The 72,089-nt window shown below is 27.6% G+C and overlaps 8 protein-coding genes and 1 non-coding gene across 9 annotated transcripts in view; 2 read left to right on the top strand and 7 right to left on the bottom strand.

Moving 5' to 3' along the window:
- The window catches only part of LOC113861864 (proactivator polypeptide-like 1), a 4,956-nt gene extending 4,345 nt beyond the window's left edge, over positions 1-611 (bottom strand). The window contains exon 1 of the mRNA XM_027494940.1: positions 454-611. The gene's annotated coding sequence lies outside the window, so the exon portion shown is untranslated. The remainder of the gene's footprint in view (positions 1-453) is intronic.
- Positions 612-4,242: 3,631 nt separating this feature from the next.
- Positions 4,243-8,523, bottom strand: LOC113861863 (proactivator polypeptide-like 1). The gene is made up of 6 exons (XM_027494939.1): positions 8,378-8,523; positions 7,527-7,652; positions 6,455-6,600; positions 5,331-5,528; positions 4,930-4,989; positions 4,243-4,585 (listed from the first exon to the last, which is right to left on the bottom strand). Exons 2-6 carry the CDS (start codon positions 7,645-7,647, stop codon positions 4,361-4,363), a joined length of 750 nt encoding a protein of 249 aa, XP_027350740.1. The 5' UTR covers positions 7,648-7,652; positions 8,378-8,523; the 3' UTR covers positions 4,243-4,360.
- Positions 8,524-12,744: 4,221 nt separating this feature from the next.
- LOC113863056 (WEB family protein At2g38370-like) lies at positions 12,745-15,971 on the bottom strand. Its single transcript, XM_027496447.1, has 2 exons — positions 15,513-15,971; positions 12,745-14,431 (listed from the first exon to the last, which is right to left on the bottom strand). The coding sequence occupies exons 1-2, from the start codon at positions 15,714-15,716 to the stop codon at positions 12,989-12,991; spliced, it is 1,647 nt and encodes a 548-aa protein (XP_027352248.1). The 5' UTR covers positions 15,717-15,971; the 3' UTR covers positions 12,745-12,988.
- A 15,681-nt stretch (positions 15,972-31,652) lies between these two features.
- Positions 31,653-32,481, top strand: LOC113863438. The gene has a single exon (XM_027497021.1). The coding sequence runs from the start codon at positions 31,745-31,747 to the stop codon at positions 32,324-32,326; it is 582 nt and encodes a 193-aa protein (XP_027352822.1). The 5' UTR covers positions 31,653-31,744; the 3' UTR covers positions 32,327-32,481.
- A 7,157-nt stretch (positions 32,482-39,638) lies between these two features.
- Positions 39,639-39,732, bottom strand: TRNAY-GUA. Its single transcript has 2 exons — positions 39,696-39,732; positions 39,639-39,674 (listed from the first exon to the last, which is right to left on the bottom strand). It is a non-coding gene; the product is annotated as a tRNA-Tyr (tRNA).
- A 660-nt stretch (positions 39,733-40,392) lies between these two features.
- LOC113861317 (cationic peroxidase 1-like) lies at positions 40,393-42,538 on the bottom strand. Its single transcript, XM_027494058.1, has 4 exons — positions 42,238-42,538; positions 41,626-41,817; positions 41,221-41,386; positions 40,393-40,820 (listed from the first exon to the last, which is right to left on the bottom strand). The coding sequence occupies exons 1-4, from the start codon at positions 42,466-42,468 to the stop codon at positions 40,435-40,437; spliced, it is 975 nt and encodes a 324-aa protein (XP_027349859.1). The 5' UTR covers positions 42,469-42,538; the 3' UTR covers positions 40,393-40,434.
- A 3,749-nt stretch (positions 42,539-46,287) lies between these two features.
- LOC113861401 (cationic peroxidase 1-like) lies at positions 46,288-48,808 on the bottom strand. Its single transcript, XM_027494202.1, has 4 exons — positions 48,583-48,808; positions 47,250-47,441; positions 46,883-47,048; positions 46,288-46,673 (listed from the first exon to the last, which is right to left on the bottom strand). The coding sequence occupies exons 1-4, from the start codon at positions 48,790-48,792 to the stop codon at positions 46,288-46,290; spliced, it is 954 nt and encodes a 317-aa protein (XP_027350003.1). The 5' UTR covers positions 48,793-48,808.
- A 12,847-nt stretch (positions 48,809-61,655) lies between these two features.
- Positions 61,656-62,956, top strand: LOC113863215 (non-specific lipid-transfer protein 1-like). Its single transcript, XM_027496710.1, has 2 exons — positions 61,656-62,093; positions 62,687-62,956. Exons 1-2 carry the CDS (start codon positions 61,750-61,752, stop codon positions 62,697-62,699), a joined length of 357 nt encoding a protein of 118 aa, XP_027352511.1. The 5' UTR covers positions 61,656-61,749; the 3' UTR covers positions 62,700-62,956.
- A 3,276-nt stretch (positions 62,957-66,232) lies between these two features.
- Positions 66,233-68,398, bottom strand: LOC113863489 (transcription factor SCREAM2-like). The gene is made up of 4 exons (XM_027497089.1): positions 68,271-68,398; positions 67,738-67,866; positions 67,456-67,626; positions 66,233-66,648 (listed from the first exon to the last, which is right to left on the bottom strand). The coding sequence occupies exons 1-4, from the start codon at positions 68,346-68,348 to the stop codon at positions 66,574-66,576; spliced, it is 453 nt and encodes a 150-aa protein (XP_027352890.1). The 5' UTR covers positions 68,349-68,398; the 3' UTR covers positions 66,233-66,573.
- Positions 68,399-72,089: the final 3,691 nt, after the last annotated feature.

The following is a 72,089-nucleotide window of genomic DNA, read 5'->3' as shown; positions in this document are numbered from 1 at the left end:
TCAAATCACCTTATACAATTCAAAAGTTACGTGACAATTCTTAATTAAGTTGATATAATCACGCCATTAAAAGCATGCAATTCAATTCGTGCTGAATTTCCTCCACCTCTCAAGAAAAAAAAATAAAAATCCAGACTGAGAACAAATTTATCAGCATTAAGAAACCATAACCCAACAATTAAAAATGAGAAAGAAACAGAATTTGCCTCATTGCCTGTACTATGATGTCATCCAACAGAAACTAGAAACTGAAGCAGTAGCAAGTCCAATTAAGATAACAACAACACAAGAATTAAGTACAATTACATGCTCAGAGAAAATAAAAAGACTAGTGGGAAATGATTAATTTTAAGGATTGGTGGGTGGCAAGTTTAAGAGAAAAAAATCTATTTTTCTGAGTGAATTTGCCTGGAAAAAAAATAATAAACAAGGAATGAAGAGAAGAAAGTGTACCTTTTTTTTTTTTCGTGAAAAGAGATGAATGAAGAGAAGAACGGAAGAGAATGTAAATAAGATGTTAGTGTGTAGTGATTCCTTGCTGGAACTTTAAGTGTCGTGTGGGACAATGAATGGTTGGTTTGCCATCTTTACTTCCATAGATTGGTAGCTTAGCAATCTCACTTTCCTATGGAACTTAAGAAAAGCTTCAGTGTGGGGAGCCCTACGGAGGAAACTGTGTGCTTCACACTATTACAACTACGTGTCAGAATCGGGTGGGGCTCTATTTTGATGAACAAAATTAATACCCTTAACCTGTAATAGATTAGATTCTCTGTACCAAAAGAAAAAAAATCTGTCAAAGATTTTGATTGGAAACAAAAAAAGCAGAAAAGTTAAAAAAGGAAATTCATTACCAGTCGTATATTCTAAGCAATAACTAGGAGGAGGCCAAGACGCAGAACCAGCTTCTTCTTACATGGTTTCAATAATTTTAAATATGTACATGCAATATATCTTTTTAAAGTAAATTTTTTAAATCTATGTCTAAGGATATTTAATAAATAATATGTTTTATTAAAATTTATATTACATGTGTATTTTAATTATAAAAATAAATATTTAATTTATTAAGATTAATAAAAATAGTTATTTATTTTAAATTTATACTATATTTTTAAAATATTTATAGTATTAAATGACTAAATTAATATTTTAAATATTAAATAAATAAATGCATATGTTTATATGAGTAAACAATAAGTATTTTCTGAATATAAATCTTATATTAAATAAAAGTAAAAAAATTAGTAATTGATATATTTAAAAATATTTTTTATTTTTTATAATAAAAAAATAATAGTTATTTTTTATAATTAAAATTATTCATAATAATATTTAATACTACCATTATCGTAAATTTTATAATATTTAATAAACTTATATATATATATATATATATATATATATATATTAGATACACGTTAAATTTTTTATAAAAAAATAGTCATTTATGGAATTACTTTATAGATGAATTATTACTAGGATAAATTACGTAATTGATCATTCTTTTTTCAATTGGTGATTATTATTGTAAATTAGTCATGTATCGTATCGTACACGTGAATGTGTTTTGAAAAAAAATGCAAACTAATTGATTGTCTAAAAATAATTTAATTGTTTGGTAAAAAGTGAAAATATGATACACATTAAATCAATGAAATATTAAATATAATTAATCTTATATTAACTCAATTAAATATAATATCTATTTATGATATATAATAATCTTAATATTAAATTGTCAACATATTTATATTTATAAAAATTGAATAAAAATTGTTCAATGTGTACATTTGAATTTAATTTTTAAAAAATTCTATATATTGTAGATACAAATAATGTTTAAGCTAAAGCTTTACTCCCTCCCAATATTTAGAATAAAATTATGGTTATAATTTAACAATCACAATCTATCTATCGTATTATGTAAAAGAACATTTTGCCAACGTAAATTATGTCATGTGATAATACCTTGTTTAATAACTATAATTGTAATTATGGTAAATTTAATTAAAACAAATATTTAAATTACTCAATAAAATATTCGTTGCAAAAACGTTAATAATCAATTAATAGTTGTTGGACATTATTATTAACCTTGATTATATTTTGTGCAGGAAAAAAATGCAATTTATAACATCCTAATTTTTATTTTAAAGAATCAAAACTTAAATTTGAAGTTATAAAAAGTTAGTGTAGCAATTATTAGATTAAACCAAGTATTGATCTAACAAGCTCAGATTCATTCCACCAATTCGAAATATTCTAAGAATGACTAATATAGCTTTAAATATCAACTTTGAGAATTATAAATATTTTTATTTATAAAATGCAGTTTTAATTTTTAAATAGGAATTTTTTAGGAGTTTTTTTTATTTTATTTTTCAGTATGTCATGTAACCTTGTTTATGTTGAGCATTTAATTTTTTAAATTTAATATTAATTTAAAATTTAATTTTTTTAATAATTTTAATAATTCTTCTATATAAAAATATGAATCATAATTATTAAATGAGAGTTTTTTTAAGGTCTATATTAAATAATAACATTTTTATGAGGTAGTTCTCTTCAAAATTGTGTCATGTGACTTTTTCTGTGAACATTTTATTTTTATTTTTATATTTATGATTTTCATATTTAATAAAATAAATATTTATTATTGATGATTAAAATGTTTATTAATTTTAATTTTATAAAATTTTAAAATAATCATACAATATATCTATAATATTTTATTTAAAAATTTAATCTAATAATACTCATATATAAAAATATGTTAGTTAGTTAACAATTCTCAAGAAACTAAATAAATGGGATGGTTTTGTACAAGGTATATTTAAGAAAAAAAGTTAGTATTATGAGAACTTAGGTAGCTGCATAAGACCAAAACATAAACTCAATCGAAATTTGTATTATAGCCTTAAATAAGTTCAAAATTGAACCCTATAGGCCTAGGACAAAGCCTAGTATGGCATGACAAAAAATAACCAAAAGATAATCTAAAATGTAATTTATAAACTAGAAGCTCGATGGCCCAAATATATGGATCAAAGACAAGCCCATATACATTGAACGTAGCACACCACTAACATGCCTAATGATGAAGCAACCACAATTCATTGTTCTTTGGACTACTTGGATATCTTAAATATAGATGTACATAACTTAGTTGAAAACCCACAAAGTGAATGTAAGTTCTAACACGTCTTTTAATTTTGATCTTAGTGCTTTGGTTTGAGATTGTTAAAGACCTAGACAAATAAAAGCAAAATGACTAGAAAAGAAAATGTTGGAATTCTCATGTTTCTCTATTACTTTCTTCCCAAACCACCTCTTCATTTCTAAGAGAAGACTTTCTCCCACTTACCTCATTTTCTCATCCATTTACATGTTTGCAAATTGGCCATTTGTTTATCCAATAAATCTACTCAATCAGAAACTCTAGCCATTGTTAGATGCTCAACTAGCCTCAAAATTTGACTTTCCAATTACTTGGTATGTTAAATTAAACCAAATTTTCTTGATTCACACAAAAATACAACAAGTGTCTTGTCGACCCAAACTCTTACAGAGAAAATCTTTGTCCAGATCACACAAATTCCACCCACGAACTTGCCCCATCACACACTACTCATATATCAAACAAATACAAATACAAAAACAAATCACATGGCATATGCCCATAATTGCACCTTTCACACTCTATTCCTATTTATTTTTATTATTAAATCTGAATTCTCATTTTTAACAAAAATATTTTTAGAAATTATTTTAAATAAAAATATTTTTTTAAGAACCATCTCTTACATTGAGCATTTATTTATTTTTATTGATTTTTATTCTTTTTCAAAAACTATTTTCTATTTTAGATAAACTAAAATTTAATATTACTTTATTTTTAATTAATCTTAATTTGAATTTAATTTTAAATTTTAGATGTTGAGACCCCATATTAATAAAGATGGTTTTTTGTATCTTAATTTGAAATTTAAAATATTAAAATATATTTTTAATTAAAAAAGCTCTCATTAATTTAGTAAAATTCAATATAATAAATATTCACTATTAATAATAAAAATATTTATTCTTTTTTTAATTTATAAAATTCATTAAAAAAATTAAAAAATTATGCAACATATCTTTATTTTTTTATTATTAAAAATTTGTTTTAATTTAATAATGTTGCACGGGAAACTCAATAATATTATTAAACCAACTCAATGCATACCATAACTGCCACAAGGCATAATTTCCTTTCAATTACACACAAATTATCCCACTCCTCCTTGAATCAACATTTTCAGATAGGAGGTTTCTGATTATGATCCAAAGACAAGTACCATTACACTTTATTCCTTTCTTAATATATTATATACATGGAAATTTTCCTCAACAAGTACACTATCAATTTGATAAGGACGTTGTTTCCATAATTAAGAGAAATAAAAGAAGGCTTGTTAGCCAACCACTGGTGGAGCCTTGTAGGCATGAAATTTAGTGCATAACTACATATATCTGTCATCTCCAAGAACTTCTCTGCATTGTCAAAAACTAGAGGTCCATAGTCAAAGACCATCCTCTTGCACTGCAAGCAATTTGGAAAATTAACAAAAATATCCAAGTCAATTGAAGAAAAGCAAAAGCTAGATTAGGAAAACTAAGTTCTAGTGTACTTTCTTACAGCACTACAGAATTTCTCTTAGTTGCAAAACAAAATAGCCTATCCAGTTTCAATAATAGTTGTGGAATTTGTTTCTAGAGGAGGTGGAATGAGAATACAATTAAAGATTTTATGAGTCAATTATTGATGGTAAAGAGCTTGCTGAGTCTGAAATTATCATTGCAAGGAAAATAAAAGTTGAAAATTGATACTTCAGATTATTGAATTCAAATTGAAGAAAAATGAGAGATTCATCATATTAAACGTACCTTATCTGTGTACCTTTCCACCAAATGGCACCCTTTTAGTAATGTCTCAATTAACTCCACCTGAAATTTTAAAATAAATGATTAGTTGTTAATTCAAGAAGAGATAACTTAAACCAAACAGGGGTGGAATTCCGAATAAGATATTGGATTGGTCAAAACAAAATATAGAGTTTTAAAGAGAATAAGAATGATAAATAACTTTGTATTACATATTTCTTTCCCTTTTCCCTTTTGATAAATATTTATATTTCAATTGAAAAAGTTGTGCATATACTTCTATAATATGTTAGACCTAAACATTTTAATCAGTCCTTTTCAATTTGCCTGAAAAATGCAGGCTTTCTCAAACAAGACATTCCACATGACATTTCACTGGAGTAGCAGTGAGATGAAATTCTTACCTCAGTGTTAGGATCTTTCAACTTAGCCAATGCTGCTGAAACAGTATCTTTACAGAACTCACAGCTATTTTCTTCAACTTTCAAGGAAATATATGCAATGCCTTGACAGAGGTTGGCCTTGTGACACAATTCTCCAGGCTTAATTGAAGCTATTTCTAAGAAGAATTGAGGAGCATAGTAGTCTACCAAAGTGATGCACTGTGCAATATAAAAAGAAACACGAATTCATGTAGGATCTGATAACTTGTGATTCATTCATTCACTTTTGCACCATTCTCATGTCTTAAAATGTGCTGATGCTTATTCAACTAGGTTACTATCTTATAAGTATGGGCACTTCATTTTGTAAGTTATACTCATACTAGATATGTAGCAGGTATAGGTACAAATTGGGTATGTTCGAATACTTATCAAAAAAAATTTTTTTTTAACAGAAGTATGTACACAACTTGGGTAAACTCTAATGAGACTAGGTATGGCTTGAGGTATGTCTAGATACCATTAAGTACTTGCAAAACCATTTTTTCCAAAAACTAGAAAAAGACAGTTTTTAAGATAAAATTCAGAATTTTTTCTCCTTTCTCTCAAATTTTCAATTTTAGTTTCCCTACTCAATGAAATTCAATTCTTTACTTGTGAAATGCGAACTTGTTAATTACTTTTACTCTAGATATTTTCATATATTTTATTTTATTTATTTTTGTTATATATTAACATAATGATACCTTCAATTTTTTGAAGATTGCGTATCATGTACCTGTAGCCGTACTTAGGACAAATTACACTGTACAACTTTTATTCTCTTTGCATTTTCCATAGTTATGAAAGATATTCAAGATTGGCTATATATTGTAACCATACCATATACATCAGAGTAAAGCAATAATATTTTGATTTTTTCCATATTTCTACTGTACTAATAATCTGGGCTTTGTTATTTTGCATATGAGAAGCTAACACATATAATTATCATTTTGAGGGCCATCATCCATCAAGTTAGATGCGGGTACCAAGAGTGTTGGTTAAACACTAGAGAGAATAACAAGAAATTAAAGTTGGTTTCATCAACTCAGAACATCTACAGCATCTAACCCAATGTACAAGAGATTCAAATGGTAACCAACCTTCTGCCTGATGGAGCTAAACCGGTAGCAAGTATTGTGAAGGATATCAGTGATCTTAATCTGGGTTTTATTTTCATTTAGATAATCAAGTGCCCTGGCAGTGTATTCTTCACAACAAGCACATATATCAGGTTTTCTGCTTAGCTCTGCAAAATAGGTCAACAAAATTACTTCCTCATGCCACTTTTGCTTTTCAAACTATAAAGGTTGCTCAATTCTCATCAAGGGAGGAACAAATCTCTTAATAAATATCGATGTTAAACCATGTGGTCTATTCTCATCAAGGGAAGAGCCACTAGATTTCGGAGCAACTCAATCAACAATGTTAGACTAAAAAAAGATAAAAAATTGATGTTTTACACAACCAAAAATTGATCTAAATAGATTATGTTTTATACATGCAACATTATCTAAATCTTCATACGGGTGAAAATAAATGCAAGACCATTATCTAACTGATATTTAATTTGAGAAGATTTCCACACATTTATATAGCATACCCACAACAGATCACATTTATTTGTAACTTCTATCATTTTAGTTCATCTTACAAAAACGTCACATTTATTGGTTTAAACTATAAATCATAAACTTACCACACTGACCTTTATTTCAACTCAAGTTTTTTTTATCACAACCAATTGATGCCAGTTTCTGGACAATTGTTTTCTCCCATTGATATGTAAATTTAGAAGCATACAACATACATTCATTACTTTTTTTTCTCTCACTATCATGAAAGAAGAACTAGCAAATATCATGTTACCTAGTACTTCTAGAGTTTTCTAAAATAGCAGATATGGGTGAACTGTAATAGTATTTCTTCAACAGAACATCCCAAATTTAACACTTTTCTCATACTAGATTATTCCACAAAATCGTTACACCTCAATAACCACAAACTATGATGTTTAATCTGATCTGACTTTTATGTGTAAATTCTATGAATAACAAACTTGGCACTCATTAAAATTTGGCAAGTGTAATGCACAGTAAGTGCCTCCACTCAGTCTTCCAAAGCATGATAATTAAAAGCAAAGAGGTAGAGAATGACATCAGTGAACAATGTTACCAGAATTGCCATAGTTTGCTGTGTTACTGTTCCAATGATCTGGGTTTGCTACTTCTCTTGCATCACAAGCCCAGGCAGCACCCAATAGAACAAGAAACAAGAGTTTCATTCTCTTTTCCATGGTTCCTATAACAAGCAATTTTTAATTTTTTCTAAATATCACTTTCAATCAGGGAAAAGATAGAAATTAATAAAAATTTCAGGGGTATTTGTAAAGGAGCACATTAAGACAAAGGTCTAATATTCCAAACATTTATTAAATGAGACAATAACTGACCGAATGGCTTAACAAAATATGATGTAATTTTGAAAGAACAATATTATCAATTAAATATAATTTTTTAGATCCTAGTGAAAATATGTATGTACAAAGTTGGGGCATATATTCTCAGTGCTAAACGCCCAAGAAAATTACTTTCCATAATAATAGGTTCAACCCTCTAAGGTTAGGACAATCAAATTTTGTTCAGTCAAACTCTCAAATCACCTTGTACTTCAAAACTAACATGGCACAATTCTAATTGAGTTGATATATCAAACAAAAATATATAAATAAATCCAGTTCATGCTGAGCTTAAAAATCCTACTTGAGAATTATTTTGTCAGCATGGATAAACCATCCTCCGTAACCAAAGCGTATTAAGAATTAAAATTGCGAAAAGAACCAGAAATAGAATGTGGCTGAACTATGATGTCATCCAATAGATAATAGAAAGTGAAGTGTTAGCAAGATCAATTAAGATAACAACAGAAAATGGATGAATGAAATTAAGTGATCAGAAAAAAAAAAGGTGGTGGGAAATGATTAATTGTGAGTTTTAGTAAGTGGCTAGTAAAAGAAAAAAAATTACTATTTTTCTGAGTGATTTTCCCTGGAAATAAAGTAAACAAGGAATGAATCAGGAGAAGAATGGAAACAAAATGGTGATGATTCCTTTCTGGGACTTGGATTGTCGTGTTGGTTGGAACAAGGAATGATTGAGTTGCTATCTTCACTTGTATTGATTGGTTGCATACATGCTTTCTAACGCTATTTCTTGAAACTTTGAGAAAGCTTCAGTGAGGAGAGCCCCACGGAAGGGATATGTGCTTCTTCCTTATTCATCGCGTGTCAGAATCAAGGGGTCATTCTCTGATGGACAAAATCAAGACCCTTAATCTGTGATATATTCTCTTTCCCAAAGACTTCGACGAGAGGACCTAAAAAGCGAAAAAGTGAAAAAGAAAATTAAGTCTCAACTCTAAAGCAAAGCACTATCCAAGTGGAAACTTTTTTTAATTACCAGGAACACTACCTTTCTTTACTTGCCGCCCATAGCAGTGCTACATGATTCCAAGCCTTTTTTTTTACTTAAATAATACAATTTAAAAAATAATTTCTCAAATTAAAATATTTATATATATATATATATATATATATATATATTGCCACGTCAATCGGTGTTTCACATTTGCATGTTGCATGTTTGATATATTAATTTTTTTATTTTTTACATTTGCATGTCTGATATATTAGTTGTTTTATTTTATTAATCTAGTATTATCTCATTTAGTGTGATACCACCTCATAGATTGACACGTGGTCACGCTAATAAGGTCAGCGTTTCAAATTAGAGAGATGGGGTTACATAATGGTGTTCGTGTAAGAGTATAGCCAATTAAAAGTCGATAGTAGATGATGATGTTAGTAATCAAAGTATGAGGCTGTTATCGCTCGTCTCGTCAGAGAGCAATATTACTCGAGTGTTAACATGTGTTAGGAGAATTATTTATTTCCACAATAATTATTGTGGATGCACTCCTTTGTTTAAATTTCATGTTATATATATAGAGCCAAATTGAATGTAAATTACATTGGATGTAAAGAGTAAGACTAGTATTAGGTGAGTAATTTCTTTTTCAAATTTTATATTTTTTTTAGTGTCTATTTAAATATTAATTATTACAGTAATTAAAAAATATATTTAAAAAGAATAATAAATTGTAAAATATATAAAAATAATTTAAAAATTACAATTAATATATCATAAAATATTAATATTTATAATTTAGTTTAGTAAAAATAATATTTGTAATAAATAAAATATAAATATTAAATAGAAGTGAAAGTAAATGTTTGAAAATTCAAATTTGTAGTAATATTATTTAGTATAAAGTTAATATTAAATTTTAATTGCTTTATTATCTTAGTTTATATATTTAACACGTGAATAATTGCTAAACAATTGTATTTGTACTAGTAATAGTTAGAAAGTAATTATTGATGAGATGAATTAGGTAATTTATTTATTTTTATATGTTGGATGTGAAATAAATTATAATGAATTATAAAAGTTTTAGGATAAATTTGTTGGTACAAAATAACTAAATTTGTATTAACATATATTGGAATGGTCAATAATATAAATGTGATTGAAACTCCATATCATAAGGGAAAAGCTACCATGGATTAGCCAATTATACAATGTATAGATGAGTTACCTAAGTTGATAGCTAGTAAGAAGTTTATCAATTTTTTTTTTCTTTTTATTATCAATACGCAAAAATCTAAACAATTAAAAATTTTTTGTGATTATTGTTGAAGAACTAAAATAAAAGATATAATAGAGTTATGAAAGTTATTATATGAGATCTACTCGATACAAAATGTAAGAGTACATAATAAATTGATATGAATATAATGAGTTGTCATATAATAAACTCAGTTATTGTTAAAAAAAAAAAGAGATAAAATAGCCCTATAAAAAATATGATTAAAAAGTCATAATAGAGTCCGACTATAATATTCGAATTAATTATTCTATGTTCCTTTCATTATAGTATTTTTGAAAAAATTTCTAAATAATAAGTCTAAGACTTTTTTTTATTAATAACAATGACAATATTGATAATAGTAACGATATCAACTATGATTTTGATATAAAGTTAGAGCTTCTAATTATAATGAATATGCTAACTATTGATATAATACTAGAAATACACTGATTTTATATCACCTTTCAATTTGAATTAACAAAAGTAATATCTCCTTCCATAATATAAATTCTAAATATTAATAATTTGAATGTGAATGAATCAAAATACATATCCATCAATCTATTAGTGAACTATCTCTTAACTCCGAATAAATTAAATACATGCATTAAAATACGAAGATTCTTATTCCACGACAATATTCATGCTTAGAAAATAGATTTCCCTGTTATTCTCCTCTTTGAGAATGGAACAAGCTGAAGAAAGGGAAAATAAAAAATTTAACTCATCCTCGTGAACTTGGAAAGTCCAATTAGCAAAATAATCCCCACATCATTTGGCTTCTATATTTTCTTTTAAATCCTTAGTACATTATAACTTTTTAGAAGTTTGAAGTTTTATATTAAAACACGAACTCATAATCGCAGAAGCGAAAAAAGAAACGTTTCGTTCAGGCATTTTATCAAACATCTTCCACCCATCTTCCAATTTCCCACTTTTCCCATACAACTCAAACAGCTTCATCGCTATAGATCGAAACACAACCAAGATTTCAAAACATGCACATGAGCCTGTTTCCCATTTGAATAAAAGGTATAAGTCATTAAGGTTCGGATTTCACGTCCGCATGAAACGGCTGGTGCAGGCTCAACACCGTATCATGAAACCAAACAACTTCGAGTTCATCTCCTCTGTGGCCTTCACCGGAGCAATGCTTCGTCAACATAAAATAAAGTGTCTTCGCCGCAATGGAACCACATTCTCTCCCTTGCAGAACACCGTCCGCTTGAGCTTTTGCGTGATTCGATATTTGATATTACTGCAGAGCAACTCATTTGCTCCAATTCCGTTCTCAACTGTAAGTTCTCCTTTCTCAGTACAAATTTTCACTTTTTCAAAATTAATATTCATGGACCAAATAACGAAAGCTTATTATTAAGTAACAGTAATAAATTTCAGCCATTCATTAGTTTTTAAATAAAGTTATAGCAAGACTCAAATTTTTATCCATAGTTTGTTTCCCTTGGCAATTAGGAAAATCAATTTTTGCTTATGCATTTTTTAAAACTTAAGTGAAACCCACTAATTGAAAACTTTAGTTCTCCATAATTACTTTTTAATTCAAATATATAAAAAAAATCTCAAAATGAAATGATCTAGAAACACTTTGGCATTTTCCCATAGTTAATTTCATTGTTAATCAAGTATTATTTTTAACGTTATTAATAGTATGTTCAATTATAAATTTAGTTCTTGCTTAACATATATTTTCATTTGGTCTCTGTACATAAAATGTTATAATTGATTTTCTATTTAAGTAAATAATTTTTAGATTAGTTATTATCTTGTAATACCTGTTAACATAGCTAGATGGACAAAAAAAAAACTCATAAAGACTCAAATATAACTTTTTAATTATAAAATCTAGTTTGGAAAAATAAGTCTCATAAGAAACAAATATGTATTCTAACTAATTATAATTTAAAAAAAAAATATATAAGACAACAAACTGGATTAAAAATATACTAGTATTATAGTTTGATTTTGTTTTGAAAAGACATTTGTTTCTTTATTAATAAAAAATTTACTTTATTTTTTAAGATTTTTAAATCTCAATTCTTAGGATTGAGTTACTTCTACAAGTAAACTTTCAATGAGAAATAATGCATTCATTATATTAAAGTTATAAAGTATAATAAATATTTGTCTTTTCAATAAAATTTTACTATAATTGATTGTTTAAACTTATTTCTTAGGACTAAAATTAACATATTTTTTATATTTTTTTTATTATCTCTTCAAATGAATGAATCAATTACCAACTTTAATATTTTTATTATAAATTTTTATTGTACATCAATTATTATACACTTTTTTTCATAATAAAAAAAGATTTACTATTTTGATACTAAGTATAAAATTGCTTGAAGGTATAGTTTTTAGTCTCTCAAAATTTCATGATTTTTTCATTCGGTACCTCATTTTTTTTTCTAAATAAGTCTATTTTTAAAAAAAAATCATGGTTAGAATATACATTTGGTCCTTATAATCAATAATCGTGTACAAATTAATTTCTATAGTTAAATTTTATGTTTTAGTTCTTGTATGAGTATATTTATTTACATTTTAAACTGCACGAACTAATGTGACAATGTTTACTTTTTTTTAATAGAAACCAAATTAAAAAAATTGTCAAGTATATAAACTAAATTTATAATTGAACCTTAATATTGCGAGAGTGATGCTAAAGTATCAATGCCTTTTTATATAAACGAGTAAAAAATTAGGCAAATAAACTAGGTATGAATCATATGAATAATCTCTACAACTAGCATAGGAAGGCAAAGGAAGTGTGCATTACTAACTAGGTAGTTAATAAATATACAAGCAGGCACAATAAGGTAATGAGATGAAAACTAATAGAAGATGCAAATAGAGTCTAACTCTTGTGAGGGTAAGATGGAAAGGCAAATTGAACAACCAATATATCACCTCAAATTCAGAGTTGGCCTCTTCTTTTTCTTCTGCTGTTTGGACCGAAGAAGTGAGAATCGGGCGAATCCAAATTTCTTTCTCTTGGCAGAAAACAGCTTCTGGCCATTTTCTTTCTCAACTAGCTTCTTAATAAATTGATCATCATTTTGTTTGCTAAGCACTTGACCCAGTGACATTGACACATTCCGTTTCAGTGTGATTCTTTCTCCAGCTTCTAACACTTGTGGTTGAAGCAGCTTCCTGCTAAGTATTTGACCTATTGATAGGGTTGGCTTTAGAACTGGATTGTCTTCAACTTCATCATTTACCAGATGCACTCCATTTACATCAAGTAATCCCGAATCTCTCTCAAGCTGAGACGGATAAGAGTTCTTGAACTTGGTAGAGTTATGCATAGAATAATTCCTTAAAGCTTCTTCAACTCCTAGCTTGCCCCTATTTGCAGCCTCTACCCTTTCTAATGCTTCTTCAAGGGCCTTCTTGCTGTTTTTAACTTCTTCCGTGGCTTCTTCTACCCTTTTCAAGATGTCCATGTTTGACCAGTTCGCTTCCTCAACTTCGAGCATTGCAACTTGAACTCTCTTCTTAGATTGTTCCTCGGCGTCTTGAGCTTTGCATGTTAGAGCAGTATACTCTTCTAATGAAAGAGTGATCTGATTTGTCTTTTGATTAGATAAAGCATTAATTTCTGCAAGGGCAAAGGCCTCTGCAGCTCTAGCAGCTTCCTTCATTTTTCTGGCTGCAACTAATCTGATTTCTGCAGTTCTTATCATTGCTTTTGTGTGTTCAATCTCAGACATTGTTATCAAAACTTCTGATTTTGCTGATTCTCCCACCCTTTTGAAATTCTCGGCCTCAGAACTCAATCGCTGGAGCTCTCTCGTAACAACTGAAGGATCATCCAAAGCACCTTTAGTTTCAACATCTTTCACTACTTGCAGCCTTAGTTTGGTCTGGTTCAATTCTTCTTCAAGAGAAATAATTTTCGATGAATTATGTGTTAGCCTCTCGCGCGTTTTCTCAAGTGAGATTCTTTCCTTCTCTAACTTCTTATTAAGTGATTCCACAGAAGCTCGCACGTCAGCAAGATCATTAGTAGTTCTGGTTAAATTCAATTTGGCCTGCTTCAATTCCATTAGTATTAAACCTGGAGCAGAAGAAGGGTTGGGGATAAAGCATTCCCTTGAAGGATGAAGAACCTTTTTTTCTTTCTGCTCCACAGCTGATGTTTGATCACATATGCTCATCTGAAGATTCAAATTCACTTCAGCCTCTTCCTTCAGTAGCTTTGATTTCAAATCTTCAACAAGCCTTTTGGCACTTTCCAATTCTTTCAACACATCAAGAGTTTCCCTTTCTTTCTGGATCAGTTCTTTCTCCAACACTGCTGCCTGCTCCTCCAGTTTTTCAGCATTGTGCTCTTCTACGTGGTGCGGCTAAAAAAAGAACGTGATGGGTTGAACTTCACAATTTAGCCCAACCAAAGACCTTAAAAAAGTTCAATTCAAAATGAATACACACATTCACACAATAGACGGTATTATGCCAAATTTTCATCCCAGTTTGTCTTAAACGGAGATGTAGCAGAATGATACACCAAGTTAATGCCTTCTTATCTTGGGAAATGCAGCTCTACATTAGAGGATAATTGAGTAAAGAAATTGAACTCAAGAAATGAAAATGTGAATGGCATTTTTATCTTTTTTTCCAGATGTTGATAACAATCTCCATCTACAAATGGCTTAAACAACAATTCATCGGCCTCACTATTACTCACGATTACAGAAGCACAACTCTAACATACTGTTTATTTGGAGGAAAGGGGAGATGAGGGAGCCAAATTACCTCCTCTCCAATGTTTGAATTTCTTCCAAAATTGGGGGGTTTTATTTTTCTCCCCTTCATTTGAATCAAACATGGACAACAAAAACAAAACTTTCCACAACAGCGTAAAAAGAAACCAAATACACTGCAAGAAGTATCAATCACAAAAACAACAAAGCCCCAGTTCCTCACGTATCATTCTACGAATCTTATAAACACAATAAAAAGCTAAGAAGCATGGGCACAACACGTGATACAAATACAATGCAAAACTAACATTGAAATATGACAAATTTTAAAAATCGAAGTACATGATACGACTATAATACAATGTATAAAATAGTCCAAAATTAACATAAATAATAAATTAAACCACAAGAGAAAATTTATTTTTTAAAAATGAGCATAAATCTTTATCATCATAAAAGTAAAAATTTATCTAACTACTACTATAGTATTCCAATTAGCATTGGCATGGTTTGTCCACAAAAAAAAAAGAAGAAGGTATTAGCCGTGTCCATGCATGTAGTGTCGGATTTCATCCACAAAGTCTCCACCTTTTCCATTGCAGAGGGAAATAAACAAAGAAAAACTATGAAATGGACGCATTTCAGCTTGTGGAGTGCTGTTAAGAGAGAGAGAGAGAGAGAGAGAGAGAGAGAGAGAGAGAGAGAGGAGAGAGAGAGAGAGAACCTGAGAATGAGAAGCGAGACACGCAATCTTATTGTGAATAGGTTTCCAATAACCAACACCACCGAACCTGGTAACGGCTTCCTTCACCGATTCAAAGGGTGCCGAAGTATCAATCTCCGTTCTCAAACTCTCATTCTTCTGTTCAGCTCGATTCGTCGTCGTTTCGACGACTTCGGTTGCCACGTCAGCGCCTTCCATTTCCATCAACAACTAGACGAAGAAAAAGTGGAAGTGAGAGCAAACCAAACACGGCATCGTCCGAGCGAGAATTCGAAGCGTGCGAAGAAACAAGAACAGAGACAAAAGGAAAACGACGTTAAACTATGTTTCGTGTTTGTGTTGTCCATATTATTGACGACACTGTCGTGTCGTCCTCTCAAGTACTTGGCAACGAAAGCAAACACGAGAGGGAGGGAAGAGGTTCAAGTTAACGTTTCAAACTGAATTTCCCTGAAAGCCCACTAGAATGCATAATTATTACCACTAAAAAGGATAATTTGTCTGCACTTCCTGCAAATTTAAAATGAATACGTATAAAAACTTTAATATCTAAAATTATAATAAATATTTTTTATTATTAATTACTTAAGTTTAGTTTTAAAAATTTAAATTAACGTCTTTTTTAGTAAACTAAATATGTATATGATCAAATACATTTTAAATATGTGTTTGAATTTATATTAAAATACTATAATTGACATTTACTTGAACACAATTAAATATATGTTGTATGTACGTTTCAAAATTTTCAATTTATTTTCAAACTTACACAAAATGGCTCATTGGGGCCGCGATGTTTTTTGTGAGTGTATTTTCGTTAAGATATTAAAAAGGTGAAATAAAAGTAAAAGTGTAATAAAGTTCACTCTTTCACTGCCGCTTCTGTCTTATTTATCTGTGAATTCTGACCCTTTTCCACTTTCACATAGACGTGAGGAATGGGTATTCCAGAATCTTCACGGACACCTCTGTACATTTATAGGGTCATTAGTGTGTGACGTAGATTTACATGAGCCAGTAAGAAAAATGGAAGAAAAGTGCAAATTAAAAATTATTGATGATGAGGACAAGCACGTAACCATATATATAGTTTTTATCCGGGCGCAGAATAAAATATTTGATTTTATTAAAATATTAAGCATAATTTAAACAAGAAAAATACATTTATTTAAATATAATTCTTTCATAAATTAAATTCAGTTATTATGGTCTGAACATTAATAACTTTTAGCAAATTCCATTTTTAATGTATACTTAGAAGATTTTTAGGTAAAACGTTTTTTATTTTTATTACAAAGTTCAGCCTTAATAACTTGTATTATAGAGAAAATTTGTTTTCTCCAATGATATTCATTTGTTTGCCACATCAAACACTAATTTTTTAGATAAAAAAACTATTGAAATGAGTATAATGTTTTTTAATAAAAAAATTTGTACAGACAATCACCAATCAAATTCTTGTTAATATGCTTAAAAATATTCTATATATATATATATATATATATATATATGTATGTATTCTTTCCTAATAAATAATTTAATAAATAAAATTTTATTTTTTATCCAACTGTGCAATACCTCGCTAATGGAGAAACAGGTATTATTCTAATGATGTGAGCGTTCCTTTTAAAAATATTTTAATACTCAATTTAAAAAAGGCGTGAGACAAAGTAATAGATTTTCTTATATGGTAAAAATTTATAATGGCTAGAATATGCTTTTTTAGATGAATTACAAGGATATGATTTTTGTTTTTAAATGCCAATGGTATTTTTATGCGTTTGTAAAATTGTTAAATTCTAAAACTTGTTAATAATGTTTTTGTAATAAAACATTACTAGTGGCAAGTTTTGTGTGTGAAAATTGTTTTTTAGTTAATAAAAAATTGTCAATATTATTTTTTAATAATAAAATGCTCACTAGGTATTAGAGTTAATTATTGAAACTAATGTCATGTTCATGTTTATAAGAGTATCATACATTTACAAATTTCTTTAACATCATATTGTGAATCTGATTTAAACTTCTATAAAAAAATATAAGATGTAACATTCCCAAATTCAGTCCAGTTTTGTGAAATACCTATTGCTAGCTATTGTCTTTTTTTTTTTTATATTTTCTTTTATCCTGATTTGATTCTTGTTATGAGTTTAGTTATCATAATGTGTTGTTTAATTATCAATTCATTTTTCTTTCTCTTCTTTTAGCTACTCGTGACTCTTGCTTATATTTTGTTCATGCATTGGTTAGATTCTATGAAATGGTATGATAATATTTTATGTATTCTTTCTCCTACGCATGTAAGTCTTCATAGTCATGTAAAGGAAAATTTTCTAAGGAACCCTAGGAGAGCAGATGAAACCCTATGTTAATTTTTCCTGATTGCATGAAATGCGTAGACCCTACATTTATTATCATTCTTTTTCTTAATCTATTTACTATTATTGCTATTATTATTATTATTATTATTATTATTATTATTATTATTATTATTATTATTATTCTTCTTCTTCTTCTTCTTCTTGTTTATTAAGAGAGAGATTGCACGTGTGATTCTTGCCTTTCCCTTAGTAATCGTTCATATTCCCTCTCCCTCTTTATTAATATCTACTTAAGTCTAGTCATAATGAGTAAAAACTCTTTCAGTTTTTTTTTTATACTACCTAAGCACACTAGGAGTCCAACCTTTTATATACCATCAAGCTTAATGTGACCTTAGACTTGCTAACCATTCATTTTTGAATAATTATTCCTCTTCCTTATTACATTTCATGTGTGAGAACCTAAAAGACACATTCGCACTTACCTTATGCCTTCTTAATTGCTGCAACCAAAATTGTGTTTATGTTTAAGAGAGAGATCAGCCTTAATGATCCTAATCAAAAGCCTTTATTACTTGTATTTAATATAGACTTTTCGTATTCCTATACACTCAATTATGACCAGCTATTTTTACTATAAATTAGCATCAACTACATGGTTATTTGTGGAAAGTTTTTCTAATAATTGTGTCTTAAATACGCTTAATCAAAAACCATTCAATTATCTCATTTATTTCGTCATTAAACCCCATTTATTTTGTCTTCTACCTGTGTTTAAATTTTCAGAAGAATACGAAGAGGCACATAATGATTTCCCTCCTCAACTAACTTAATAACTTCTGGTCTGCATTTAATAAGTGTCCTAATCGACGCCAATCAGCCACTTGAATTTTTCTCCTAAGAAATTTGTTTCTAGAAACCTGTATCTAGCCTTTACTCCTGCCTTCCTACTTTCTCCATTTACTCTGCATTTATTACTCGCAATAATGACACTCTGCATGGTGTGATTAGCGAAAAGAGGCGCAACCCTTAGGGCACAAATCAAGGGCAAACGAAGAGTTACACCTATTCAAGGACGTAGTGGATGGAGAGAGATAGAGAGAGAGAGAGAGAGAGAGAGAGAGTGCAACTTGACTTCTTGCGTACGGTTACCTTGGCTATAACACCTATTGAGGCGAAAGGTCATGACTTACACCTTATGTCTTCCCTCACCCATACAACTTATACTTGTCATATTTAAACTCTCTTCACTCTCATTTATTCTCTTTTCGTAAACACCTCCTCACTACCGCGAAACCTACTAAGGAGATTGAAGGAATACGAAGAACCTTCTTTGTACCCCACACTCTTACCTTCCTTTCCAATGCTCACACCGCCACAGTGGGACTACACCGTGGATGCTTCATCGTAAACGACGAGGGCAACTCTCCAACTTTCTTATTATTTTCGCTTCCAACAAGGTAAGGAGAGTCCCTGTATGCGTGTGAATGTGTGCATTTGAATGCATGATTATTGGGTGTTGCATGTGTCCTTTTTCCTTTTGTTTTCACCTCTAGTCTCCATTAAAACTACATGCAAATGGTTTTTGTTTCATCCCTTGTCATTTCTGTTTGAATGACACCATTAAACAACATTTTGTGACTTGCATGGGTACAATCATGGGTGAAATGTGTTTGCATGTTGCTGATTGCCTATTGTTTTCACGATCCTTGTGTAAACCTGTTTTTCTGTTGAGTGTAATGAGTGATTCAGAATCAATACCTTGTCGCATGCTAATTTTTTCATGAAACCCACTTGTTTTCTCTTTCGGTTTATACAACTATACCCTGCTGCACGTTAATTTTTCATGAATCCTACTTATTTTCTTTTCAGTTTACACCTTAGAGGAAAAAGCACAAGTTTTAATCAACAAACGTGCACAACGATTAATTTGGTTAAGTTTACAATGAGTTTTATTATGAAAAGTTTTTTTTTGGTAAAAAGGGGGTTAATGTTTTATAATGGTGTTAAGGTAATTAGATAAAAATCAAAATAGAACTTATTTTCTTTCAAACTTTTCTTTTACTGAAACAAATAACCTATTTCTTTAAAATCAAATTTTTACTTTTGACCTTGAGTTTCAAATAATTCGTGGTATACTTAAATTCTGACTTATTATTTATTGGTTTAAAAACCAAATGCATGTGGAGTTAACCTCATGACTGCCTTGTGGATATTTTTAATAGTTACTTAGTTAGAATATGTACCTTTTGTTTTGTACTCACATGAAAAGTTACTGTATTTATTATTGTTTTCCCTTTCTTTTTAAAGAGTCATACACGTGCATGACTTTCCATCTTGAATATACTGAGGAATAAAGGTTAAATGAATGGAAGGGTATCATTGTATATGTATTTGTGTACTTGCAGGGAATAAGGATATTTGATCACCTTGACTGGAGGGTAGTTGGAAATTCAAGAGAGTAAAATTCTGCGAGCGGCATGCATTTCATTTAGTGATTTTTCCTGACCTTACAATTAATTATAATATGTTTGTATGATATTTTCATGAGTAACTTAAGATGAATACTTCCTATTAGCTCCTTTTCGTAATTATCATCATTTTTTGTTATGGATTGAATTTTGGTGATTGACTCACCTTTTTTGCTATGTTTCTTTTTGTTTTTGTATTCTTCTTGTATGTCTTGCATGATTGTGTGACAGATGGATCTCTAATAGGCAATGATATGGGGAGAGGATCATGGAGGGAAGGAGACCTGGACCTACAACCCAGTGATACGTCATCACGTTTACCACGGGATGATCATCCTGAGTTTGGGACTCGTCGCTGATAATGGCTGGAAGCCCTGTTGAAGTGACTGTTTTCTTGTTGACATATCCGTACCCCTACCAAATGATGAATGCATCATTATTCACCCACCTCCTATTCCTTCAGCATCACCAAACTAAACATCACTCTATGAGTCTTTCAAAAATCTCGACAAAGGTAAATCCCTTATGAGTTTTGAACTCCCAACCACTTCTTGCCCTGACTTTACTTCTGAACCTGAATGGAAGAACATTGGAGTTGTTGAGTCAGCCATTCAGCCAGAACTATGCGATTCTTTGAGAGTTTCTGTACCCCTTTTCGATGAAGCTGGACCTTCCACACAACGCCCTTCGCCACCACCTTCACTTGTTTCATGTTCGCCACCACCCACCATTGGATGGATTGACAGTGACGATGATGACCTTCCACCTTCTCTTTGTCCTCAGCCGATGAACGATTCACCTTCCTCTGATAAAATGGAATGCGACCCTAGCGAGGATAAAATTCCTTTGAAATTTTATGTATAGGCTAGTTTATACAGTTATGGATTGACACTGCTCATAGGATGGACTTATTTTTTTTATTTTTTTTGGAATACTATACATGTTTAGGGTTATTTTGTTACCATACTTATTTTCAGAACAATTTGGTTTGGATGATATACTCACTTTCTTTTTATATAATTATATGTTCATGTTTTTTTATCCCGGTTTTAAATTCATGAGATAATGATATGTTCATTTTACCGCTTTGATACAAAATTATATTTTGTTGATGTGTGGAATGAGATATGAAAAGGAGAAATAGTTATAATGCCCCAAACTTTGTAATGATATTTAATATTGATATAAAGTGTGAAGTTCCATTTGAATATGTATTGGATATCTATATATATATATATATATATATACACACATACATACATACATGAATTGCCATATGTTTATATATTTGAGTATGTGATGATGATGTGTGTTGGATGATGATGGGAATACATATGTGTGAATATATGTGAATATTGATTTTGGGCATGTTAGACTTGTAGTTGGTCAGGATTGATTGAGAAGAATAGATTAAGTGTGAACTGCAGAGGCATTTTCGCTATAGCGAGAGTGTCCTGGGTAAAGGGGATGCAACTGTTGCATTCTCACTATAGCGAGAGTTTCCTCGCTGTAGTGAGAAGGCAATAGAGAAGGGTGCATTCTAAGTTGCAGTCTTGCTGTAGTAAGATTCTACATAAACCATAGTGCATAATCATCTAAGATTTTAACTGTAGCGAGAGGTGTCTCGCTGCAGCAAGAGATGGCTCGCTGTAACGAGAATGTTGCGACCAAAAGGATATTTGAGGGATTTAAGGTTTGGGAAGCTCATTTCTTATCCCTCTCTTCAATCTCTCTTCGATTCTCTTCACTCAAAATACTATTTCACCAATTAAATTGCCTCCAAAGTTGTTGGAAGTGAGATTGAAGGTAAAAAATGAGTTTGAGACATGTGGAGGTAAGTTTGTGAGTTAGAGTTTTTGGTTTTTCATTCCTTTTTTGATTCCTTGGTTTCTCATAGGGTTTTTCCTATATTTAGGAAAAAAATCAATGTGGAGAACATTTTCATTGTTTATTTACGTTATGAGTTTTCAATTTGAGGTAAGAGAGGATTTTACCCTATCTCTTGTGTTTAAATTTCATTTATAATGCTATCTAATGGCTTGTGGTTGAGATAGAATATAAGAATAAGTGTTTTTTGATAAAAGATTCTTTTTGATAAAAGATTCTTGATTAAGCTTGATGAAATGAATATTGGACATGTGTGAGTATGGAATGTCTTGATTATAGTGAGATTCTAGGAAAATTGGATGTTTGTGTGTAATGTATTTGGATGTGAGCATACGTGCCATATGTGAGAACGAATATTGTAATGTAATTGAGATTGTGGGTGAAATTATGTGTTAGCATGTTATCACTTGATGCAAAATAATTGAACGGTTGGAAATGTACGTGAATAGCATGTTGATGTTGATTGTGAATGTGTTTGAATATGTTGGAAAGCTATGAATGATTCAACGATACGTTAGGAGTATGGAAGATGAGGGCGGTAGAAATACCTTAGGGAAAAGAGAGTGGTGGTGACACCAACAGTGAGCGTGGGTGCACCACAGGGCACACGCTCTCCTCCTGACTCTCGGCTTCTGACTAACACCTTTGCCAAGAGGCCTGTGACCGCACACGTTGTATCTGTAAGGCGGGGGGTTATCTGGCGATCATCCATGGCAGGAAATTGAGTAAGTTCCTGAGATTGATGGCATCAGAAAAACTGTGATCATAGTGCCACAGTGAGCGTGGCTAACGTGCAGTGAGCACACGTGTGTATATGAATTGTTTGATAGTGCAATGAGCGCAGTTGTGTGTGAATGAGAATGAAATGATGGAACTGATGTTTTGTACTTGTTGATGCATAATTTAAAATATGTTAGAAATTGTTTATGTGCGGAATGGGTAAGGTGAGACATTAAATAGTTCTATTTGTCTTACATATATTACTTTGGGTTAATTATTTTTAATATGGATTTTAAAGAAATAATTTTCAGAAATATGGGAGGACATATTTACAATAATATGGCCATTAGAAAAATGTCATAATCGATTTTTTTTCACAGTCAAATCTGTAGAAGAAAAAGGTAAATATGAATAATGTAAAACTGCAATGTGAACAATAAAGTAACGGCATGAACAGAAAAATGTTGCTAAAAATAAAATAAAATAAATTTAGCATATTTTTTTATAAAGATTAATAAATTTCTTAGCAGACATATAGAAGGAGGTTGTATCAATATATCTTAACTCTGAAAAATGGACTGACATTTTTTTTCCTAACACAAGAAATCTCACGTGAACATTCCATCAAGTAGCACTTGAGGCAAGCTTTTTCAAGCCTCCAAAAATTGTTAATGACAATTTTTGTATGTATAAATTTATGTTAGAAAAATATTAAGAGAGTGTGAGTCAAGAGAAGAAAAAGAGAAAAATCAATATTTTAAATTAAAAGGAGAAAGAGAGTAAGGGAGTTGAGAGAAAAAAGTTTAAATTTTTTCAAACAAAAAAAATTGCAATAGTTAATAATGCAACGATTTGATTTATGAAAGTATGTTTCAAAATTAATATATAAATATAATGTAAGTATCTATGTTAATTTATTTTATATTATGATTTTAATATTATTTTTTAAATAATGTAAGTTGATACTATTCTTTATAATATAAAAAAACTAAAATTGTTAATTAGTAAACATGTATTTAACTAAAGTAGATTATAATTGCTTTGTGTTTTTTTATAATTTTTAATTAGTGTTATTCAATTACTTATCCTTAGTTAATTATTAATTTAAATGAAAATTTAATATATAATAATTAAAATGAATTATTATATTTAATATTTAACTATTTAAAAATTTTATTCTATATAATAATTATTTAATTTGGTCATATTATAATTAATTTAAAAAGTATAATTAAATTATGAGAATATTACGACATCATCACTTATCAATATTGTCACCTATGCCTAAAATAAATGACATGTTATGTATGTTAGATTTTATTATGTCACACAAATTTGTTAAATGCAAATAAATGGCAACCTTGTAAATGCACTTGAACGTTATAGGCAAAAAAATAAACATATTTCATCTTTCTTATGAAGAATGTATAGTGACATTAGAAGATATTGTAATATTACTTGGACTTCGAATCAACAGTCCATCAGTTGTTGGTTGTACTAATCTGAATACTATAGTATATGTGAACAGTTACTAGGTAAAGTAATCAACTAAGATCAAACAATATTAAAGGTTTAAAGATAAGATTAAAGTGGTAGATACAAAATTTTAGTTGGTTTCCCACTAATTCGAACATTAAAATAGCATAACATGCTCATAAATATGTACTATCTTTGTTATGGCATGTTCTTATGTTGAATAAAAGAATTCAGTAATACATGCAAAATTTTTATAATTGTTAACAATTGTGAATAAAATTGGATTATATAGTTAATGTTCAACATGTTTTATATAACACCTAAATTTTAATTAAAGCTCTTATATCATCAAGTCTAATAACATTTTCCAATTGAACATATATAAACGTATAATTATTACAATATCGTCATCCAAAACCCATGGGCATCATCATAGAGGAATCATCCTCATTTTCTCGATATATCATGAAAATATATAAGCACATTCCAAGAGGTGGCAAGTACTGTTTTCATTTTACTCATTTCAACATTATTCATATCAATTCACCATCAAACTCATTCAAATTAAATGGAGACAATTAATCGTTATCAACATCAGAGATAAGGAAGTTCAATTTAACAAATAATCATTTCAACCATTCCATGTCGTTATTATGCATCTAAAACTTTCACTCATTTCAATGAGATTTCACAATGACTATTGTGACACACAGGTGCTAAGTGAGGAAGGGGAGTGATCGCCGGTGTAATGTGGCACAAACAAGGAGTGACTATCTGACAGGCTTCCGATGGTAAGAAGTACATGAATGAATCAAACTTATACTGGAATAAGAGGAATCCAGAGATTGTGTATACAGTTGAGGATAGCTTAAAGAAATTGATTAGAACTACCTATACTAACAAAATGCATTTACTTTTCAGTAGCCTATCACTTAAGAACTCTAAAGTTAAGCATGCTTAACTTGGGACAATTATAAAAAGTTCTTAGGAATTGTGTGAGTAAGGACAAAGTACACTAAAAAATTTTGTGTTAGTTTGTAAGAACAGTCGCTAGTCCTGAATAAGTTGTGGGGCTATTACAGGTGAAGGTTTGCTTGCAGCTATTTTTTTGTCCAATGTCGCTTGGCATTACTTTGAATTACCAAATATTTATTAATTATATAGTTTTATCGGTTAAAAAAGCTTGTTTACTTTCTAATGATTGAAACTCAATCTGTTAACATAAAAAATATCTTTCTAACAGTTCATGAAAATGTTTGTACTCTTTTACCTTCCGTTAATCCTTTCAAAGAGATTGAACATTTCCTCAAATTAAGATTTCAAAAACTGTAAGAATGATAGTTTCTTAATTAAAATAATAATTTACTTTCCTCTTCCTCTAACTTTAAAAGAAGATTATGTGAACAAAATTAATCAACAAATTTACATTTTTTCAAATATCAAATGATTCGAACAATTTTTGGGTAAAAAATTAAGTTATATATAAGAATTGTAACTATCTCTTCATTATATCTTCTATTTAATTCAAACACCCATTTATCTATAATGATGTTCTAAATCACCATCTTGTAGTATAAGAAGCTTTTATGACATGAATAAATGGGATGCAAAGCGTAGTGCAATTAGGAAGGAGACAGATAGCATGATGTAAGTCACAAGGTGTTAAAAAAAAAATATATATATATATATATATATATATATATATATATATATATATATTTGTGTTTTGGCGAGTATTGCGTGTCATTTATCTTAGTTTTTAGTTAAAAGATTCAAGAGAAAATTATTTAAACTTGGACTGTAATATGTTTAATATTTTTTGACTATACACAAGATCTCCATGACGCAAAGGAAGTTTATTAACAAGAAAAATATATGATATTGTGTAATTACATGAATTGAAAGTGCGTAACACAAACCTATACTAGTAGCTTATTTAAAAATTTATAATTTATGTATTTTTATAATAAGTGGGTAAACTATTTGATAAAATAAAATAAAATAAAACTATATCTTTAAAAAAGTAACTTATACAGATTTACTTTTAATAATACTAAAATTACTCTAATAATATCTACTAAAGCTTATTTTTCTTCTATATTAAACAATTTCATTTTATCATTTTTATTTTTTAAAATATTATTCCTTAAAATTTTGTTATCATACTTTATTTAGTTGTTGATACAAAACATATTTATAATATGTAGTTGATACACTATATTGAATTAATTATTTAACTTACACAAATGTTTTCAAATTTTATTTTAGAAGTCATAATTTTTAATTTATTATTACATGATAGTATAAAATATTCATTACTGATAAGGAGGACATCTCCTATTTTACTTCATTCTTATTTCATTGTTTGACAATAATATTTTTATTTTTATCTAAATTAAAAAAAATTCATATATATAATGTGCAGAGAACTTGGTCATGTATAAATTCACTTAGTTTTCGGTCCTCATTTCCTTAATTTTTAGGTCTGCCCTTAACTTTAAATTTGTTTTAAATCAAAATTAATTTTATAAAATTAAGACAATTTAAAATTAAATCTTTTAAACCGTATGCAAATATAAAATTTATTATTAATCATGATTTTAAATGATTTTTAATTTCTTTAAAAGCTTGTATATTTGGAATTGATCCTGTGTAAAAAAAATATGTATTAAACCTTGACATTTAAAAGGGTAAAAATTAGTTTATATTATTAAATTCTTTTAGCACTTGTATCCAACATGGATTTAATTTTTTTCTCTTTTAAAATATTAGAAACTAAATTATACTTTTTCAAATAGGGATTAATTTAAATAATAACAACGTTAATACGGATAAAAATAATAATTTAAGGTCTTATTGTGGTTTGTTGGAAAATAATACAATGGTTTATTTCTTGCTTCATGGCCAATGTTGTGTGTAGGGCTAGAGATGGATTATGAGTTTAATTCTAATTTTGGTTATTTTAATTTGACTTTTTTTTCTTGTGATTTTAGTCCTTTTAATTTGGTACTTGTTCAATTTTGATCTTTTAACTTGTAATTGCATGATTTTATTTTCTCGAATTTATAATATATTTGACTTTTGTCTCTCAACTATTAATTATGCAATTTTAGTTTATGTATTTTTTAAATTTTGTATTTATTAACAACATTCAAATTTTAATATAGTGATAAATTGATTGTTAATAATGTTGAAATGTCCATGTTCATTTTATATTAATTATGTTGACGAGTTTATGCTTTTATGTCCAAAGAACAAATTATGAGAGTAATTTATTGGAGAGAATGACAAGTAGATATCGATTTGACATCGGTGCACATTATCATGAAACTATATTTTTAGTTAGGTCCCTTAAACAAAGAGAGACACATCAGTAAAATTAACATCTATTTTATCACTATTAAAATTTGGGTGACGAATCATCAGATACAAATTTTTATTTAAAAATAGAGGAACCAAATTAAAATCAGAACACAATTAAAAAATAGGAAATAAAAATTGTGTATGTATCAAACTAGTGGGACCAAAATTATGCAATTGGAAGTTAAAGGATCAAAATTAAATAAGTACTAAATTAAAGAGAGCAAAATTGTACAGTAATTAAGAGATTAATCTAAAGCTTAAATAAACAGGCATGCATATATAATCTTATACTACTATGTTAAAAATTTAAATAGACCAATTTATTAAACCTAAAATTTTCTGAATAACTTAAAATCTATCCTTTTTTTAAGTGAATATATTTATATTTAAAAGGTATGTACTTATCCTCTTTCTCTAGCAAAAAGATGACTCAAGTCAACTAGAAGCTATATTCAGAGAAGCCAATCAAGTGGCTGATCTGTTTGCTAAATATGTGGCTTAGAAAATATCGATAGGTTTATCTTTTCACCTATCCTTCCATTTCTGAGTAATGTTGTGTACTTTGATGTAATTGGAACATCTTTAATAGAAGTTTTGTCCATTTGGGGTTCTAGCCGTTTTAATTATCCATGACAAAAAAATCAAATGCGATTATAAAAATATCTTGATTGTTTTAATAAAAAAATTTGACTTATCTTAAATATATAAGCTAGACTCTGAACTCCCAACGAACTGCTTTATTTATTTCTTGATGGTTTCTTTATCAAGTCAGCTGAGGGATAGTGTGTTGAGTTTGGCCTCGCAATGCTAATAATGTGGGTTAGAGGAAAGTGATATCACAATTTAAATCTAATGCAGTTGAGGACCTGTTCTATTCTGGTGGCCCTTCCTCAGAACTATCTCTTGCATTGGGATCGTGATTTTGTTCTACAATCTAGGATGCCAAATAATTGTTATTTTTCTGCATTACAATGCCCAAGTTTGATCTTAACAACTTCACTAACATATTCATAATCGAGATCCTAATTAAAACAATATAGAATGGATTAACCCTATGAAATAATGATTAACTTCATGTTATTTCTCTAATACCAAAATTATCAATACATTTGTTGAAAAGGAGTATTTCCAAAACACAATTATTCATAAATATGTTGAAATTCACCCTCAGAACCTATGATTTTATGCAACTCACCGGCTTGATAATTTCCAAAGTAGATAATAATTTAATTTAATGGTTAAATGCCAATCCCAATAAAGAATATAGATACACATGACTGCATAGTTTTTTACCTGTTACTTTTCCAAGTGGTGACATTCGCCTCTTCAATCACTGTAAACCCATTACAAAATTTTACTGGTTGAACCAATCAGTTTGAGTCGGCAAAAATGGGCTATTCCGTCGATTTAAAAAGACCTATTGTGAGCTTCGAACTTTGAGGTGCTGATTAAAAGACTTCAGATCTATCTAAGTTACTAAAAATAATGTTCAAATTGGGAAAGCTTAATTTTTTAAGAGATTTTGTGTGTTTAGTTTGCATCGTGATAAAAATATATATAAATTTAATTTAAATTTTAAATTTAAGCCAATTTGATTAAACAAACTTATTTTGATCAGTTAAAACCAATACATCATTAGAATGTAATTTCACACACAAAAAATTATTTTATTTAATTTTTCACAAGAAGGAAAGATATTTTTAGCAATGGTTTATTAATTTTTTTTTTAAAAGTGTATTTAATTTCATTAAAAATCATACAATAATATTAAACATTACGATTTTAAAAATATATTATTTATTAATTTATTATTATGTATCATTACACATGTATTAAAAAAATTGTGCACAAAAATATCCTTAGCCTATTTAATAATAAACCTCAGCTAGCTTATGACATTCGCACACGTGCTTCTAATAAATCTATAAAGATAATCGTGTCATGTCTAAAGGCCAAGTAATTATGGCCCATACCTTCTATGATACTCACTCACACAGGACACAGTCCATTCGAGTTTCTGTCATAAATGATGGAAATGGACCACAGGTAGGTGATTCTCTCTCCGATTCATTTAGTTCAGTCCTATTCATAATCACAACCTATTAATCAAGTATCTTATCTAGTCTTTCTTATGTTCAATAAATTGTTACTGGCCATATGGGTTTTTTGAGTCTGCATTAAATTGTGTAAATTCATGGAAGCTGCATGTGATAGCTCGTAAGACAAGAAAAGTAGTAGTAAATTACGTAGTAACAGAGGAAAGGGTACCCCTTAATATGGCACGTCTGCCCCATGTTTCTAGTATTACTTCCAAGTTTGACTTACAATAGCAGAGGATATGCAGCCTTAAATTCAGCATGTTCTTTGGGTATATCGTGCCAGATCAAGCAATTCACATAGGGAAGCAAAAAGATGGATTTGGATTGCTTGCAGTTTTGGCAGAAAATGCTGCAGTTTCTTATTCGCTTAAATAAAATTTTTTTGCTTAAGCGAATTTTGGTAAAAAGTAATTTTGGCTTAAGTTAAAACAAATTCACTTAAATCAATTTTTGCTTAAGGCAGAAAAATTTGCTTAAGCGAAAGTAAAAATACACTGCAATATCTTTTTCTTCTTATGTATTTTCGCTTAAGCGAATATGATTCACTTAAGCAAAAATATTCAAGAAGAAGAAGATGATTCCTTCTCTCCATTACTTCGGTTCTCTCTATTCTCCTCTCCTTCCCTTCCTCTTACTTAGTCTCTTTCTTTCCTCCTCTTCCCCATCTCTTCTTCCCCATCCAATCTTCTTCCCCCTCTCTCCTCATCTAGCTCTCCTTCCTTCCCCTCCCCTTCACCCCCACTCATCTCCTTCCCCTTCTTTCTTCATCTAGCCCTTTTTCCTTCTCCTTATTAGCCTTCTCCTGCTTCCTTGTGTTCTTGCTTCCATCTCTGATCTCCCTCTCAGCTTCACTTTTTCTCTTCTTCTTTTAGTTTTTTTGCTACTCTTTCTAAATTCGCTTAAGCAAATTTTGCTGGTTTAAGCGAAAATTGGCTTAAGTGAATTTGTTTTAACTTAAGTTAAAATTATTTTTTACCAAAATTCACTTAAACAACAAAATTTCGTTTAAACGAATACAAAACCAAAACTGCAGACAATCCGAATCTCAAAAAGATATATGCTAATCAGTGCCTTTATTGTCCTCTAAGTACTATTAATTAATAAATTAAAAGTAAAAATTATTATAATATAGTAGTTATCTTTATAATTTGAAGAAATGTTGGTTTTGATTTTAATTTTTTTAATTTTAGTTTTAATTTTTTAAATCGAACACTTTCAATCTTTAATAACGACGAAATTTACTAAAATTTATTATCTGTCAATTTTTTTATCAATCACGATTTCTTATTAATATACTTCTTTTTTCATATATTTTAATATTTTTGTTTTTAATTCTTTAATTAGAGTCAAGTATTTATTGATATTTTTTTTCTTTAAGAAAACTCTCGTGCAGGACCCAATTGGAATTTAAGAGTTTAAATTTATTAATATTCTAGAATAAGGCACGTCCCTTACACATAATTTGATGGAATGTTGAGTACCTTTTAATAATTTAGCAGCATTGATTAACGATGTAAAGCAGTTTTTCATACTCAACCCCGTCAAAATTAAACAATTCGAACTAAGGATTGCTTGAATTCAATTGAACCTTTTGTTTAAGAACATACTTATAGACTAAAATTTTGCTCACATACAGCACAACACGCAAAGGAAACGGTCAGAACCATTAGGTGCAAAAACGAGGAACCTATGTCACTTAAAGTTAAACAATGTGATATAATACAAAATGCTTTCAAGTGCATGTGTTGCATATTAAAAAGATATATCCAAGTGCTGACTTCACCGGTATATGTGACACTATTATTTAAACCAAACCCAAAGTCCAAGACCTCTCTATCATTATTTTTGTCTCTCAACAAACCCACCCATTTGGATTCGGACAATTCTCATCAAAGATGTTCAATGCAAAATCTGATGAGGTTCTTCCCCACAAGACTGTGCTCCAAATCAAGCAAGATGACAAGTTCTTCAGTAGGCTTCTTTCAAAGGAAAGTTCCATGTCTCACCCATCATTCAGAATGGCTGTTGCTGTTCCTTTTGTGTGGGAATCTCAACCTGGCACTCCCAAATACACTTTCTATGAGGAAACTCTACCTCCTCTTACTCCTCCACCTTCCTATTACTTCAATTCCATCACTGCCACCAAAAACAAGCCACTCAAGAAACGTTCAAAATCCAATCTTTTGTCATCACTGTTCACAAAACTCCATCTCAAGAAAACCACTCTCTCACCCTCTTCACTTTCCTCTTTCTCTTCTCCATCTTTCTCTTCATTGTCATCCTCAGATTCTTCCCATGTTGTTCTTAAGCTTGGAAGGAGGCGTTTCCTAAGCTTTGGTTCTTCTTTTGACTTTAGGGGTGTTGATGATGAAGAGGGTGTTAGTTTTACTTCACCCACTTCAACACTTTGCTTTGGCATTCCTCGTTCTGCTAGCTCCATCTCTAACAGTACCTTCCGAGGTTCCTGCAGGAGGTGAATTTAATGTAATTGAGCCATTTCACTGTACTTTGGAGAATGATTTGGTGTGGCCATGGTGCTGTTGCTTTGAGTTTTATGTGTAAATGTTTTTGTTCCTCTCTGTGTTTAAAGGGAAACCAATTTTCTTGTTAAAAGTTGGTCTCGAGTTTGTTTCTTTCAAATAAATGGTCTGTTTCTAAGGTGTATTATTCTAAACATATTGTGCAGTTCAATGTTAAAACATGATATATTATTTGCATTTTGATTTTAGAATGTGTCCGAACTGAGTTGTGTTTTTTTGTCTTCGTGGACCTTATAAAATTTTAACTTTTAAGCAAAAACTGTTGTATTGCATCGACTATGACCATGGATTATTGTTATATTGTTATTTTGATATTTGTGATTGTTATCTTGTGATAATAGACAGTAATCAATGAATTAAGTAGGCTGTTAAGAATATATTTAATTTTTTAAAATTATGAATATATTTAACAAGAAGTAAGTTTCTTAGAGTAGTTCTTTTATGAATAACAAAATTTTTCTTTAAAATATTTAGCAGTTAAACACATTTAGTTATTAGAAATAAAATTATTTTTCTAATAGAAATTTTGGAGATTTTTTTATCAGCTAGCTAAATGGGCAATTAGCATTTGTTGTCCCTTCAAAATGTGGAGGGGGAAGAAGAAACATAAATCAGTTCAGCATATTTGAAAAAGTATTTTATTCATTCATTTCCTTATTTTAAATAAGGCCAATATAGCATTCTATAAGGTTCTTGTTCATTTCTTTTTGTCTTTCTCAACGTGATTATTCATTGCAAGAAGCAGAATCCGGTAAGAGTTACTATCATGCTATTAATTGGGCCTGAATAGCTGACAAATTGCTATTCCGTTGGAAATGATTTCGCAGTTTATTTCGTTTTTCTAGTGGCTTTGTTGTTGTGTCGTGTTGGTAAAGGACGCTTGAATATGGTAGGCTTACCTTTTGCTTCGGCATTTCTCGTGTGTCACGGATTCACGTACTTAATATCCAAAGTCATAATGGAACATATCTTCGATTTCTGGCCATGCAATAAATAACTAGAAGAATAATGCTATTTTCCTGACACTAATGCAGCTAATCAAATAAGAGTTTTAGTAAGTTATCGCATAGGGTAAATAGTTTTAGATCGGGTGGATTAGTAAAGTTAAAATAATATTATATTAAAAATTGTATTTTTTTATTTCATTTATCCGTTTAGGACGAGATTATTTATTCCATAAAATAATAATTTGGACAAATTCATTAAACAAATAATGAGATGGAATTTTCCTTAAGGAAATATGTTTTCCTGATATGTCAGATAATCAAAGAGTAACTATCATTTGTATTTAATTACTTCCTTAAAAAAATTTAATTGAGACAGTAATAACATCTTAGGCTGTCAATTTACTAAGGTTTCATTTGATGCAAAAAAAAAAAAAAATTGAATTGAATTTCAGAATTATAATTCTAATTTCAATTTCATTAGAATTAAAATTAGTTTAAAATTATAATTTTATGTTTGGTGTATTCAAAAGAATTAAAATGTAGAATTAGAATTCTAAGTTGAAATCAAATTCTACAGTGTGTTAATAAAATATAATTGATTATAACAATTTTTATTATTTTCATAATATAATCGCCTCAAAAGTATATTTCTTCTTGTATTTTTATCACTCTCGTGTGTTGGCTCTCTAAATATATTTCTTTGTTAATATGATAAAGTTATTGGGACCATTATAATAATTATTGCACTTGACACTAGTTTTTCTCTTTTTTATTTCTCTTGTACTCTTAATAGTTTTTGAATTAATTTCTAATATATTTTCTAACATCTAACAATTCAAAAAATTACTAAATAATTTATTACACAATTAATATAAATAATATAGTTTGTGTTAAGTGGAGAAAAATAATATAATATAATTTGCGGTAAGTGTAAAAAGTACAAAATAATAATATAATATAATTTGCAGTAAGTGTAAAATAGCAATACGATACAATAACATAAATATATTAAATATGTAATAAATATAAAATAGGAGAAAGAAAAGAAGAAAAAGATGTAAAAGAATAGGAAGAATAAGAGGAAAAGGAATAGAGAAAAATTACTTTTATTAATAATCAATGTAAAACGAAGAAAAAGAGAATAAAAAAATAAGAGAATATAAGAAAAAGAAGTAGTATAAAGGAGAGGAGAGTACAAAAAAAAATAAAAGAACATAGAAAGAGGAATAAAGATGCAACGAAAGGAGAGAAAAAGGAATAAAATACCAGAAAAAAAAGAATTATGAAGACGAGAAACTATAGAAATAAAGAGATATATACTTAAAAGTGTATTTGTAAATTATGATATTAAGAATTTAAATTCTTAAGTTACATGTTAAGAATTGAAGTGAGTCAAATTTAATTATAATAGAATTATATGAAATTAGTCTATAGAATTATAATCATAATTTTAAATATACACCCAAACATAATAATTAAAATTCTAAACTTCAATTCCAATTTCAATGTTCAATTCTACCCTCAATTATGTATACCAACGGACTCTAATAGAGGATGGCGTAAAAGGAAGATCTTAACCATCTTTTACGATGTCTGGATAAATATGTGTTCATTTCCTAAAATACATCATTTTTCAGAATTGGTTTATATTTAAATTTTATTTATTTTATTATTAAAAATTAAAAAAGGACAAGGAATACATCATATTTATTAAACACAATGATAAAAAATAAATAAAATTTAAATAAATAATTAAAAACAACATATTTTCAGTATAAAAGTATATTTAAGTCTAAACTGTATTATGAATCAAATTGTTGTTTATATTAGGTGGGTGTTTATCTCTTCCTGCATTTTAATATGATACAAAAGAAGCAAGAGAAACTCTGATTGCCCCAAAGGAAAGATTGAAGGATACCCAATTACCTAACACTTGTTTGATCTCTGATTAATATTATTAATCTAATTTGTCGGCAGAAGAACTACTAAAGTTGTCACTTGGGCTTGTCCCAGGTTGCCCATGTGCAAATGGGCCACTCTTTGTGAGCACAAATAATTACCGTACGTAATACAATATCTGTCCATAAAATATATAAAAAAATATATCTTAAAAAATATAAAAATATCTGTCCGTAAAAACAAGCTTGAAGTCCAAAAGAAGAAAATAATACACTTACTAAGTGTATATCCCTAGTGATAGATAAGTAGAGGCGAAGAAAATTAAAATTAAAAAAAAAAGGTGATGTAACAGGAAAAAAAATAATAAAAAGATAAAATGATTGTTCAAGTAAGATACGAGTATCATTTTTTATTCTAAAAAGAATGGAATAAAATATAAGGGACTGAAGAAAAATGATGAGTAGACATGCATACTGCAACCTTTTATTCATATATTTAATGATTTTTCCACTTACCAACTAAAAATTTCGTAAGAGACACACTAAATATTGAAATGCATGGAAGTGTGACCCACATGCATGTGATTATGGGACTCCGGTCCCTCTACGTAGTTTGGGTTTGATTAAAATTCTCACTAAGACACATTTTTAGAGACGAGTTAGAGTAGATAGATGTATTTATTAGGGGCACAACTTCCCTTCCTCTTAGACTTGAGAAGAGAACAATTCGGGTTTAATACCTTTAGAATTTTTTCATAAAAATTACAGTGGATTACAACTAATTGTGATTTTCTTTGGTTTTGTAAAAACATACTAATATTATAATTTATTTAAAAATATTTAAATCTATTAATAATATAATTAATTACTTATGGATTATGAGTACTTAACTTAATATTGATATACATAAAAAATAATGAGTCTCACATTTAATCTCATGATAAAGTTTTTAGAGTTAATAAAGAATGTGATTAACTCTCTTTTACTGTCATGAAAACACATTTTATTACTGTTTAGGTGTACCCTTTTATTATATAGTTCATTATCTTATTATTAGTATTCTAAATTCATATATAAAGATTTAATTTAATTTTTACTTACATAATACTCCAATCTTGTTAGATAGAATCTTATTTTATATATTTTAAATAAAAATAATAAAATGATCATGTAGTTTCTGAAAATTACTTTATTAAAAATTATTTCAAGTAGTATTCAATTTATTATGAGTTAATTTAACACTTCACAAAAAGAAAAAAAAAATGTCTATTGGACATTATAGGCTATTTAGAAGAGCTTACAGCAGGTATCTTATCCCGACTTTTCTTTATTTAGGTTTCACATGGTTCAGTTTCTAACATCAATTGTCTATTTAGGTTGGACTTAAACTTCGATTTCGTAACCTTGTTACAAAGCAAGTCTTTTTGCCTTAGATTCAATAAATGCAATAAATCAATACTAGTAGTAAAATAACAAAATATATGTACAATAATTGAGGTATTTTTAGTGATATTTTTAATTAAAATTAAAATTAAAAATTTATCTTATAAATCAAAATATATTAGCTTTATGATAAACCTTTATCATATATTTTTAATATAAAATTCTAATTTTTATTTAAGAACAATACACAAAATATTTAAAATATTGCATCTAAATTTGTATCTTTTACAAAATTAAGTTATTTTCTTCTTTTTCAAAGATAAATGTGAAAAATGCCTAATTTTAAGGAAAGAGTAATATAATCTTATTGTTAATTTGTTTCCAAAGTTTAGGAGAGTCGTTATCTTTTTAATTTATTTTCTGAAAGTGTCAAAAATTTCAAAGTGAAGTATAATTATACATGAATAACATTATTTATCAGCATGATGCTTCATATTTATTATAAACTTACAATATTTATATTAATAAATTATTTTAGTTAAATAAAAATTAAACTAATAAATGCAAAAAATGGCCTCGAATTGTTCATGTAACCTTGGATTCAATTGTAAGATTCATCTAAACGAAAAAATATATACTGTTAAAAAGAATTATAACTTTAACACTTAATTAAACTCTCTATCGTCTGCTTGTGGAATAAGATGCTATAAAAAAAATGGTTAATGTATGTTGTGATTAGGTTAGGGTAGAAAAAAAACTATTAATGGTTGATGTTACATGCGATTAGAGTCTCTTTATCAATCATAATCACCCAATGTATTACGTTTGCCGTATGATTCACATCAATGCTTGGATACACGCTATATTCTGCAAATAAATGAAATTACACCATCGGTCCGTAGAAAGAATTATTGTATGTATGAAAGAGACTTTTCTTTTTAAATAAATAGTTAAATATTTTTAAAATTTAAGAAAAACTATGAAAATATAAATTGATTTTTTTTATTAATATGATGTACCAAAATTTAAAAACTAAATTCAAATTATGATTTACTAAGATTAGAAAGTATTAAATTTAGTTTATTTTAAAAATATCTTTAATTTAATATAATTTGTATTTAAATTTAAAATTAGATTAAATTTAAAAACAAAAATAAAATTTGAAAAGAATAAAATATTAAAATGTCGCGAGAAAGATAATCCCTCACATCTAAGATAGTTGCTAATTTAGATTTAATATATAGAAGTAAACTAAATTTAAAATTTAAAGTTTTGTATTTATTAATATTTAAGAAATTAAACTCGAATAGTTTATTAATTTATAAACAACATATCTAGTTTATTCTTTATTCAATAAATAATATGATTTTGAACTACTCAACAGATATAACAGATATAAAATTGTTCAAATTTAACTAAAGATATTAGGTTGGACTCCCTTATGTAATTGCGTTATAGTTTTATTAAACTTAAATAAGATTATTTTTTAGGGTTTACACCTAATTTAGAAAGTTTTTTTTTTTAAATATAGCATTTTGAGATCAATTGAATGAACAAAATATGAGAATATGATATGTTAATTTTTTGAGTAATTCCTTATATTAGTCTTTTAAGTTTGTGAGAAATGAGTAAATTAGTTTTTAAAATTTTTAAACAAACTTGTTAATTTTTTATTTTATTAAAACGTTAGACATTTTAGTTTAATTAATAGTTTCTATTATAATGTTATTAAACTTTTTCAAGGTGCCACATAAAGATGGTTAAAACAATGTTGTTTCAAACTTGTTCTCTCTTTCTTCAACCGCTTGAATTGAATCTCAGTGTGAAGCATGGTGTCTTACTTCAAAGGCTTCTTAGAGGATCCTATTACCGAGAACTAGTCAAAGATTAACTTCTTGGTGACAATTCTCTTTGTTGGAATCATTATAATCTCTAAGATCTGCATGCCAAAAACACTTTCATACTTGAATGTGAAATTCTAAATCTAAGACGAGATGTGCTAGTAAAATGTGAAAGTTTTCGTTTCACATTGACTTTTTGCGAGTATTTAACACATGCATGCAAGTTACTACAAAATAAGGACATATAAGTCGTTGATAATAATCTTTTCATAGTAGTGTATTTAGCTGACAATATTGTTGGCAACAATGTTAGAGGAGTAGAATTTGATGGTGTCACAAGTGATTATGCAATGTTAAAGATGTTTGAAAAAGGAAACAATTATACTTCCTCGTTTTTTTCCCCATTTCTTCTAACTCCCTTTTGTTTATGGTCTTTGTAATTTCATTGTTGTTTCTCTTGACTCTCCTCTCCTCTCCTCTCTCTACCCACCAATTCCACACACCGCATATAAACCTTAGAAGAGGATCTACTAGTCTTTTCCATCGTCATATTGCTCTTTCAATTGAATCATCATCCTAGTAGCATTAAACATTGTATGTTGTGATAGGGAGGGGAGGGAGTTTTGAGTGATGTCAGCGATGGTGAAAGAGAAATATAAAACGACAATAACAACTGATAAAAAATTGAGCAAATACACTAATTATTTCTTAAAATTGTGATTGGTGTTAAACTAATGAAAAAAAGAAGAGAACTAATATGAAATGATGTTTTTTAATCACTTAAGTAATCTCAAGTATCACTTAATTTGTTATGATATAAATTATTAGTTGAACTACAATGCCTAATATTTGATAAATCAAGAATTAATAAATTTGTATAAAAATATCATAAACTAATTATCCAATACTCACAATTTCAAAGAATAATGTAAGAATTTATTCATAATTTTTTTATTAGGTACTACTTTTTATGTTTGTTTAATCAACATGATCTAATAACTTTATTTTATGTGGATATTAGAAATTTCATCCTATATAGTATTTGAGTTAAAAATAAATAAGATATGATTTTATATATATTAAACGTAAAATAAAATAACCGATTATCCTTTAAAGTATAATAAAAAGAAAAGGACAAAATAAGCAAAAAGCAGTTTGAAAAAGTGAACAAAATTAAAATTCCGACCTGCCGGATTCGAACCAGCGACCTAAGGATAACCATGTGGGTTTAGACCAACTACAGTCCTCCGCTCTACCAACTGAGCTAAGGTCGGTTTCATTAAGATCTGAGAATCAAAATATATTAATTTTAAACTGTGTAAAAATAATTATAAAATATGGAAAATAATGCTGCCACAACCTTCACTTGCTCTTAAATTGTCTCCAATAATCTTTTTTTTTTTTTTTTACCCTCTTTTCCTTTTATCTTACGCACATGTATAATGAGTTCTACTTGAAGGACGAATTAGGAGAGGCAAATGAAGGAAAGGAGTTCAATGGTACACACGATATGGGGTTAAAATGGATATGAAAAGTTAATCAATCAGATCTATAGTATAAAAATCAGAATTTCATTCATCAATTTTCCATTGTCATTTGTATCGTACACCAAACTAGCTAATCCAAGGGTGAAAATTTATTCTGCAGGCCGGACTTATCATTAAAAATTCTCTCTGCCGAAAACGTGCCCTGATTTTATGCCCAACTGCCCCATGATTCCACTTTTAATAACAAATTGCCAATCTTTTTCTAATGATAATTGTGAATTTTTTTTTGTTGAAAAATAACTAAAATATAAAAGAAAACCGAGTCAAAATTAAAAACAGATTCCAACCATTATTGATTCATATTATAAATTTTTATGACACAATTGAGGAAACATTGGTGTTTTGTCCCTTCACTGTTATAATTATAACAATATTAAAGCTAGTCCCCGAACTTGTACTATATATTCAGTACCCCGAGGGCCCAAAATCTCAGTTGATCTTCCTACAATTGGTCCTAATCTGGCCACTAGACCCAGTGAGTGGACTAAGGTTCCCCATTTTAACCATTGCATTGGCAAAGTCAGTTTTGAAACTAGCAGCATCATTGCTATAAGCATTTACTTGAGAGTCTGTGGATCCTCCATTGAAAAGCTCTTGATCTGAGTGCAAGAGACCCTTTTGTTCCTGCAAGTTCTTGAAGTATGCATTGTCAAAGGTGTTTGCCGTAGTGGTGTCAAGAGGGGACAAATTGCCATCACCACCTGTGCTAGGACAATTTGCTTTCAATGATTGTGCAAAAGTGGCATCAATGTTGGTCTCATTGTAAATCCTTGTTCTGAAGTTTAAACAGCTAGCTTGGCCAATTGTGTGAGATCCTGAAATGTTTGTCACATATAGAACATTAAGTGCATGTCTCTATATATGTAGTTTGTTGTCAAGAATTGGAGTTGTTTGGTTTGTGAAAAAGTTTTTTTGTTTTTACTTGTAATTATAAAACTGTCTCCTTATGCTCATTCTATTTTCTGATTTTTAATATTTGGACAGAAAATAATAAAAAAATAATTTTGGTATTTCAAGTGGAAATCTTTGAAAATATGAAATAGAATGAAAACAAAATATATTGTGAAACTAAATAACCCCTAAAAGTGTATATAAGAAGTAAAAATTAAAATTCATATAAGAATTAAGATCAAATAAAGCATTATATTTATGTGGATTAAACACATATTTAAACTATATAAGAAAATTTAATATGCATTTAGACATAGAGGCTACCTGATAGAGCAACCATTTCTTTGGTTGTGAAACCTTTGTTTGAGAAAGCAGTGATAAGTTCACCTAGATTCAAGGAAGGAGCGGGCAAGTCCGAGTTTGCCAAACTGAAACTTGCTGTGGTTGAATCTCTTCTGCCCAATTCAACTGTCCAGCTGGTTCCACCAAGCTGAAGATATTTCATAATTAGTGCCTGGCTCATAGTTTCTTTCCCTTATTATATAGTATTATAATTATAGGATTTGGTTTGTCTAGAGTGAAAAAAATAAATAAAGTGACAAAGTAAGTTTTGTTACCGTTAATTTAAAGTTATTTATTATTATAAAATACTTATATGAATAATTTTTTACTTTTAAATTTTCTATGTATTTTCACTTGAAACAAATAAAATGTTTAAAATGTACTCACAGCAACCACAGAGTCTCTTGCAGCTACAGCAAGGATATCAGCACAGGAAACAACACCAGGGCACAAGCTCTCCACTTGAGACTTTATGGTGTCTATTACGTCAAAACCTCTTAAGGAGTTAACATTAGGAAATGCCGTTTGTTCACCCGTAAAACTAGCTGTGTCATCTAATAGCACTGATGCATCGCATCCCTGAGATCAAAGACACAATGGATTAATAAAATAAAAATTAAATAAATGAATTTATGTGTCATTTAACACTAGTTACCAAAGAAATTAATTATACACATGATTATCTTTTTCTTTTTGTAAATACTATAAATAATTTTCTGGGCTAGCTGGATGACCTTTTATTTTTTATTCCAAGAATAAAATATTGGAAAGAAACACTATTTTGCCGGTCACTGGGAAGCAAATGCTAGTGGAAATCAAAGACATGATGCGTGTGTGTGTGTTTCTAGTCAATAATAATAATAATGGTGGTAAGAGTTTGCTTAAAAATATTTATTATATTTTTAATGAAACAAATATTTTTTTAACGGTTCAACTAAATTACATTATAAAAATTTAGATCAACAAAATAAGAAAAAATTAAAGAGTAAGTTCACTTGCTTGAACAAAGCAATCATGAAAATGGAGACGTAGCAAGGATGCCCCCATTCGAGCCTCATTGTTCACAGCAGAGTCCACTGCTGTCTTAATAGTTGAAAGCACATTTGGACACGATGTTGAGTAAAAATCAGAGGACAATTGAGCTGAGACTATCCCCATTGAGCATAAGAATAAAAGGAACCAAACTCTGAAGATTGGCATAATGCATAAGGAGAAAGAAGTAGTAGCCATGATGGTAATGGGAATTCTACGTAAGGAGAAATTCGAAGGAGATATAATACTAATTAAGAATTTGAGGATCGAGAAGCTTATGATTAGTGCTTGGGGTTGGGTTCTTCAATGCGTCACATATTTATACATGAGGATATTTTGTAGTTGTCTCGATTAGTCAATATATGCATGCATGCAGCCAATCAGGAACAATTATCTGTACAGAAGCGAGTTTTTCCAAAGTGTCCTAATAATTTTATTGATGTTCAATAAAAATTTAAAATACACTGTATGTCAGAGTAAAATGCATTTTTTATGGGTGATTTAATATATATATATACAGAGAGAGAGAGAGAGAGAGACGCCCATTCTCTCATCTCTTTACTGATATTTATAAAATATACGTAAATAGACGGAACCTTCCTAGTCTAAAAGAAAAGGACGAAGAAATCAATTGGACCGAGTAGATATAATATTATCAATTATTGAATTTATTTTGTATGTATTGGGCCGGAAGTTGAATTTTTTTCGAAAATATGTTGAAAATTCTTCATTTTTCGGCTACAATATTGAGCTGCAATTTTGCCACTATTCTTAGACTCTTTTTTTCTAAAGGCGAGCCATTTGAGCGAAATATTTGAAAACTTCTAACTTTTTTTTGTTTCTTCTAAACTTTTGAGTCCACCACGTGGGTAACCATTCTTTATCGCATAATCTCTCTCTTTTATTTTTATTGTTTTTGTTAGATAAAATAATTTACTTTAGATCGTAAGCATCTTTAAGGACAAACAATTTTATTTAAGTATAGACAGTAACTTATTTTTTAAAAATATTTAACACAAATAAAATGGTTATATGTAAGAAAATAAAATTTTTTGCTCTTACTTTTCCTTTTTTCTAATCAATTATATGTAACTTCCCAAAATTATATTTTGAGTCTTCACACAAGCTAAATTAAACATGCCACCAAATGCGTGTTATTATTATTATTATTATTATTATTATTTATTGATATCCTAATTCTTAATATCTATCTATCCATTTATTTATCTATATATTCTTATATGTGCATATACGGTTTCTTAATGCAATTTTTATTTAAATGTCTAATTAAAGAAGAGAAGCGATATGATAATCAGAAAATAATTAGTTATGCAGTAATAGAAAAATAAATTTTTATAAGCCAAATAAATTATATTACTTGGAAGTAATTATTTTAGAAAATTTAGATAATAATAAAATCACATGTAAAGAAAAAAAATGACATGGTGAGAGGTTATATAAATTTTTAAAATGAAGAATATTGTAGATGAATTGAGTTTTCATTTGAAACATCATAATCACAGTTTAGATGAAAAGTTTCAAAAGAAGATATTTGCTCAAACAATATATACGAGGTTGTTAAACAAAAAAAAATAAATAAATAAACACATTAGAAGAGAGCAACCTCATCGTGTTCGTGAACAGACAACATCGATCGGTCAATTGTTCTTTATTTTGTTAGTGTGATATTTTTTCAAAATAGGATAATGAACTTAATTTTTATATAATTACAGAACTTAATTTTAAACAAAATAAATATATAATTTTGAAATATTATCATCATTTAAATAAATAATTTTTTAAATATAAAATACTTCTACAATCATTTGAAAGGTAATCTTAATTATTTTAAAAGTCAACTTTATCTATTTAATAAATAAATATAACTTAATTCATTTTTATTAGGTCATATTAACCAATGTCTTGAAAATACAGTTTAAAGAATTAATTATTTTTAAGAATTTAAATAATAATTTTTTAGCTAAAAAATGATACAAGTGCATGCAAATTATGCATTAGCATGCATGATGATGCATAGGACAGGTGATGGTTTACTTGGAAGTAAAGTCAGTCACGCAGCGAATGCAGCTATTGTCGCCTGAGTTTCTATCATGCGGCCACTCTCTTGTTCAAAACCTAATACTCTTTCCAGTTTGAAAAATGCATCTACATACCCTACAATGATAGTTTTTAAATCGAATTAAATTATTTTAAATCACTAAATTAATGTAAACAATTTTAAGATTGATGATAAAAATTTATAACAAAAAGTTGCAATTTCATTGTGGTTTGATTTTGTTTTTTCATGGTATATTTCTGTTTAAAAATTATTCCTTTACTTAATTCTATTTGAACCTTGTATGAATAAATAATTTTTTATTTTTATCTACTCTCAAAAATTTTCTTTTCTTTTTAATTGCGTTTCCTTTTTTCCCTTTTCTTTGTTAAAAAACTCACTTTTCTTTCACAATTTTATCCATTTGACTTTCATGTCTTTCTTTTGTTTTTTCTTTCTATCAATTCTTGGCCTCATCCTATCTAATTTAAAATAAAAATAATATAAAAATAATTAAAAGATAAAAAGTTGAATAGCTGATCCAAATGAAATGTAAAAATTTAATTTAATTTTAATACTACATTCAAAATAAATTAAACAAAATCACATGTTTATATTTAATTAATTATATGACATTTTTAAATAAAAAATGAATTAAATCAGACCATAAACACCCGTATTGATAAGTAGTCATTTTGCTTTAAAACCTTAATTTATTAGAGGAAGCACTAATTAAGGTCTCTGAGATTCGAAGCTAAATAAAATAATAAACTTGCTGTGGTAGAAGAGTAAAATTTGAAAAGTCTAAAAGACCCACATGCCTTGTAGACGTTATCCTCTTTCAAACAATGCCAACCATCACAGTCTGTAGCCCAAAAGAGATGAAGGAGGTCCAAGAAGATACCTTCCTTGAGGAGAAATGTGTTAGGGTGATTTTTTTTTTATCAATATTATTATTTAAATAATAAAATATTAAAAGTAATAACGATATAGTAATGATGAGTTAGATTTATGTAAGTCTAAATATTTTTAAAATGTTAGAAATTATATTTCAATAATTTTTTTAAAGACTAATTTTAAAGAGAATTATTTTTATGGAGATAAAAAATACATAATTATGCCATATTTATTTTAACATTTAATCAATAACATTTGCTAGCATAAACTTACGCTATTCATAATATTATATTAAATATATTTTAAAAAGATTTAATGAATACAAATGAGCTTATCTATTTATAATTTTTATTATATATGACAACTTTCGGGGATTCCAATAAAATACAAGCAAGAATTAATGCTTGGAAAGCAGTGTTAATTATATGAACAATATATAGAGATTTATATTCGTGCCATTTGACAGTACAGCAGTTTATTACAGCTGTGTTATACCTAAACTAACAAAGAGATGAAGCGATGACAATAGAAATAATTTTCTAAAGAGTGATGGCATCAAATGTTAGATTTTATATACATAAAGTGAAGGTAGCTGCCTCGTTCGAAAAAGATTCATGATTATGATTATGCACGAAATAAAATGAAAAATAAATATGTTGTTACACTCTAATAAAAAAAAAATACACAAATTTATTATAAAAGACTGAAGTAAATATGTTCTTATTTTTTATCAATTTGTTTGACTTGTGGTTGAAGGAGTAATCTAATGACGCAACCAGTTTAGGCTTAGTTTATTTCGCTACTTTAATCATTCTTATTCTTGATATATGATCAGGCTAAAATTTCAAAATTTTCTTACAGTAGCAGTAAGGTTAATTTCATTGAAAATTTAGCAAACTATATCATAGAATGCTAGGCAGGCCAAAATATTAGCTAAGTCCAAGTATTGTTCTTGATATTGAGTTTATATTACAATTGCGGAAGCATTGACTTTGCTCCTAAACTGCAATGAATACAACAGCTAAATTATACAATACTTGGTCGTAACAAGAAAGCCCAAAGTCTCAGTTGGTCTTCCTACAATTGGTCCTAATCTGGCCACTAGACCCAGTGAGTGGGCTAAGGTTCCCCATTTTAATCATTGCATTGGCAAAGTCAGTTTTGAAACTAGCGGCATCATTGCTATAAGCATTTACTTGAGAGTCTGTGGATCCTCCATTAAAAAGCTGTTGATCCGAGTGCAAAAGACCCTTTTTGCTTTGCAAATTCTTGTAGTAAGCATTGTCAAAGGTGGTTGGACTGGTTGTGTCAAGAGGGGACAAATTGCTATCACCACCTGTGCTAGGACATTTTCCTTGCAATGATTTTGCAAAAGAGGAATCTATGTTGGTCTCGTTGTAAATCCTTGTTCTAAAGCTCACACACCTCGCTTGCCCAATTGTGTGAGATCCTGAAATGTTTTTCAGATGAAAGGGTCAATTAAGTTCGTGGCAAACATTAATTTAATCATAGATTAGTACATCAATAAAACTATTAACTTTCATAATAATTAAGTTAAAAGTCATATCAATGATGTATTAAATTGATTAAAAGTGTAAAATAAGAATTTATCTAACATTGGGACTAAATATGTATAAACTCATCTAGCTAGCTAGCTACCTGAAAGAGCAACCAGTTCCTTAGTTGAGAAGCCTTTGTTGGAGAAGGCGTTGATAAGGCCACTTAAATCCGAAGATGGAGCTGGCAAGTCAGAGTTAGCTAAACTTAAACTTGCTGTGGTTGAGTCTCTTCTACCCAATCGCACTGTCCAACTTGGCCCACCAAGCTGCGAAATTTGTTCAATATGAGTGTGTTATTGGGGGAAAATGTGTATAATAAAGTTCATCTTATTAACTTTGTATGCATGAAATGTTTTCTTTTAGGAAAAGAAAAAAAAAAGAAACTGAGTTAATGTTTTCTTTTAGGAAAAGAAAAAAAAAAGAAACTGAGTTTCATATTCTATCCTTAGGCTTTGAATTATACTTACAGCAACAACTGAGTCTCTTGCAGCTACAGCAAGGATATCAGCACAAGAGACAACACCGGGGCATAAACTCTCCACTTTAGACTTAATGGTGTCTATTACCTCAAATCCTCTTATTGAATTAGCGTTGGGATTCGCTGTCTTTTCACCTGTGAAACTCGATGTATCATCCAATAGTACTGATGCATCACATCCCTAGAATCAAAAGCAATATAGTATTAATTTACAATTGAATTTAATTAGTTGTCATTTCCACTTGCTACCAAAGAATGTTACGCATATCGATAGTCTAGTATTTTTAAATCTAAATGAAACAACAAGGATGTGGACTTGGTCTTAACATTTTACTTTGTTGGCAATTTGGTAACAAATGCTTGTTAGCAGAAGGTTGAACATTTTACACATTATTTTTACGAGAATTTCAAATTTTGTTTAAACTTTTAAGGATAAATTAATATGCAGGCGTATCTTTTCTTTGAAAATTCAGTTTTTATAATTTAACAATTTTTTAAAATAATAACATTCACTCCATAGAACAGCACGTAACCCATGATGCGTACATACATTCAAATCTCACAATTTGCCCCTTTCGCCAAATTCGTGGGACCTTCCTTTGGTTTCCTCCAGCTAAATATTCTAATGACAATAGTAACATTATCAATTTTGTTAAGAAATGCTGAATACAGTTTTAACACTTTTAAAGTCATACAATAAGTAGTAATTTTTTATTAAAAAAAATATAGACCTACCAAATTCAGTGAATTACATGTTATAATTTTAAATAAAAAGTTTAATATTTATTAATTTATTATTGTGTGTATTAATAAATATTATACAACAGATCATTATATACTGAAATTATTATTTAAAGCATGTGATATATATTTTTATAAAATACGAGCATTTTTAATTACCATTATATTTCTTTGACGAGATAATTAACATTCTATGGCATTACATAGTCGAAAAATGATTTGGGTACGTACTTAAGATAAATATAATTTTTACGTAATTAATAATTATTATATTTTGTATGTGTTAATAAATGCATGTATGTTTTTGCTTAATAAGTAATGCAATACACATGAAAAAACTTAATTGAAGTGTTTGATTTGAATTGCATAATTTAAATTTAATTGTCATAACGTAGTCTAACAAAAAGATGGACATTCAATAATATATTAATAGACCATGTTCATTATAAAAATTAAAAATAATATTATATAAAAATATAAATGATATCTTAATAAAAAAAAATTATACATACTAAATATAAATTGAAACGCGTAATTAAGCATATAAAAAAAAATAAAGGAGAAAATGACAGTGAACTTGCTTGAACAAAACAATCATGGAAATGAAGACGGAGAAGGGAGGCCCCCATGCGAGGCTCGTTGTTCACAGCAGACTTTACTGCTGCGCTAATGGTTGAGAGTGCATTAGGGCATGTTTGGGCATAAAAATTAGAGGACAATTGAGCTGAGACTATCCCAAACCCAACAATGCAAAAAATGAAGAAACGAACTTTGATGGTTGGAAGGATCATGGTTATTGAAGTTTTGTAATTATTAGTGCTTGTGGTTATGGCCTTGAACTGTGTCCTACATTTATACATGAAATTTGGCTTGAACTAGGTTTGTCTTTTCCTCTTGTCAATGTATGCTGCCACAATGCATTAAGAAACTATATTTGATTGGAAAGAGAGGTAGTAGGCGTTATCTGCATCAGTTGTTGGGTTTATTTTTATATTTTAGGCTCATAGCTAGCTGTATTTCCCCAACTATTTTAATTGTTTAATATCTTGACATGTTAAAACTCTATGGTGTTTTACTTTTCTTTTTCTTATTTAACACCACAAGAATCTTTTACTTCTAACGAATTTTGTTTCATATGAAAATATTTATAAAATGGCATTAACAAGAAATCCTAATACACTCCACAGGATTATTATGCCAATCTGAAAAGGAAAAAGAGGCACTCTTGCTCTAATTGCAAATCATTTTTAGCTCCTAATTAACCTTAATATGATCGATTATCTCTAGGAATACACACGACTCCTGTCTAAAAATTATTACATTCCTTAGATTCCGTGTAGACCACACAGCAACATTCCAAATCATTGATAAATTTTGTTTCTCCTTTTTCTTTTTTTCATTGCTCAACTTACGAATTGAAGCGTATACATAGTTAAAGTTAAAACAAACTATTTGTAATTACAAAATATACAACCAAACCAATTGGGTATATATGATACCAAATCCTCACAGAAAGGGAAGAGACAAAACAAATGAGAACACGTTGAAAATCAGTTCTTTTCTTCTTGGCATTTGATCACCGACTCACTACAGAATATTATATTTTGAAGCAAAAAATATATATGAAGGGCATGTTTTCTCAAGATAGTATATTGATGAATTTCTTTATCTTTCATTTAGATATCCAAATAGAAATATTTTGTTACAATCATCAAGACCTAACTTCTCATAAAAATACAACTTGTGTAAAGAGTAAATTTTTTGTCAACTAAAAGATTCCAAAATGATAACTTAGACTTGTGATAGAAAAGAACAGGCAAAAGGTATATGTTTATTGGAAAACAACAAGAGAGGTCAGTGAAGCCAACATGTTCTCTGGCTTTTCTGCCTTAATCAAATGTAATACCTACTTGCCTGTCTTTGTTGACCAATGATAACGCGTTGATGCTAAGAATGAAATTGCCCACCGTGAACATGCAAAATATGCATGCAAAATACCTTTCCATTTTACTTTTTCTTTACCAAATTTGTAAAAAAAATATTGAAAATATGATTTTGTTTTTTTATTATTTGTGCACAAATTTTTAAAATAGAAAACAAAGTAAAAGTAAGCTCATATTTTTACAACTATTTGTAAGTTGAATTAAAAACAAAAATGGAAATTTCAAACCAAATATATTTTAAAAATTTAACTATAATAATTTTTTTAGAGTAAACCAAATCAGAAAATAGCTTAATCTCCTTTACTAAAGTTTTAAGGAAGAATAAGACGATTCTAATTGTTTGTGAATTTTTTATACACTATACAAGCATTATTGAACTAACATAATTTTTAAATAAATTAAAGGTATAGTATTTGATTATTTTTTAATTTAATATTTTTATAAAAGTTTAGAAAGAGTAAATAGCATAATGTTATTATTAGTAATAAATATTAATATAACTAACTTTAAAAATTAAACTTAAAAAGTTAATCATTAATTTTTAAAATTTATAAAAAATAAAATTAAAACCTGAATATATAGAGATAAATTAAACAAAGAAAGTTATTCAAGGGTATTATACAAAGATTGAAGAGTCGGGTAAATCCCAACTATTCCTCGTGTCTTAGTCGTTAAGAAGAACTAGATAACTATTTTAGCTATGGAAAATATTTTATTTTGGCATAGACACTCAAATCAGTATTCGATATACAAGAAATTGTAGAGCCTTTAAGAGAAAGTCATTTGTATCTAAAACTATTTTCATTCATCAATTACTGATTTATATATATATAAATCATATTATCAATATCTAAAGGGATAAAATGTCTCGGAATTTTTCCTTCAGAATATAATATGATATATTAAGGTAAGGGATGCTAACTTCAATTCATGTATAATAAAGAAACTAGTAATTTAGTTATATTACGGTAAGAAACTATTTTGTTATATAATTTAAAAAATATATATACTTTTAATTTTAGTACTTTAGTTTATGTATGGTTTTAGTTTTTTTTTTATATATAATTTAATTTGTCATTTTTTATTTCTTCTTAGTTTTTGGATTGTGAAGTGGGTCTATAAAACCTCATTTTAAAACTTAAAACTAATAATCATGCGTCAAAAGTTTTTAGATAATATTGAAAGTTTTAAAAAATGTTCTTAAAAATTCAGTAGAGAGTACAGTATAATTACTTACCTTTGTAAGAATTTCAATTATGTTAAGGTAAACTGGATTTTAGGATATTATTTCTCTTCAAAGAGAACATAATTTATAAAACCAGTGGAGTACAGTATACTTTAAACATCTCTGAAAAAGTTAATGTATTACCCTAAAGAAAAATACCCGTCATATAAAATATATAATAATAAAGAGTTTTAAAATAATGTTGTTGAAATCTTCAAATTCGCAAAACAAATAATGAATGAAAAAAAATACTTATTCTAGTTCTTTAAATTATAAATACTTTTAGTTCATAATTTTAGAAAAAAAATACTTTCAAATTTTCATTTTATAAAATGACATTTATTTTATGTTATATAAAATGATAATATAATTAAAGTAAAAAATAAATAATTTAAAGGTACTGAAAATTAAAATATTTTTTTATAAAATTAAAAGTTAAATTAATCAACACTTATAATTTTAAAAATTAAAATAAATATTTACTAATAATTAACAGTTGTATTTCGTACTTTGACTGATAACTTGGGAATCGCTGATTGGTACGGATAGCAATGTTCGGCAAAAAAAGATAAAATAAAATTAGACACAATGATTAAGATACGAATAATCTCAAAAGTAATTTGATATAAATGGTTTAATTGTCAAACTCGATTTTTATTTTTAGTGTATCTGTCGTTTTAATTGAATTAATACCTAAGAAGAATGGTTATCTTTCTTTAACGTCTAATGAGACATGAAATCCTATTAAAGAATTGCAAATAAAAGAAACTATGGTACGATGGTAGGGAAAAGAAAATCTTTGCGCACTGAATTGCTAAATTCTACGTAAACAGCACCACACGATCCCAAGGATAATTGTAGCAAATGTATTCCATTGATTATGGCATCAATCATGATTAAAATTAATTACTTAATAAAACTGATTATAGAATCTACAGATATCACTGTCTCTGGTTAGCGCTGTAAAAAAAATACTAATTCAACTCGATCTATTAATTTGATAATTAAGTTGGCACATCAGTTTTCTTAAAGAATAAAATATATATAATTTTTGAAAAAAATTAAAAAAATATAAATACAAATACTGAAATGGAGATTAAAAAAATCATAATAGATTATTTCAATTTACATAAATATCTTAATATTTTAAAATCATTAGATAAATAAATAATATTAGTAATAAGATAATGATTAAAATTAAAATATCTGAATTGACCTATTTCACTGTAGTTCGACCCATATAATTAGTAGATTAAGTCAAATAAAAAAAATTAAATGTCTTATAAGTTAATACTTTTACAATATATTCAACTCCCTTAAAGTCCATGCAAGCTGATGAGTTGACTCCATTTGGTCACGCATGTCAAAGATTGAGGTTCTCCACACGTGCTTGGCCTTTGCTGGAAAATATTGCCAAAGGAAAATATCTGGTTGACACACACTTCTTGAAATAAAGATACTCCAGGTGAAATAAGAAGAAAAAAAAAGGGAAAATAGTAAATACAATAAGTACTATGATATAACTAAAAACAAGATATAAGAAAAAAAAAAAATATATATATATATATATATTATAATATATTGCTAGTAGATGTTAAACTTAAATATTATATTAGTTAATAATCTTTTTATAAAATATAAAATTCATAATTTTAATCATTATTTTAAAAAAATTTATTAAGTCAATTGAATATATAATTTTATAAAAAATAAAAATAATAAGTTTTACTTAATAAATTTTTATAGAATATAAGATTGATTGATATAATTATTGAATAATTTTATATTATTTTTATATTTATGTGTATTAAATTTAATATAATTTAGATATTTGTGGATATATTATCTAAAATTTGATATTTATTTATATTCTAAAAATATATTATATATTAAAATAAACTAATATAATGAAGTACGATGTTAATATCTTGTTTATAGATAAATATACACGTCAAAAAGTAATAAAAAAAATTTAAAATAATATTTTAAAATATTGTACTATAAAAATTATTTTTAACTACTATAAATTTCTTAATTTAATTATTTAAATTTAAAGGATGTGAAATTAAATAAAATAAGGATTTAAATATAAAATTAATTAAAAAAAATTAAAATAACTCATTCTTTAATAATAAAATAATTGAGAAAAATGCAAGATGTGTGGTTTCACTTTTAAATTCTTTATTTATTTTTTTTTAAATTAATTATAACTTCAGTTTCCTTATAATTATCAATCAATCATAATAAATCTATTAACACTCAATGGTCATACAAAGTATAATGAAGAGAAAGCATAAAGAGTCTATGAGTTGTTAATCTAATAACGATTGAAAGAGAAAAATTAAATTTGGTCTACCTAATTTTATGTCTCGTTTTACCTACAGATTTATTAACTATATGTGGTAGAGTCGACTATGATATAATTAATTATGATATGTGTAGAAGTTATCAATTCTAAATAAACAAATATAGCACAATAAGGTAAACATCAATAAAAAAAAGGAAACTTGAAATCATTATTAATAAAAAAGATTTCATAAAGTAATGCAAAAAATCTACCATAATTCTAGCTATGGATTTAGCAAGACATAAAATGAAAGAATACTAAAACAATAATAAATAAATTTATAAAACTTGAAGAGTAAATACAAATTAGAGGAGTTTCCAATGGAAAAGAGATGAAAAAAGCTTTTGATCCTAATATACGCTCTAAAAGCTCTAATAGTCGTTAATGATTGACCACTATCAAGACTAAGAATGTAAAAAAGATGTGGAAATGATGAGATAAAAGAGACAATGAAGGCCTCCCAAGTGGCTCTTGTTGAGGTCTCTTTAATAGGTTCGAAAACCCTAAAAGTTCTTGATAGTTAAACTTCTCATAACAGTCATAAGTAAATAAAGTCATGCAAGGTCATAAGCATGGCTGTGCATGTGAATTAAAGTATTCTTGTATTGCTTGTTAAGGTATGATCGTGTTGATTGCTGCAAAACTGTCTTTTTCAACTAATTTGGGCCCACTATGTACCCAAAACTAAATTGTGACTTATATTAATTTACACAATTAATGTATAAATTAGTGTAAAAATCAAATAAAATAATAGTCACACACGATACATATAAACTATAAAAATATATCAAAATATAGACTTATTAATAATTTTATTTTTTATAAAATTTTATAAATTTAATCTACTTAATAAGAACGTTGAAACTAACAATTGAATTAATCAATTTTATATTTTATAAAATGTTAAGTGAGATAAGCGTGGTGTTAAGAGATACTAATTCACTCTTTCTTTATTATTATTATTATTATTATTATTATTATTATTATTATTATTATTATTATTATTATTATTATTCATCTAAGTTTCATGTAGACAAAGTTGATGGAGAAAGAGATTAAAAAGATTGCAAATATGATTTACTAAAATACATTATTTGCTCTTAACCTTTAAATTTTGGATTCTTTTAATGGATTTAAAACTAGTTAATATTCTTAAATTAGAAGGCATGTGAGTTGAACTTGACTCTAAATTGGCTATTGATTTCATAAAGTCAAATATTTCTTTTAGATATAAATTGTATCCTATAATTAGAGAGATTGGAATTCTAATCCAGTCTAATAGAAATATTGTATCCTATAATTAGGAAAATTATAATTCTAATAGAATTTTAACTTGCACCTTCTCTTTAGAAAAATTAATCGTTGTACAAATTTTCATGCTAGTTGAATTTTTTAAGTGTCTAAAATTGAACTTATATTAGAGTCTACCTTTTCCAGGCAAAAGGCTTTTTATAGAAAGGATATTATGAGAATTTGCTTTTCTAAAATAATTTTTAGTTCCGTTAATAATAATAATAATAAAATTAAAATAGATCAAATTATTATTTATACTTTTTAGAGGCTAAAATTACACAATTTTAAAATAAAAAATGTGAAAAAATAATAATCATATTTACGAAACTTAAAATTGAAAATATAGGTTATGTTGAAACAATTCACAAGGAGAATGTAATTTACTAAAAACAATTATTATAAAGAATTGATGTGGATAAGGGTCTGAGCTGTAAAAAATTTAAAAGGATATTAACTTCAGAATAGCTTAGAATCCAGCTCCCGAGAATATTATTCTTTTGACAATTTTTCAAAGAATTTTAAAAATAATTTTTTTTTCTATTATAAGAGTATTTATTTTCAAACAAATTGATACCAAACATAGTACAAATTTAAATAGTAGCTAGAGAATGACAGATATCTGAATAAAATTTCCTTTTCTTCCGATCCAAATCCCCATCATAGTTAAGGTATTGATTGATTATAGAAAAGTAATTCATTGATTGAGAGATATTTCATTAAAAAGTAGAATTGTCAAAGTTAAAGGGTCAATTCTTTCAATCAAAATCAAATTACGATCTTCAAATTGTAACAGGGATAAGAATAAAGTTCGGATTAAATAAATTATGAACAATTTTTTATATTTTACATATTTCCCCGGAGTGGCGATTTGTATGTGATAAGACTCATAAAAAAGTTAGTAATACATTTTTTAATATATTTTACATATTTTTATAATTTTAAAGAAATTTTAATTAATAATTTAAAATACATTACATATTTAAACATATTTTACATATTTTTTAATTTTTTAAAAGTATAAACATATATTGGAATAGCTACTACATATTTTCCATTTTAATAGGTTTCAATGGAAGACATTCTTCTCTTAAAAAAAGTTCTCTCATACCAAATGAAACCAATTTTCTTATAGCAGGAATGTTTGACTAATGTCGAAAATTTTTGCTCATAATTAATTTTGTTGAAAAATGGTCGATATTTTACACTATCCTTTCCAACTCACTTTCAGCTAAAAAAAGAATTCACAAAAAGATAAAAACGAATTAAATAGTGTTATCACATCAATCAATCAATCATCATATAAAAGAGAAAGAATATAGAATATCTACAAGTAGAAACAAAAATACTAAATCAATCCAAATGATAAATATTGTGACATTTTTTTTATGTAAATGTAGAAAAATAATATTAAAACTGGAATCTTAAATTTGTAAACTGCTCGCGATACATATATTTTTTTAACTCCAACTTGATAGTTCCATGAGAAAAGACATTACACATCAAAATAAATAATAAGAATTACAAAAATTGATAACTAAAACTTTTTTGTACTTAAAATAGGAAGATGAAATTAGTAATTTAATCCCGTATTTTTTTTATTTTTTTTTATCTTGCTTACTTTTTATCTTCATTTTAAAGTTTATTAATCTCATTATCAATTATGATGATTTTTCACTTCTAAAAAATGCAATATTTTTGTCAATCGAAACAAGTTTTGACGTACAGTCGCAATTAACAAATAAGATTAAATTAAAACTAATTAAAGAAATATAAACTGTTAAAATAAAATATAATTAAATAAAAAAATTAAAATCTAAAATACTAATCTTGCAAAAATAGAAAAACTGTCTTTAAAAAAGTAATTTTTATTACGGTATACCTAATCATACACCTTGGTTCAACTTGCTAATTCAATCGTGAATCACCCTAAATATGTGGATAAAATTTAAACTTATGATTTAATAACTAACCCAAATAACATAAGCTGCTTTTCTTTCTCGTCACCGACAAAAGAAAATATAAGCATTATACGATAATTGTAATGTTCCTTTGAACTAATTATATCCATTAACAAAATATTTATCGACTCAATTATCTGACTGAATTTAATAATACAAGTTGCGATGCAGAACTCTTTGTTTGATCTGTGGTTGTTTCTGACTTTATCAATTGTACAATAAAAAAGGGTCGTGCTCATTCTTCCCTTAACTTACTTATTTGACTCCATTGTCAAAAACATATCACTAGTTTGGTAACTTCCTAGAATAATAAACAAATTTCTTTCATTTTTTCTCATTGAAAACAAATTATATTTCTATCATAGAAATTAAGCATTTGGAAGGAGTAAAAGGAATATTTTCTGAATTGCTAAAATTCATTACCATTGTACACAAAATTTTTCTTTTGATGTCACACTATACACGAAGGGGAAATAAAAATACATATTTTTTTAAAAAAAATTGAATTATTATTTATCAAATAGTAAATAAGAAATGTGCTTTCCAGAAAATAAAGGGATACTCTTCATAAAATTACAGCATATAATAATATGCACAGCTGACTTATTTAATAATTTTAATGTTTAAATTTAATTTAATTTAATTTATTAGCACTTTTATTGATTTATTTTGTATTGAGACTTTTAATAAGCCATTAAAATTTTTATAAATAAATTATCAAACTATAAAAAAGTATATTTCTGTAAAAACTATATGACTTATATATAAATAAGTCATAAAAAATTATTCAGTATTTCAAATATTTATAATTAAATTACATATTTTTATTTATCACTTTTAAAATATATTTTATTTAAATAAATAAATAATTAAACATTAAACAAACAAAAATAAAAATTAATATTATACATATAAGACAGATTAAGTAGCAATAGCAAAAAAACTCTAGAAAGCAATATACTCTCTTTTAGAGGATATATAATATTAATACTCTTTAACACTAAAAAAATTAAAATTTTTAATTTAAAATTTAATTTATTTTAAATTTTAAATTATGTAATATAATATATTATTATAAATTTTATGAGTCTTACATATAGCATTCTACCATATTTAATAAACTTTAAGTTTAAACTTAACTTATTTAATTAATTAAACATATTGCTTAAATAAACTAAGTCAAGTTAAACTTTAAAAAGGTTAGATAATATATTTCTGTAAAATAATTTGACCTATTTTTATTTCTAACTAGCATTAATCAATCATTTTAAATATATTAATTATTAATTTAATTACAGTAAATTATCCATTGATTAATATTTAATTAGACTTTTTGTATCCTGAAATGAGTTAGGCAATTTATTTTATGTGAAAAGAGAGACCCCTGGTCTCCATGAAAAATAGAGTAACTGTTGTCCATCAAGTAATACACACTCTTTCAGTTTTTCAGTTTTTTCATTCTCTTCAACATAGATCAATTCCTCGTAACTGGTACGCGATTTCTTACTTGATCTTTATGACAAGTAAGAAATAAACATGTTATAATCTTGTGTCTTGTTATTGAGAATCCTGTTACATAATTAGGTTATCCAACATAGGGAGCAAAATTTTCATCACGAGAGGTTTTACCTCTTGTAATGTAATGATGGGTTATGGGCTTTCATAGGAATCGCTGGAAATTAAGGACTGTTCTAATTCTTCAGCCTAAACCCAAGTTAGAAAATGATGCTTCGGCCCAATAGGAAGAAGGTCATCATAATTGTGAGGTAAGAAAAGAGACATAGAATTAGGATATTCTGTTTTCCTAATTAATATTATTATTACATTTGAAGAAATTGTCTCCCTTGACAAGTTAGAAATATTAAAGATCCATTGTTTCCTTTTGTTGATCCAAGATCCTATGTCAGAAAGTTTAGAGCTTTTCATGTAATGTCGGCCATTATAATAAATAGAGGATTGGTAAATGCCATTTGAAAATAAGTGTTAGCAACCATATGTATGGAATCATCATTCAAACTTCTCTCATTGTTATCTCTTTGAGAGTTTGAATAATTTGCATAATTTGTTTTATCATAGCCTCTGGAATTTAGGAACTAAATTGATTTTTATGTGTACTTATTTAATTTTGGAAAACTTTGAAATTAGAGTCCAAATTAGTTCCTAACCTTGTATTGATTTAGCCTTTTCTATATTCCCTTATGCAACTTGAACAATTTGTTGATTTGTGGAAGTTTTTGAATTGCAGAGTAATATGCATGGAGAAATAAACTTTGAAAAACAATTTGGTGATTAATTCAATCGATTAGGTAGATCAACCATTGGTGATAAATCTAGAAACTAAAATTAAAATAGTAGAAGGCTACTCCAATAATTTATCAATTAATGAAGAAAAGTAAAAGAAAAGAGAAGTTATTGTAGAACCTTCAACGGTGAAATACTTGATTACTTTACTCAATTGTGCTTGTGTATAAAGTAGGTGTATGTCTAACAGGTAATTTAAACTAATGACAATATTTAAATAAAGGCCTAGTTAAACAATTAGTTCTAAAAAATGTTACTATTTTTAGTTTTATTATCTATAAAAAATTCAATTTTAATTTGTAAAAATATATAAAAACTATATAATTTTTATATATTAAAATCACATATTTTTTTTTGTTAAATATAGATGTTAAAATTAAATAATTTTTATAAAAAATAAAATTAAAAATAGTTACACTTTTAAGAATTAATTATCTAATAAATAAAGCCTTCCACAAATTAATAAGAAATACTAATTTATTCAAGTTTGAATCCAAAACTAAATAACAACCACATGCCCTTGCAATTCATGGGACACGGCACTTGATGTATACCTCTGCTTAGATTCTGACACTTAAGCTAACCTCAGTCTTCTATAAATAATCATGTTTGACATGTAACATCTAACAACTATGAACCGAAATTATTTGGTGCAGGATCTCCTACGAATTCGAAATTCATGGAAGCTTTGTCATGAGATATATCAATAACATAATATATCATGTTGACCCTTTCGATTAACACTTTAGATAATGACTCTGTGATTTTGATCAAACTCTACTAAAACTGTGAGATGTTTAGGGTATGTTTGATTTCTCTTTTAAAAAGAGTTTTTTGTTTTTTTTCTAAATATAATATAAATTTATACTATATTTAAAAAATAAAAAATCTTTTTAAAAGAGAAATCAAACATACTCTAATTCTTTCCACCTCCTTTTAAGACTTGTTTTAATTTAGATAAATTTAACAAAAATATTTTATAAACAAAATTAAAATTATTCATCTCAAATTTTATAAAAGTTAAATAAGATATTTTTAAAAAATATAAATTAATTCTAATTTATAAAAATTTAATTATTATAATTTTTACATTTATAAATATTTATTAAAATTTTTATCTAAAATAAAACATTAATTATTATCCTACTTATAATCAATAAATGATTCAAATAATATGCTCATAAAAAAAACACGTTTTCTTTTTATCGTATTGATTAGTTGACTAATCTTTTCATTTTAATGTTGTAATTAAATTCATAATTTTTATAGATTAAATACTAACCATCAAAATCAACAATTCATGTACTTTATAACTTAGTGAAGATATCATTATTAAAAAAAATTAAAAATTAGTATAACTAAAATACTGGCTATGTAAAAGTTTGACACAAATACGTAATTTTTATTTATAAGAAAAAAAAGAATTAGTTGCACTTTTAATTTATATATATTTTCATTTTTAAATTTTAATTTTTTATATTTATTTTTTATTTTTAAATATATAATTTTATTTTTTTTAATTACTCACATTTAGCTCCTTTAAATTTTAAATGTGAGATTTTGCCAATTTTAATTTTTCACATTTAATCTTATAATTTTTCAAATATTGAAAATAAATTTTTATTATAAAATTTTATCAAATAATTAATAAAAAAGTTAATAAAAGCACGACATTTTATTAATTTATAAAAATTATACAAAATATTTAAATTAAAAATAACAAAAATCTTAATGAAGAACTTAATTTCAAATTTATTTCTATGTATTTGTGAATTTTAGCATCACTAAAGGTTAATTTCTTTTTTCGGTGAAAGTAAAGGTTAATTTCAAATCCCTAATACTACTAACTTTGTATCTTTAAATACAGATTAAAATATCTGTTCATTAAAATAGAATACCAAGAAATATTTAGTCCGATGCATGATATTTTCTTGTTGGGTCGAATTGATTAAAAAATAAAAATAATTATTTTTAAAAAAATGACATCAAATTGCATAAAATCAATAAATGATATAACAAAGCACAACCTTGCTTTCGATTCTTTAACAAAAGTATACAATACATCCTCATGATGCCGATCAACATTTTGCCTTTCTTTTTCGGTCACACGTGCGGTGCCACGCTTCTTTAATGCTATTACACTCAACATTAATTTGTCGTTGGATCCATCTTCCATCCATTTTCCCTGGTGCACTATGCATTCACGAGACAAGTAAATAAGCCACGCTTTAAAATTAATAAAAATTTATTAAATAAATATTTAATTAGACTGCATACTTATAAAATAATAATTTTTTTAACATGCGTAATATTGTATAAAATATATTATTTAATATTATTAATGTTAAAAATAAATTCTAAATACGATCTAAGGAGTACAACCATCATTTCGGTGTTAATATTTGATCCAACCACACCACACAAATCCAGCCAAGTGTTAACAATGAGACAACGAGACATAACAGAAACACACGAGCATTGAAAAAAGCACAACCACCAACATAAAACCCCATGAATCTTCATAAGATCATTACACGCTCCCATTCATTACCCTAATCCCTCTAGCACCCTATATAAACACACCCCTTCAGCACATGAACTCACCAAGAAGCAGCAAACAAAGCAACACACACATTACATATATATTGTACCAAATTTCTCTCTGAATTTTGAGAATTGCAATGGCTAGAGTCCTCAAAATGGCATGCATGGTTGTTATGTGCATGGCAGTGGTGGGTGCACCAATAATGATGGTGGAAGCTATGACGTGTAGTGATGTAGTTCAGACTTTAATGCCATGCCTATCTTACTTGACGCAAGGTGGAAACCCTTCGCAAGAGTGCTGTGACGGTGTGAGAACCCTTCAGGCCAACGCCGCCACAACCTCTGACCGCCAAACCGTGTGCAACTGTCTTAAGAGTAATGTTAATAACTTTGGCGTCAATGCTAATTACGCTCAGGCACTCCCAGCTCAATGCCATGTCAACATCCCTTATGCCATCAGTCCTTCTACCAATTGTGATGAGTACGTTTTCCTTACTCTCTAACTCTTATATAGAATAAATCTTAATCATACGATCATACTATGTATAATTTTTTATTTTTTTAAAAAATCTACAACATTTTTAGGTGATTGAAATGGCAATGTTATTTTGGTACGAATGACTTTCATAAGTGGACTTGTGTATGTGGATGAAGAGGGAAAGAAATTATTTAAAAGAGCAAAGTTGATGGAGAAGAAAGAAATTTCACTCTCATATATATGGTGAAAACAATTTATTACCAATTAGCATTTTTTAATTCAAATTGTTCTTACTATTTTTCTTCAGACGTGACAGAATAACTATAGGTATACATTATATAAATATTTAGTACCGATCGATGGAGTCGCATTATTCTAATGATACTTTTTGATAATGCATGTTTACCTATTTTGTTATATTATTTATCATATATTCGGTGAAAAATGATTGCTATTGTACCTGTGTTTGGTTACCTAGTTGATCGATTTGGATAAACCCAAACTAGAGTGTGAGTTATTCCATTTTTACCTAATTGTTTGGTTTGAATATTGGTAATAATATCTAACTTCATGTGTTGGTTACTGTAATGTTGCAGCATCAGGTTCTGAAGGAGTGATGATACTAAGGCAGCACTGTAACTATTATTTATAAGAATAAAAGAGAGTGATTGCGTGTGACAACGGCTCCACTTATACGCGAGCCTATTCTTGTATTATTATTATTATTATTATGTTTCAAAAACTTTATAGTCTTTAAATTTGTGTGATATTAAATGTATCTTAGCTGATTGTTGCATGCAACAATCACGACGCATTATAGAATTTCCATGCTAGTTTTTGATTGGGCACGATGTTTCCAAGTCATGTTATTTTACTCTAACATAATCCTTTGGCTTAAAGAAAGTAATACCATGCATGCTACTTAATTTTTTTCAATAAAGAGAATGAAATTGTAATAAGCAAACTAGAGAAATAATACATGCTAATTCAAAATTATTGCTAGTGATAAATTATTGGCACAAAACTAAAATTTTTTAATTAACTGAAATTCCTCAATGCTATCAATTATGTTAAGGGTATTTTTTTATAGCCAAATTAAAGATTGTTGACAAAGGAAAATAAGTGGAAAATATAAAGCGAAACCATGAACCACACACGTGTCAGCACCGAATTATATACTATGAATTACTGCTAGTTCTAAAAAAAGCAAGTAGCTGGATTGGACAATCAATCCGTGTAGCAGTATGCAAATGAATCGCCGCCACATGAATGCTATTAACATGTCTTCTAATATATTTTTAATTATTATTATTAAAATTTAATAAAAATCATAAAAATATAAAAAAAATTTAAAAATAAAAAAGTCAGACATCCAGGTAAATTTTTATAGTTTTTAATAAATTTAAAAAAATATATGTAAAAAATAGTAAAAAATGTTCCTAACATTTCCTTTTATTCAAATAAGTAGCCCATGTAACATCAAACCAAATGCACTGAGACCCAAAATAAATGTTTTTTTATGAGTTAATTTTTAAAGTAAATTAAATTTAATTATCTAATATTATATTAGAATCTATTCGACTACTGTCCTAAAATATCTTACGTTAATTAAACATATGGAGCTGCGTGTACCATCTTGGTTATATAAAATATCAGAGGTAAAATTAAATAAATTTGAATTAGGTTTCCATTATAAAATATTTGTTTACCCTCTTACGTGGGCATAAAAATGGTTTATTAAGGTCAAATATTATAAATTATAATTTTATTTAAAATTAAAAGTAACATATTAAAATTTACAATAGAGTTTCTTTATTTAATTTCAAGTTAATTACGTCACAAAAGGAGCTACAACATAAAAAAATTGCAAAATTAAAGTTTTTTAATTAAAAATGGCACAAGCATATTTGTATTATTTGCCTTTTACTATCACATAAAACAAGACTTTATATGCTAAAAATATTAAGTTCAAAAATTAATGTAAAAAAAAATTATGACCGGATATGAGTACTATACCCATATCATATAATTTTAAGATTGTGAATATTTACTCATATTCATGGTTAAGCGAATAATTCCTATATTCATTGCAAATAAATTTTTTTACAAGTACTCATTACGTATCGTATTTGTTATCATTTCCAAGTCCATCATCAATAATAATTACAAAAAGTATTTATATATGACTAAACATATTTGATCTTTTTATATATATATTTATATTTTATCAGATATGTATGTGTGAGGGAATATATAGTAACACAAGTAACAAACATTAACGATAGTTTCGAAAGTTTTGGCTGATAATATAATCATATTTTGGAGTGTAGCTGACCTACATTCAACGAAAAAATAATTGAGATATAAAATCAGATGATCTCTAAATATTTTTAAAAGTGTATTTTTTTTAGTCTTAATATATACATTGATTTTGGTAAAAGTTTGAGAATCAAATTACTTAAAATTTTAATTCTTTATCTTATTAAATTATTTAATATTTAATGTAACTGTATATTTAAAAATTCAACTTAAAAATTATTAATTAAAATAAAATAACTTCACAGTAATTGAAATATGTACTATTAGTTTACTTTTCTTTAATTTAGTATGATGTTAGTTAACAGCATTCGATTATTTCCCTTAAGTAAGAAGCACTCAATATAATTCAATTACTTGTGAAGAGAGTAGCTCATAAATATTATTGAGCCGGCCAGAGTCAAAATCTTCGGCCTTTGTAATAAAATATTTGTATATTTTCGATTGATACGGAAATATTCATCATTCGTCAATTTGACACCTCAACTCACACTCCCACTAGTCTAAATATAATTATATATATCACAAATAGTTTCTATATTTGTTTTCTTATATATAACTTTTCTTTTACACTGTTCTATGATGGATTAAATCACTGATTGCAGCTTCAGCTTTTCGGGGATCAAATAATACCCTTTTTTTTTTTTTTTTTTTGCTGAATCAAACAATACTTTTAGCTAGTTTGCAACTGTGTGAAGGTATTTTATTTTAAAATAAAATTAAAAATTAATACAAAAGAGGGTGATGCCTAGTATTACAAATAAAAAGAATACACAATTAGAGATGTTCTTTTATTTATAATTAAGAATTTAAATCTATAACATAAGAACCTATATGCAATTAATAAGAACAAATGGTCATAATAAGAAAGAAGCATTGCTTTAGAAAATAATAATTTTTATTTTTAACAAGCTAATTTTATTTATAGTTTACTTTTAATACATTATCAGAATAAAAATTTATATATTATCAACTAACTAGAAAATACAGTAAATATACTTTTAACATGTTTTTATAGTGTTACAAAATCTCGCTTATATTGTATTTTATAATTAAATGACAATGTGAAAAATTAATAAACTATTAATGCATTTCAATTAATTCATATAGTAACCATCACATTTTATTATTTTTTCAACATTAGGCCGGCCCGCTAATCAATCTTGACCTGCATATTTTTCATACAACAATATGTAAATATTTCTTTTAATATTCTTATGATTTTAATTCTCTAATTTTAAGGTTCAAAATCAATTAGTTATGGCTAACTAAAATATTCATATACGCTTTGAATATTAACCACAAGGATGCTATCCTGAAAGGATGTACTACGTTTTATTTCTTTTACATGGACATGACAAGAGAATCCTTTATATTAATAGTATTCTTTTGTTTATATATATATAAGATTAGTAATTTTTTTATTAAAGATTACTGTAAATATATCCTGATTATATTAAAGGAGTATTTAAAAGAATTATAAAAATAGTATATAATTATTATAAGCTTCTTTTAATTTAGTTGAATTGATTTCTTAATATATCTGATCAACATAAGATATATGTCATAAACTTCATAATTAAAATTTGTTATAAACTCTAATATAATAAAAAAATCGTATTTAATCAAGCTACTTATTCAAATACTCCTTAAATATAACGCTTTTCAATAGACAAACTTATTTATAAAATCTTTAATTACTATTCTAATAATAATATATATTGATAAAATAGGTATAAATTAACTGCATCTTAGAAAAACTAGTTTTCAAATAATTGGAATTAACAGAATATATAAAATTTCACAAACAAGATTCTTAATCCTGATAAGTAGTTCGCTTGCTTATACTAATTAAATATATACTAACATGTATTTCTTCTGCCAATAGGCCATGTTTTGGATCTATTGTCTTCCCAGCCCACTGAAAGCCAAAATGGCACTATATTTATATATCAACTTGGACGATGCATGTCCATTCATTCATTTCCCACCATCCAAGAAGATGTTGATAAGCCATATCAATATGCTAGGGTCATTGAGGAGGTACCTCATGAGGTTTTGGCAGAATATGCAATCACATTCTTTCACTTGAATATGCAAATTTTAAGCTCTTATAAACAGACAAAAGGGGTGCTGGATTTTTTGCTTATCCGTGTGCTTCCTATAATTAGTCCGTGTTCTTGATTGCTCGCAACACTGCTTGCTTCACCACTTGCTCGTCGACACTGTCGTTCTTCTCACTCTGCATAATAAGTTTTTGTCTAAGTTTTGATTGAAAGTTTATAATCATGTGAGAGTTTTATAGGTTGCATCATATTTTATTTATGAAGAATTAATATAACCGGCCCCTTTTAACCAGAAGATATAAGTAATAATGCAGTTCTTCGCTTGGTTGCCATTGCCACGTTCATAACCCATACAATTGAAAAAGAAAATGTTAAACGAACCTAAATAAAGGATCTACCCATTATAATATCTCTACATTGGATTTTTATTTTTTTTTATCTAAACCTAATATATACTTTATAATAAACGATCATGTTTTAGTCGGTAAAACTGTAAAATATGGCGGATAATTCTCCAAATAAGAAAATATTTCCATACACAATGTTTAAATTAAAAATTTTACTTAAAAGAAATTAAAAATGTACTAATTATTTGAAATTGCGCTTTTCAAATATGTCGTTCATATCAAAGTCATTCTAGGAACATAGCATATAATTAAATGTTTTTTTTTATATTCAAAAGCTGTGCGAATTCATACACATATCCAACAGTAATTATGTTACTCGATCAGCCTCAAAGACATAAAAGGGTTTCTCATAAAAAAATTTCAAGTGTGATCTAATTTCTATGTATGTATATTCTTGGATTGTTGGTATGAGAGGATATAAAGTAAAAAAGTCTCATAAGGAAAGAGTTGTGAAATGGTTAATTTTAGACACTTAATATTATTTAAAAGGAAAAGTTGAGGAGAATAATTGAAAGGCAATTTTTTATTATATAAAGAGTAATGGTGGAAATTAAATGATATATATTTATGTCTTACTTCTCTTCCCACAGCTTCTAGCTGGAAACTGTCTTCACAAGAAACCCTAGCATCAAGCACATCAAGGCCAAGTTCTTCAAAGACTTCGAGTATAGAGACGAGCATACCAGGGCAATTCTTTTCTAAAAGCACGTTAATGAGGAAACCTTTTTTTAGGGTTTTCACTGTTACCTGCAAAACATTGTTTATAAGGTGTGAAAACTGGAAATAATGAACTGCAGATGTTCTACAATAATTTAATTAAGAAAAGAAAAAAACAACATCGACGACAAATTAAAGCACCATAGGTAGTTCGTCAATTTGAGTGAGTGGTGATTCAGTAATTCCAAGCTCTGAGTTCAGTCCCTCTATTTTCTGCTTCAACTCCTCTATGTATTTGGAGGCATCCACAATAATTGAGGCTTTGTTCAACTGCTAAACCCAAATTATTTATCAAAGAAATGATTAATTATGTCATGTATTGAACATATTTGATTCAAAAACTCATGGTTTAGATCCTGATTAAACTGTTATGTATGGTTTTAATTTTGAAGATTTTGAAACGGCATTACAGGAACAATACAACTGGATTTGCCTGTAATTTTACTAATTAGAATTGCTTCATCTGTTTATTGAACTTTAAGCCAAAGTCCGTATGCATCATAATACATGTATATATACTCTTTATAATTATTTCTACGATTAAGAGAAAATAAGAATAAAAAATGTGTATAAAATAAGAGATGAAATGAAGAGAGAGAGAGAGAGAAAATGAAAATTAATGTGTGAAAATGCGTATTTAGAGATAATAGAACTGTGTATAGATAACGAATTACCGCAGTGGAGTTTGTGACATCCCGAAGTTGCTGCAACGTATGTTGCAGAGCGGTTCTTCTTGGGTCCCTTGACGCCATGCCTTTTCAGCTTCTTATCACATTCGTGTACTTAGATTTTGGTTTTCTCTTCCTTCGGTGTCTCGGTGCTCTTCCTTTTCCATCCGTGGCGTTTAGGTTTTACTTTTTTATAGAATTGGCAGAGCTTTAAAAAACAACATATTTGATCTTTGTTTGTTTGCATGACAACTACCTAAATATATTCCCCACATCAAATTATGCTTTTCCCTAGTGATTTACAAAGTTACCCTATATTTTCTCGGAGACTACATGCTACTTATTTCTGAAGACACAATATATATTTAAGGTTAAATTAATTTATATGTCTATAAATTATTTGAAAAAATTAAATAATATTTTATAATTAATTTTTTATAATTAGATTTTTTAATTTTAATTTTTTAATTAAGTTCTTCCGTTAGTGTTATTATATAAATAGAGAGATTTAATTAAAAGCTTTAAAATAGTTCAAGAACCATGTCACAAATTTATAATTATTAAAAATTCTCTATATTAATTAAAAAAATTAATTGGTTCCATGTATTTATTAGCATCTTAATAAAGATGTAATCAAAGACCTAATTAAAAATTTAAAGACTTACTTATAAAATTTTAAAATATAACAAATTATTTTAAAATTTTCCAACCAGTTCAACAATTTATAAAAAAAATTTATATTCAATTGTTGTGTGTGATTTCTAGTATTAATTATATCCCATCTTAAATAAAACATACATGTTAATTATGTTATTATCATTTCTTCCCTTCGGACAAAATCCTGTCTTTTCATTTCCCTCAAGACTATTATATTGCTTCATTGCCGAATAAAATTGAGAATAAATATTAGATAAGTGCTTAATAAGTGAAATTCACTTAGCTCATGTCTCTTTCCCCTTTTTTTTCCTTTAACATCCAATTCAATTGAGTAAAAAAATTTTAAATTTATTATTTTACAAACATTATTATTTGTTAGATCTTAGATGATGACCAATAATAAATTTTATAATTGTCCCTTCAAATCATGTTAGATATGTGTTTAATATTCTAAATTAAGTATGAATTTTATCTTATTTTTTGAGAGGACAAAGTATGCCAGTTAGCCCCACTGAAAGCTTGCTAAAAATAGATCAGCTGCTTTACTCTATATTTTAAAATGAGACCCATTTAACATTGAACTAGTGAAGTAACCTATTAAAGATTAACAGGATAGAAATTACTTATTACATCGGTTTAAAATAATATTTTATATTGGTTGATAAACTAATATATATATATAATTATTTTTGCAAGTAAAAACATTTTAAATTAATTTACAATTAATGTAAAAATGAACTTTTTACATTGATTTAGAATAATTAATTTAAAAAGCATAAATTTTTTACATATATTGTCAGGAAGTTTTACTCTCTTAATAACTTTGTTGATTCACTGTTACGAGAATTAGAGTTTGTCACACCTAATACTGCAATAAAACAAAAACACAAATTTTAATGACATTTTTAAACTAGAACAAGATTAATATTAGTTAAACTCAAGATTACAAACAGAAACTCGAAAATACAAGAAAATTTTGCACTTTTTGTTAAGTATGTAAATCAAGAACATACAATATTCGTTAATGTTATATTAAAACAAATGAATTAATTAAAATGAAAATATAGAATAAAGTTTGAAAAATTTGTCAATGACATATTTAAATGAGAACGAGATTATTATTTGTTAATGAAATACCCAAAAATTACAAGTAAAAACTTAAGAATGTATGTAATAGTTTATTATCCCTAAATTTTTCTCAAAAATTTTAAACTTGTTTTACTACTACTTCTAAAATTTTTCTTTTTAAATTATTTTTATATCAGTTATAGAAGAATTGATTTAAAAAATCATAAAATTTTAACTTTTTTAGTCTTAAATTTTTAAAAGATATAACTTTTTGGTTTCAACTTCAATTTATGAAAATTATATATATGTTATATATAATTTTGTTTAAGTTGGTAGACCAACTTGTCGACAAAAGATTTAAAATATAATTACATAAAAATTATTCAAATACTAAAGTTATATTAATAGTATCGAATTAATAAATATATTTTAATTATTTTAAAAAATCCTAACAAATCTGTCCATTTTAACTCATTAACATACAAAAACAATGTAAATTATACATGTGTAGAACTCTATGCTTTAACATACCCATAATTTCTACTAGGTTAAACAAGTCGATCCCTTAAGTCAAACCCATTTATTTTATTATGTTTATTAATTTCACTTACCACCCTTCGAAACAACATGAAATGAAAGGCTCAAAGCACGATAAAATTGTATAAATTTGCATAAACTAATGATAGACAAAAGAACAATCCTGAACTCACATCCAATTGAAATTCTTGGTCTAAATGCGAAAGATACAAAGTAATTTTGAGAATGAAATGTGAGACAAGTAAATAATAATTTAATCATTCATACGATAATTTAAAAAGTCGTATTTTGATCTTGTATAGTTGATCCTTGTGTAAATTAGTGTTAAAAAAAAAAATAGTAATAGTTAGCACTAGCAAGTTTGCTATGGTTAAACTACATAAACAATTTAATTACTCAGCACATCATGTGTGGAGGAGGAAATGTGTGTGTGAAAGGGTATTTCAGTGAACACCACAAATTTATGAAAACATTGATTGAGAGAGAGAGAGAGGAAAGGAGCCCCGTGAGCCAAGTGCTTGGAAGAATTGACAGCTAAACTAGCTTAATTTGACACATCCTTCTTTGCATTTTGGATGCTTATTAATATAGCAAAGAATGGAATCCCCTTCAGCTTTCATGGATTCACCAATCACTCCCATAGTCCCATTGCTACCACATTCAACCCCAACCCCATTCATGTTTCTAATCCCATTCTCCCCTTACACGTGCGTCTTCATCTTTCCCTCCTCGTGACTTCCCTCTTACTCTTCTTCTTTTTTGTCTCTCATGAGCTAAATAGTGTTTCTTGAACATTTATGATGGCCTAACTCTAACCTTACTTTAAGAAATTCAACCAAGTTTTGTATTATTATTGGCAAAATTAACTCTCTTAGGTTGTACATCAAATCGCCAATTGAGCCATATTGTACCTACAACTTTATCTCGCTCTTCTTTGCCACGATCTATTCGCTAGAAGAAATTGGGTGGGACGTGAAGTTGAGAATAAAAAAAATGCACAAGGCAGGAACTACACAAGATGGTGTGGCGCAGTATCTTTTTTTCTTCTCCTTTCCTTGATAACTATGTATAATTTCGAAAGCAAAGTCACTCTAATAGGTGAGATACTATTCAAAATTTTATAGTCTCTTTGTGAATGGGTACGAATAAAATGCCAAATAATTGTTAGCATGATCTTTGCTTACAATATTAGAGGAATTGACAAATAAGAGAAAGGATATCACTGTCTCTGTCACTCTTTTCTTAATAAAATAGACTTATTATATGAACCATCAATTTTTCGTTCAAACTAATGTCAAAACACATTAGTTTCTATTTGGTTATAGCCAATTTAGTTTCTTTTTCAAATTTATAGATAAAATGTCTAACAATACTTGCAATTGCGGATGTCAAATAAAGAGAGCATTATATCGGTATACAATAAATATGTGGAGAAAAAATTCAAACATGCATGCTCTTATTTAAATTTGAAGTTTCAAAACCTATCAAAATAAGAAAGAAACTAACAACTTCTCTAGCCATGGACAAAAAAAGGGCTTTTTTTTTTTTTCTTTTCAAATTAAT

Source organism: Abrus precatorius, unplaced genomic scaffold, assembly GCF_003935025.1.
Source record: "Abrus precatorius isolate BTA unplaced genomic scaffold, Abrus_2018 Scaffold3, whole genome shotgun sequence".
NCBI classification, from domain to species: Eukaryota; Viridiplantae; Streptophyta; class Magnoliopsida; order Fabales; family Fabaceae; genus Abrus; species Abrus precatorius.
This window is presented reverse-complemented; position numbering and strand designations above follow the sequence as displayed.

Bases quoted from the DNA above. Each gene is read 5' to 3' on its own strand.
- LOC113861863 (XM_027494939.1), bottom strand. From the start codon at position 7,647: ATGGAAAAGAGAATGAAACTCTTGTTTCTTGTTCTATTGGGTGCTGCC. The intron at 6,601-7,526 runs GTAACATTGTTC...CCTATTTTGCAG, and splicing joins AGCAAACTATGGCAATTCTG to AGCTAAGCAGAAAACCTGAT. The intron at 4,990-5,330 runs GTAAGAATTTCA...TTAAAATTTCAG, and splicing joins TGAAAGATCCTAACACTGAG to GTGGAGTTAATTGAGACATT.
- LOC113863056 (XM_027496447.1), bottom strand. From the start codon at position 15,716: ATGGAAATGGAAGGCGCTGACGTGGCAACCGAAGTCGTCGAAACGACG. The intron at 14,432-15,512 runs GTTCTCTCTCTC...TTCTTTTTTTAG, and splicing joins GTCTCGCTTCTCATTCTCAG to CCGCACCACGTAGAAGAGCA.
- LOC113863438 (XM_027497021.1), top strand. From the start codon at position 31,745: ATGTTCAATGCAAAATCTGATGAGGTTCTTCCCCACAAGACTGTGCTC.
- LOC113861317 (XM_027494058.1), bottom strand. From the start codon at position 42,468: ATGGCTACTACTTCTTTCTCCTTATGCATTATGCCAATCTTCAGAGTT. The intron at 41,818-42,237 runs GCAAGTGAACTT...CTTTGATCTCAG, and splicing joins TTCATGATTGCTTTGTTCAA to GGATGCGATGCATCAGTGCT. The intron at 40,821-41,220 runs GTAGCCTCTATG...CAAACATTTCAG, and splicing joins AGAAATGGTTGCTCTATCAG to GATCTCACACAATTGGCCAA.
- LOC113861401 (XM_027494202.1), bottom strand. From the start codon at position 48,792: ATGATCCTTCCAACCATCAAAGTTCGTTTCTTCATTTTTTGCATTGTT. The intron at 47,442-48,582 runs GCAAGTTCACTG...TTTTGATTCTAG, and splicing joins TCCATGATTGTTTTGTTCAA to GGATGTGATGCATCAGTACT. The intron at 46,674-46,882 runs GTAGCTAGCTAG...AAAACATTTCAG, and splicing joins GGAACTGGTTGCTCTTTCAG to GATCTCACACAATTGGGCAA.
- LOC113863215 (XM_027496710.1), top strand. From the start codon at position 61,750: ATGGCTAGAGTCCTCAAAATGGCATGCATGGTTGTTATGTGCATGGCA.
- LOC113863489 (XM_027497089.1), bottom strand. From the start codon at position 68,348: ATGGCGTCAAGGGACCCAAGAAGAACCGCTCTGCAACATACGTTGCAG. The intron at 67,627-67,737 runs GTGCTTTAATTT...AATGTTTTGCAG, and splicing joins AAATTGACGAACTACCTATG to GTAACAGTGAAAACCCTAAA. The intron at 66,649-67,455 runs GTAAGACATAAA...CTTATTATGCAG, and splicing joins TAGAAGCTGTGGGAAGAGAA to AGTGAGAAGAACGACAGTGT.